Source organism: Sceloporus undulatus, chromosome 4, assembly GCF_019175285.1.
Source record: "Sceloporus undulatus isolate JIND9_A2432 ecotype Alabama chromosome 4, SceUnd_v1.1, whole genome shotgun sequence".
NCBI classification, from domain to species: domain Eukaryota; kingdom Metazoa; phylum Chordata; class Lepidosauria; order Squamata; family Phrynosomatidae; genus Sceloporus; species Sceloporus undulatus.
This window is the reverse complement of record NC_056525.1, coordinates 12,599,388-12,671,476: the sequence shown is the minus strand read 5'-3', so window position 1 is coordinate 12,671,476 and position 72,089 is coordinate 12,599,388. Positions and strand designations below refer to the sequence as shown.

Below are 72,089 nucleotides of genomic sequence, written 5' to 3'. Positions count from 1 at the left end.
GTACCATTGGCCTTCTGTATCCAAGGCTTCTGCATCCAAGGAATGAACCATCCAGAGCTTGAAAATAAAATATTTTAAAAATTCCCAAAAGCAAACCTTGATCTGGCCATTTTATATAAGCGATACCATTTTGCTCTGCCATTGTTTGTAATGAGACTGGAGCATCCACCAATTTTAATATCCACAGGGGGTTCTGAAAACTTACCCCAGCAGATATATCCCACTGTACTAACCATATTTTAAAACTATGGCTAGAATCCTCTGTCATGGTCTATACAGTGGTGCCTCGGGTTACGAAATTAATTCGTTCCGCGGCTAATTTCGTAACCCGAAAAACCTTCGTAACCCGAATTGCCATAGGCACTAATGGGGAAAAAAGCCGCGGCTCTGCCGCGGCTCCATTTAAAACAGCGCCGGCGTTTTTTCGTAACCCGAAAAAACGTTCGTAACCCGAAACAATAAATCCCTATGGGATTTTTTCGTATCCCGAAAAATTCGTAAGCTGGGTAATTCGTATCCCGAGGTACCACTGTACTGTGTAACTTTATGTGTATTTAGCTATGTGACAGAGGCACTAAGAAACCCTGTTAGTGAACTGTAAAGGTGTGTAACAGGACACTGATGCACACTGGGTTCTGTTGATGTGCACTGGCAAGACCTAGCTGGTGTCCTGATGCACAATGAGACCAATGCATAATCACACCCATGTGTGTCGGTCACTTTTCTGGCTTCCCAGAACTTAACATCAGCCTCTTACTCAATACAGACATTAGAGAACTGCCCAATTCTAATTCCTACAGACATAATTCCATTTAAAAAGATGTCCAACAGAATTCCAGCATATATTTTTTTGACTTAGATTGTTAGCTGTCTTGGGTTATATATTGAGGCAGAAGCAGAATAGAAATTAATCAAACAAATCTTTCATCTGCTCCTGAGGTCAATAATGAAAAGAGTCACTTCTATTGCAAAAACCGTGTTTGAATGATCGTTTTTGTCTCCCTCTAGAGAGCAGCTCTGGGAAGTGCAGCATTTGCACACACACCCCTCCTCCACTTTATGACATTATCAATATTTGACAGAGTTCCACCTAGACAAATAAAAGTTAAAACATGTTGCAGAAGGCACTCATTTTTCACTTGGCGGCTCCCCTGGGATCTTAGTCAGCAGTATGTAAAGGTTCTTTACCTCATAAATAACCTTTAAAGCCTCCTTCAGGAGAGTAAGGAAATTTAAAAGGGCAGTTAACTCCTGGTGTGGAGATGCAGAACTCTGTTTGAATATTTAGTTTCCCCTTTCATTCACAAAATAAACATTTTTCTGATTTATCTGAATGAGGCTGTATACTCACTCAGTGTTTTCTTAAAGGAGTCAGGAGCAGCCCGGCAACCTTAAAAAAAATGCTTTTGAGAACTTGACCCAGGAAAGGACAGCCTTTTAAATTATGCCAATTCAGGAAATGGTTGAATTCAACACGTTAGACGGAAAGGTTAAAATGTTTGTGCAGAATTGTATTAAATCTTTCTCCAGTAAATCCTGAAGGGGAAGTCCTGACGCCTGAAGCGACTCACTTATTCTTGGTGTTTTGAAATGCCTCCTGTACTTTCAAAGGGAAATGATCATTCATCAGGCTGGACAAGCACAAGCTAATAAAAGCTGCTGTTAAATTGGAACAACTTTTCCATTTTTAGTTTTTATTGTAAAGTCCTCTCTGTTCATAGAAGGGAATAGCAACTTTTTCTTGTCCTCGATCCTGGAATGAGATCTGAAATGCAGCGGAGGTGGGGGAGGTATATCTAAGTATATTCACATTAATCTAGGCTATAAAATGAAGTCTGTGATTCAACTATGGGCTACAGAGTTTAAAGCCTTGCTGGGTCAGGACAGACTCAGTCTAGCCCAGCATTCTATGGCAGCTACCTCTCTCTGGGAAGCATACAAGCAGGCCATGAAGATAACGGCCCTCCATTGCTATTTACCTAGGGCTTGTCTATATGGGTTATTTAGTGCAACATGGCCTGCTGCACCATGTTTACATTATGTACATCCAAAATCCCACATTGAGTACAGAGTGTCTTCATGACGTCTGCACCCAATTCTGCCTTTCCTCCCATTTACCTCAAATTTAAAAACCTTACTATTTAGTCTGGATTTTTGGTTCTTTCATGGGCATACAGAGGCTTGATAGACCTGCACTTTGTGCCGGCCTGTGGGCAGAGTTAAGGTGCAGTGTCCACATGCTGGATGCCCTAACCCTGCCCCCAGGGTGCCATTTTGGTACGTGCCGGTCCACACGGTGCACATCATCATGACACCCCTCCAGTGCTGCATCCACATGATGCAGTTCCAAAGGGGCATCATAAAGCTGTGCAGCTGTGGCTATGGCACTCCGTGGAGAGTGCAAAAAAGAGCCACTTTTTGCGGCTTCTTTTTGAGCTCTCCAGAGGCGAGGCGTGAGGTTGCTGTGGCCCCGATCTGGCCAGTAAAGGGGCAGCTGCAGACCGCCATTTGGGTCAGTCTGTATAGCCCAATGGTCCCTGTGAGCTGCCCAGAACCACTGCTGCAGCACAAATCACTCTGAAGTCAGAATGAGGTGCCCAGTGTCAATAACATGGCTGGGCATATTAATATGATCTCTGCTCTAGGATTGTGATATTAATATTGTACAGTCAGCCCTCCTCATAGGTGGGCTTGCCTTCCGCATCTTTGAGCTTATGCAGAAGGCAAGCCCCACTAGAAATAATGAGGCACATACCTGTGACAAGCGCTCTGTGCGCCGCTGCCTGCACACACCTAATTATTTCCTATGGGGCTTGAGCATACACTCTTTCCCCCATATGCGCATACGCTCATTTCCCCATATGGGGGGAATCCAGAATGGATCTCCCACATATAGGGAGAGCGGACTGCACACATAAAAGGCTGGAGAGAGAGAAAGGGTTTTCAGATAAGGATTCTGACAGTTCAGTTAGTAAACAGGAGGCTGTAATTCAGTTAGTCCATTAACAGTTAAGTCTGGTTGGAATTGTTACTGAGAGTGAGAGAATAGTGTACAGAGTATTGTTGCTGTTAATGTAACCACACTAAGGGGCCATTCACACTGCAATATAGATTGAATTTCAAACCAGATTATAAGTGGGTTTTTCCCATTGACACTGGTTTTTGCACACCCAGATCAGGGTTTTGCACACCCGAACTGGGGCAAATCCCCTCAGTTTTACAATATTGGGTATTTTCCCATTTCTTTTTGGAAAACCTGGTTCTTCCATGGTGCCGGCAAATGTGAACTTGTCCCCACTCATGATCAGGTGATTTAGGGAGAGGGATAAAAATCAGAGGGTGGGCAGTGGGCGGAACATGCCTCCCTGCTCCCCTATTCACTTTTTTGCAGTGATGTCATCAGGGCCGGCATTGTTTCTTTATTAGGCAAATTGATAGAATATGTGAATACTTGTGCTACAGATATTTCCCTTTCACTTGCTTCTGCCACTGCAGCCAAAATACACGTTGTCATACACTTTTGTGGGAGTTGCACTCGACTCGGGGCTGTTCTCTCTCTCTCTCTCTCTCTCTCTCTCTCTCTTTATATATATATATATGAATTGTACATGCTAACATATTCTATCAATGTGAACATATATATTAGTATTCTGACAGGCCTAGCCCTATCCTTCCCCTGCTTGGGTGCATGGCAGATCTTGAATTCATAGGTATACTACCTCTGAATATTGCTGTTTTTGTTATTTTTATGTGCCTTTGAGTCCAACTTATGGTGACCTTATCATCGTGGTTTTTTAAATTGAAACCTTATTACTAAAACCAAATATAGGTGTTTATCAAATGGGGTTTTTCCAGCTCAGATCCAGGGTCACTGTGAATTGAGCGATGCGTTATAACGTTAATGTATTTTCACACCTAGTTCATTTCAATGGGAGCTCCTCTGGTGGCGCTTCCATGGTGCTTCCGGACCGAATCCTTACTGGCTCCTCATTTTGGAGAGTTTGCTAAATAAATGAGTTGACAGGATTTGCATTCAAGCTTGCTTGGATTTCACTGTGTATTGGTCTGGTGTGGAATGACACTTTGCTTGTGTTCTGGTATACCACCGCAAAACCCCTGGGTTGCAAATTTCCCATCATGCTGTGCTGCAATTTTGCCCCATTTGCTTCCGGTGCACCCCCCTGAATGAATGTATTCATGTTTTAACGTGGACAGGAGACATGCTGGTGAGGATATTCCAGGTGGGGCCTAACCAAAGGAGAATAGAGTGACACTATTACTTCCCTTGATCTAGACACTATACTTTTATTGATGCAGCCTAAAATTGCATTGGCCTTGTTAATCGCTGCATCTCACTGTTGACTCATGTTCAACTTATGGTCTACTTGGACTCCTAGATCCCTTTCATATGTCGTCTCGTTCACCCAGGTGTCCCCCATTCTATATCTGTGCATTCATTTTATTTTCCACCCTAAGTGCAGTATGTTACATTTCCCTGTGTTGAAATTCATTTTGTTAGCTTTGGGCCAGCTTTCTAATCTATTAAGGTCATTTTGATTTTGATCTTGTCTTCTGGGGTATTAGTTACTCCTCCTAGTTTGGTATCTTCTGCAAATTTGATAAGTATGCTCCCAATTCTGTCATCCAAGTCATTGATAAAGATGTTGAATAGCACTGGGCCCAGGATGAAAAGGAGCCATTTTGGAGCACCCTTTGGTACTCTCCACTCCACCTAATGCATCTTTTTATAATATTTTTTAAACAGAAGCTGGATGACCATCTGTCAGGAGTGCTTTGATTGTGTACTCCTGCATGGCAGGAGGTTGGATTGGATAGCCCTAGTAATCTCTTCCAACTCTACGATTCTATGATTCTATGAATTTTTTACTTGTTTTGCTGGCCAGTATTCTGTATCAGCTTAACTAAGTAACTTCACATAGCCCTCTCTTGGTTTCTGTCAGATTTGGAGGGATGGGGTCAGACCAGGAGACATTCCATAGTTTGATATACTAACTAGTGATACAGAACACTGGCTATTTCCTACAACTTTAAGAAATGAAAGGGAGAACTGGTCACACTTTACTACAATGAACCCATGTAACAACACAACTACTTGCCCAGTATAGAGGTCACCTTGAGACCTGAGTATCAAATCCAAGGAGTCTAAGGATTGGAACCATAGGGTCAGCTTGGAGAAGAGTCCATCACATGGAGCCACTGAAATGAAATTCATCAATTGCTGCTGGGCCAGAGATACTCTGTCATGACGCTTCCAGATTCTTCGAGATGCTTAGAGCAATGCTAGAGGCTCTCAGAAATCCTGTGAAGGAATTAGGTTATGAAACATTAAAATGCCAGGACTGTTGTGACTTTTTCAGGTCTTAGAGGGGGACAGGAATCTAACTTTCCCCTCTCCAGAGCCTAACAGTCTTGCGGTTGTGCTACCTTTGTTCCATAGTAACCTGTGACTCCATTGGAAATGAAGAGGCTTTAAAATTGTCAGTTTGCCAATTTCTGCAAGTTCTCAAAGGCAAGCAGGGCACGTTTGAAGTGTCAAAGTCAACTGTCACAGGGCAAAGCCTTTGACCATATCAGACTGTTGTGATTAAAAACCTAGCACACAGAAATAAATGAGTTATTAATATTGCATGCCCCGAAGTGGCTAAATCCTTTCTAATCACATTTTAATCCCAGGCAAAGTTAGAGTGCTGAAAAGTGAAGCTCAAACTGCCACTGCTGACTCCACTCGCATTACGAAGGGGCCTGAGAACAAAAACTCTGAGCAAAGTTATAACAGGTTGTATCCACACTGCAGAAATAAAGCAGTTTACCACATCTAACTGTCAATGTTATAGAATTATGAGATTTGTAGTTTTGTGGGACATTTAGCCTTCCCTGCCCCATCAACCTACAAATCTCAGAATTCCATAGCATTGAGGCATGGAACTTAAAGTGGTGTCATACTACTTTATTTCTGCAGTGTAGCAGCAGCCACAGTGGTGCTTAACACCAGAGGAAGCATCATGAAGGAAAAGGAGACTGGTAGTCAGTACAATACATAAATATGGCCAGTTGAACAACTCTGAAAAGTTAGTTTTGGGGACTTCAGCTGTCTAAAGCCAAACGGTGAGTCCCACCAGGAGACATTACATTGGGGGGGGTGCATTTCCTGGCCTGCCTAGTTGGAAGGAAAAGAATCTATTCCTGGCAATAGGAGGTAGTAGTAGCACAGGTGGCATCTCTGTCCCCTCCCAATCATTGCACAAAGAAGGGAAGAGGAAGGCAAAGTGATTGCAGTGGCCACGGTACAGATAATGCACCAGGGATGTAGATATTGGTGGGTATAGAACTGAAGGCATTGCCCCTCCAGATTAATAATACTGCTCCCAATCAAATTTTATTTCAGTCCCCCAAATTTCTAGCATTGCAGTAACTTAAAACATCACTTGAGCATTAAAAATACAGTTTACACAGCTAAAGTAAAGGGGCAGGGAAAGTTAAAAAGAGAATGTGACCACAGCAAATGGGTCACTTCCAGGCATGGATGACTTTCAGCATATCACTCTCTGCAATGCCAGCTTCACCCATAGCTACACCCCTGAATAGATTTGCATGCTTGCAGAAGAGGAAAAGGAGGAGGAGGCTTTCTACCACCATCCAGAATCAGACTGCAAACAGCCATTTCTTGACTACATAGCTTTGGTAGTGGTGCTTTGAAAAATCATCCGTGCCATACAGTAATTTGGCTCTGAGGTCCATGTGGAGCCAGGCATATACATTCAAGAAACATTTGGAGCCAGGCATTCAAGTTGATTCAAAATTGCTCTGAATCTAGTGGTGAAAACAGCAGTGGGAAGGACCACTGTCTGTGCTCCACCACCTGAGGAGACCATATTATTGAGCCTCTTGGCATACTCTCAAACATTTTATAGATGAAAACCGGGTCACATGTGGTCTCTAAGACTCATTCTTTCATTTTTTCAGTGGTAGAACTTTTCTCCAGCACCACATTTGTAATGAGTCGATTCTCTTCCTGTTGGGTTTCCTCACTGTCCAGCTTTCACAACCATTCATAGAAATCAGAAATACTGGATGATTCTAAGTTTTGTATTTAATGATATGTGTTTCCAGTTGAGGATCTTCTTATCATTTTGCTTCAGGTCTAGACATTCAGGATGCATGGCTATCCTAAATAATCAGCCAGAAATCTTCCTGTGATCTTAGGAACTAGGGATCAAAATGTTATTTCCCACTAGGAGAATGCATTCTAGAAATTAATTGTATTTGGTTGGAATTGAAAGCTGAACACTACATAATAGGCTACCAAGATTGTTGTCTCATCAGCTTGACAGCTTCAAATAACAAAACCAAATGACACTGTGTAATTTAATGCATCTCAACCCAGAATGATAGAATGAATTTTAAATGCTTTCTATCAGCATCAAAACAAATGGGCAGCCTGCTTCATAGTTTCCATGTAAGCTGTCAAGGTAAGAGAACCAGCACCATTTATTTTTAAATGTCTTGCAGTATCCACAAGGCTACTGTGGAAATTCAGCCCTTCTGTTTCAGGTCTGTAAATTATTTATCAAAAGACCAAAATGACAAGGTGAAATATGGACATCTTATTCACATCGTGGCCTGGTCATCTGAAGATGCAGGACTCACAATAAATACACAATAATAAGGTTGACATATTAAAACAAGAAAATGGGAAGTTAGGTGAGGTGTCTAATATTCTGTTCAGGGGGAATGGCCGGGACAAGATAATGGAAGGTGTAGCAATATTTGTTTCCTAGTGATTCAGCATAGTGTAGTGGTTTGAGTGTTGGCCTAGGACAAAATTCAAATTCTGCACCACTGCTCAGTTATGAAAATTTATTCTGTGACCTTGGACAAGTCACATTCTCTCTCAGCACTCCTCACTATTTATTATGCTGGCTAATACTGCTGGAAGATGCAATCCAACATCTGGAGAACCATGCATATGATTCCCAGCTTTGCCATAGTCATATCCCCAAGGACAGTCCAAAAATGCAGGTGGTAGCATTGTTAACAAACTGGCTCTAGCAGTTTTGTCTGCAGGTCCTTTGGAAAGTTAATGGGTCCTGATTGCCCATGGACGAACCCCCCCCCCCATGCTTTGCATAACAGTAGGGATAACTCACAACAATATATTGTTGCTGGGGGCTGTCATAATCCCACCCAGCTATTGTGTCCAAAGGGACAATGGAAATCTGAGAGTGCTGGGAGTTAACATGGCTTTTCTAGTTAATCAAAAACATCCTGGTGCTCTCATCCAGCAAGTCCTGGGGGCCTTACACACTACATAATGATTTCATTTTATCTGTAGGATTTTATGGAATCTTGAAGTTTGTAGCTGGTTAACGTACTACAGCTCTCTGACTAATCATTCTAAGCATTCCTCCGTAAACCACAAACCCAAGGTTTCCATGACAGTTGAAGTGGAATCATCGTGCTATACACATGTAGTGTGAAAGTGCCTCTAGTTTCATGAGATGACTACTTCATTTTCATATTGAAGCTTCAATGACAGATGACATGGATTTCCACTGGTCTTTCCCCCATGTCTGCTTTCAGTCCAAAGCATTTTGAGTTCAGAACTCAGTTCCAAACTTCATAAAATCATAGAGTTGGAAGAAACCACAAGGGCCATCCAGTCCAACCCCTGCCATGCAGGAAGTCACAATCAAAGCATACCTGACCGATGGCCACTCAGCCTCTGTTTAAAGACTTCTAGGGAAGAAGACTCCAAACTTAGGTTGATAGTAGTTAAAATCTTGTTGGTAACATGCTGGAAGTCTGGAAGGGTGACACTGTTTGTCTTTTCCCAGCTGCACTTTTGGGTGTTTCCCACCCTCTCCCCTGCTTCTGGCCAGTAAATGGCTGGAGTAATGTGTTCTGGCACTTGGAAGCTGCCTTCTGGGAGGGGGACACAGATTTATGCAGGCAAAATGTTATGTTTTGCCCTCAGGATGTCGCATTCCAGCCTTCATGCCCTGCTTAACAAGATGACAGTCTTCAAGCTGAGGAACGATGAAAACTGCAGTCTAGCAACATTTGGCGGGCCACACATTGCTTGCGACTACCTTAAAGTTGCCCAGCTATTACACTCAGTGCTTCTGGAAACTAGGAAATGAGGTATTAAGAATGCAAATCTTTGACAATTTCATTCTTATATGTGGGAATGAATAATTTCAGGTGGCCCCCCCCCCCCCGCCAACTGTAAGAGAAAATGAACATTCTTCCACAATAACCTCTCTATATTTCTATATTCAAACATCCCTCAGTGATGCAAGAAATTAATTCTACATAGAAAAACATGTGTTTTCAGCTGTCCCCAACTGGTATGGAGAACTCATTTTGTGTAAAACATGCACACATGAATTTCTTGCACAGAAAGACTATTTCCTGTGCAGTAAACAGCATGTTCTGCAGAGTGGACCCGTTTTCTGCAGAGAGAAAGATTTATTGTGCAAAACTCCTCATGCTCTTCTATGCAGAATAATCCTCCCTACACTTTGGGACAGTCAAATACTGGGAGAAAATTGTACAGCATTTTCACTGGTCTATTATTCTTCCTGATGGGTTTACCTGACTATTGGAAAGCCTGGGGTCTTTTCCTTGAGAATGAGTAGCCACTGTGATTCCTACTTGGGGGGAAATGTGGGATTCAGTAAAGTGCTTGGTTGACTGAAAGGAAGAATTATTTATTCCATCTCTACTAGGTACCATCTGAAACAGCATCATCTTGTGTGCATCATATACCACAGGCTTGAAAATGTTTCTTATTTTCTTTGTTCGGTTTATATTCCACCTTTTATCCCAGAGGTTCAAGGTAGTATATATGCTCCTTTGAAAGAATTCAATGGAGTGACTGGCCCAGTTTCACCCAGCGAGCTTTGTACCTGCATGAACACTTAAACCCAGGGCCTACACTCCAATCTTACTCCAGTAGATCCATCGAGTCAGTTTCATCCATTACGTTGAGTTATTGAATTCCCACTGATTCAGTCGGTCTGTTCTAGCTGGGACTAAAATTACGTACTTTAGTACTGTCCTGACTTGACAGAGACAGACTCAATGAATCCTCTGCATTTACCTTTTTTCAGCTGTTTAAAAAATGTACTAAATTTTTCTCCTCCTCCCATTTTCCCCTTCTTCCTCAGCTTTCTTCAATTGCTGCAAATTGAGTTTAAAATGAAAGAAATAGTATGCACTCCATAAACTCAGTTGGGAAGAAGTGCAGAGGTGGTGAAATCTTGCCTTTCCCTGTAGACTCTCAGGGCTCTTTCACATGGAGGAGGCAAGCATAATGAGAGTTTCTGTTATTACCCAATGATGCGTCCATTACAGTTTGTGCACAGGACACGAATGGGAGAACTGTGCAGGTGTGTGATAATCTTCCCCCCCAATCATGCTATTACCATAGTTTAGTCATATTTTAATGATGCTTGCCTCCCATGTGAAAAAGTCCTCATTCAAAAGCAGACTGATGTACTTTCTCCTAGCTTGTGTGTTCTTCTTCACTGAAAATTTATGCCATTTTGACCACAGTCAAATATGGCTTGGCCCCACATGTATAATGCCTTGAGACTGTGTATGGTCCTCCAGAATGCCTGGAATATCATTTTCCTACCCTACCAAAAACGTGGGGATGAAGGTCACTTCTGGAAACCTCGAGGAGCAAGAATTTACCATTTAAATTGGTTTCTGAACTTGTAAAACACTAAAGAAGTGGACTTCTAGTAACTTTGGGGGGGGGGTGTTGTTTAGTCTAACGGGACCTTTTTGCTTAGAGGGTCCTAGGAAAGAACCTTGGTCCTTGGACCTGACACAGTTACCTTTTCATACAGCTTTCTTTTAAAAAGAAAAGGTCTTCCAGGTTAGTGGAGAATTTATAGTGTCATTAATACAGCCATAAACAAGAACAACCTATGTTGATAGAAATGGGAGTGCCTCGTTATTTCATTTGCTGACTTAGTGAAAATCTCGAGGCATCTGTTTAAAGGGCAGGATGAGCAGATCACTGCAGTTATGTTGTAAAACCATCCTGGCCTGTGGCCTTTGGACACCAGCTGCAGCAATGCATAGCTGGCAGGCAGCTGTTTGACAACATCAAAGGTAATGGGCAAGGCACGCGGGATGATGGGTACCTGGCTGGGAAACAGCACAGGTTGTTCACATGCTTTGGGATGGAGCCTTTGAAGAAACAGTGGTGGTGGCCTATCTCCAAAATCTTCCATTTGCTAGCTGAGAAAGATAGCAAAGCAGAGTGGTTCAAACTAGACAAAAAGATCATCATGGGGATCATATGGTGCTCTTGGGATATGACCAGAAGGTGGAGAAATCCCATATGAACTTCACACAGAGAGAAATGGAGACATTGGGGATGAAGACATCCTCATTGGCTTGAGGGTTAGTTTCTTGCATAATTTTTTCTAGCATTACATATGCCTCCAGACTATTGTTGCAATCCTCAAACCAACCAAACTCCATTGACCACACTTTCTGGACAAAATAAAAGGACAAATATAGAGGTAAAAAGAATAATATTTGTTCCCAAGATGAAAAATGGGATTTCTGATAGATGGAAGAATAATAGAGCAGTGAGCATCTTGTGAAATTTCCCTCTTGTATTTGAATGTCCTTGAATGAGTCCAACAGCAAATCAAATCTGAACTTTCCCTAAAAATACAAGATGATTAAACTGAGACTATTGTACTTTGGACATTTCATTGAAAAGACAGGAGTCATTAGAAAAGACAACAATGCTTGGTAAAGGTGGGAGGCAATAGGAAAAGGGGAGAGACTGTGCCATAGGTGGATTAATTCAATCAAGAAATCCACGGCTCTGAGTTTTCAAGCCCTGAACAGGGCTGCTGGTAGCAAGGTGACTTGGAGGGCTCTCATTCATTGTCTTATCATAACTTAAAGTTGATCTGGTGGCAATTAAAAACAACAACAATCTGAACATCCTCAGATGTTGTTGAGGTATTCTACATAGAAAACTTGTGAGGTTTTTGCATCAAAATCCTGTTTTCTGCAGAAAATACTATTTTCTGTGCATGAAAGACATGCTTCCTGTGCAGAATAATTCTTCTGTACTAATTTGAGACATCTAATTGTCGGGAGACCTTTTTAAACGTTTTGTTGTTGTTGTTGAAAATCAGTTGTGCACCATCTCAGAGGTTCTACTGGGTCAACAAGCAATATACAAATGGCCCAGATAGACAGACAGACAGACAGGCAGATAGAAAATAGATAGATGACAGATTAGATTAGATTTCTGCCACTGAATAAGGATTTACAGATATTTGCAACAACTAGCAAATTGGCTGCTGTATTTGCTCTGCCAAAGAATATTTTTCACAGTTCGTCACAGAAATTGAACAAAAAAAAGTAAGATTCAGTGAATAAGAACTTCATATTTGGAAAGTGCATTTACCGTCAGTCCATAAATAACTTCTCTGGAGCCACCAGTGTCAGGCTGTGGGTGGAGTTTTGATCCCTGTGCCTGCTTTAGAAAATGACTCATGGCATAAGGGTCACACACAACATTAATGTGGCTATTATCAACAGACATCATCCTGGTACAGCATCAACCTGGTCACTGGATTTAAATAGCTCTCTTCCTACCTTTATGCATTTGCTACATTTGTATTTTTATTGTTTTTTGCTTTAGTTAGAGTGTTCCTTGGAACATCAACTATTTTCCTTTTTCCCATGCTTCTTCCTCTTTAAAGAAACACATCTCCATCCATCATATTTGCCACTGATCTTGGAAAACACACTTTTTGGAGAATCTCTCACAGAATCTCCCTGCCAACATGGCAATTATTATGGTGGCTGGGGGATCCAGAAACTGTCACCCCCAAAAGTTGACTGTTTCAAACCCTGCACATCTTCATCCAGTGTCTTGGTCTCCTTCTTTTGAAAGGTGACTTACTATAATGCTACAATGATCAGGGCAGCTACATTAAGTCCAATCAGTTCCACCTAACATGGCCGGTAGTCAGGGATGCTGGGCACTGGAGTCCAACCACATTAGAAGGCCTGCCTTATAAATACTCTGGATGTTCTTGAGATAAAATGTCCATTCTCCAGATAGAAGTAGTGCTTTCACACCACACACTGTACTGTGCCTACTGTTGCAAGCAGACCTGCTGTGTAAAGTTCAGTAATTGCCATAGATTAGGGCTTAGGAAACCCGTAGGCCTCCTCAAATACCTATTTGAGTATTGGTCATGTTGGCAAGAGCAGTTGGGAGCTGGAGTCCAGCAAGGTCTGGAGAGTTACAGCTGTGGGGTTATGAAGGTTGAAGTCCAACACAACTTGAAGGGGCCAGGTAAGGGACAGCTACTCTACTACACCTATGTGGATGTAGCAGATTTAAACACCAACCATACAATTTGCAATGGTTCCATAATTCAGAAATGCTCTTGGTCCCCTCTCTGTAACCTTTCTACTTTAGTACCGTGGGATACTGTGCACATCTCCCATTATGAAAACAAGCCACATATTTCTTTTTGACAAGGGAAACAAGCAGCACAGGAAGCCTTGTGCCAGTTTGCTTCCACATAATGGACTATCCCTTGACAACTTCCTGGTTATAAATAGCTGCAGCTATAATGGAGCAAAATTACTCAACAATTGGACCCAGCCAATTCCTCCAATGCTCTCTTCTTTTTCCCCCCAGAAAGGGTTTCAACAATAGTTAACTAAGAACAATAAAATAAGCTCTCTCTGAATCTACTTACATTGTTCTTTGCTTCGTTCCCATAACTTTGGCTATCTTCGCTGCATCCAGAAGCTGTTAAGAAAGGATCCTGAGCTCATTTAAGATTAATATTTCTTTATCTGTAACACTGAAATTTCACCTTTCCTCTAATGATCTCAAGACAGCTGACATGGATCTCCTTTCTCCCATTTCATCCTTACAACAATCCTGGGAGGTTGATCAGGCTGAGGGACAAAGTGATTGGTCCAAGATTATCCAGTGCAGACTTGAACCTGGATACCAAGTCCTGATCTAATCACTGCATGGAGCTAGGGAGGAAAAATACTTTTTGGAGTGTAACTCCCAGAACACCTCAGCCAGCATGGTCAGTTATAATATTTTAAAAGTACAATTTCCAGGCTCTGTCACTACAGACCATTGGTTCTCTTCTTTACCCTCTGTTCAAAGTAACCAAGCAGGTGCCAGCATTAATAATCCAGACATGGTTGAGGGAAGGAGCACATCTGAATTACAGAAGGTTAAAATTGCAGGACAAAAAAAGAAAGCCTTTTAGAGGCCTTCAGCTACTTGATCACTGTATTCTTACCTACATCTTCTCTTCTCCTGGCTAAAAATTAAATAGACCTTTCATTTGCTTCTGATAGAATTTAGTTTCCTGTCCTTCATGATCCTGGTCATCCTCTTCTGGACACTTCAGGTTTGGCAATGCCTCTTTTAGTGCTATGCACAGAACTGAACGTAATATTCCAAAGGCAATCTCTTTCCCATGATTTGTGGCTGCACTTATGCTGCAGAATTAATGCAGTTTGATGCCACTTTAACTGCTATGGCTCAACACGATGGAATCCTGGGATTTGTAGTTTTGTGAGTTATTTAGCCTTCTGTGTCAGAAAGCTCTGGTGCAACAGCAAACTACAAATCCCAGGATTGTATACAGATGGAACCATGACAGTTAAAGCAGTATCAAACTGTATTAATTGTTAATTCTGCAGTGTAGCAGCAGCCCTATACATTACGCTAGACATTCTGTAAGTGCAGTCAAATTTATCATGAATCACCTGCCTCCATAACAGAGTCTTTGGGAGGATGTTCTGTCTATCAATGTTTCTCTGTACTGAAGATAATAGAAGCATCCTCTGATTTCCTAGAGCATCCCTTGCCACATTTAGTCTCCGCTTCTAGTCTTAGGGATCTTTCTCTTTATACAATTAGTGTACTATGCTTCCACTTTAAGTAGGGATGCCATAACCCGGCGGCCCCCATGACAATCACGCTTTTGGGGGGCCCCTCACGGTCACGGTCCGGTTTGGGGGCCCCCCACGCCTTGTTCCCGGTTTGGGGTCCGCTCCTCCTGCGGCCATGGCCGCTGCCGCTAATGCGGCTGGCTGCGGCGCCAACCCACCTCCTCCTCCTCCTCTTCGTGGTGGGCTGGGCAGCGCCAACCCACCTCCTCCTCCGGCTCCGCCTTCCTCCTTGGCGACAGAAGCAGCACCGCCGCCACCGCGTCAGGGCTTGCCCACCCGTGCGCGCACACAGGGCTCCAAAACAGGAGCTCGTCCCTCGCTTTGGCCAGCCAGCCATTGGCCAGCTGGCCAAAGAGGACGGGCTTCTCGGTGCGTGCCGCCCAGGCCTCAGCAGGGGCCAGTGGCAGCTCGCTTCCCTCCCCGCACACGCGTGCCAGCCATCCTAAGGAGGAGGAGGAGGGGAGGAGAGGAGGAGGAGGAAGGAGCCGGAGGAAGGGTGCCTTGAAGGGGCCAGGGCAGAATTGGGCCAGAGGAGGAGGAGGAGGAGGAAGGAGCCAGGGGAAGGGTGCCTTGAAGGGGCCAGGGCGGAATTGGGGCAGAGGTGGAGGAGGAGGAGAGGAGGAGGAGGAGGAGGAGGAAGGATCCGGAGGAAGGGTGCCTTGGAGGGGCCAGAGCAGAATTGGGGCAGAGGAGGAGGAGGAGGAGAGGAGGAGGAGGAGGAGGAGGAAAGCTGAGTCAGTGGCCATTAGGTCTGCCTTGGTTTTTTGGGTTTTTTAAATTATTTTTAAAAATATAAAATACTTATTTTATTTTATTTCATTAATTTTTATTATTGCTTGTTTTTATTTTATTTCATTAATTTTTATTATTGCTTGTTTTATTTTATTAATTTTTATTATTGCTTGTTTTATTTTATTTCATTAATTTTTATTATTGCTTGTTTTATTTTATTACATTAATTTTTATTATTAAATATATACACCCCTGCCTTGTTTTTTATTTTTTCCCCATTATTTTTTATTATTAAATGTATGGAAGTGCATTATCTGTGTATTTATGGCGCTTTGAATGCTAACAAGTCTGCCTTTCTTGGACAATTATAGTGATGATGATGATGATGGTGGTGGTGGTGATATTGATATCAACAAGCCTCTGAGGCACGGCCAATGTAACTTGCTGTGATTTTTACAAACTCATGCGCAGTGAAGAAAAACCACAGTCCCTTGCCCAAGTACACACTTCTGAGAAGTAAAGTTGAACCCGAGGGCAAGTCCATTTCTGCCATCTGTCTAGGAATAATGCCAAAATGTCCTCCATTTTGATCATGCTTAAAAAACATGCATTTATATTAACATTTTTTTAAAACCCTCAATTTTTTTGCACGTCCTCAATTTTTAAAAAATGTGTCCTACATTTGAAAATGTTGCCCTACATTTGTCCTACATTTGTCCCGGTTTGGAGCTCCTGACTTATGGCAACCCTAACTTTAAGTGCTATGGTTGTATCTTATTCTGAGATTTGTAACTTGGGGAGACACTAGAGCTCTGTGGCTGAGAATTCTTAATACCCCCCCCTGTAAACTGCAAATCCCAGGATTCCAAAGGATGAAACCATTGCTGTTAGTGGAAACATACTATTATAACTGAATAATGTTCAAAAGGACAATAGGCTGAGAGCTTTAAGGTTGTTGGTGTCACTTTCTCTTCCATCAAGCTTAAACCTCTCTCAAGGCAAAACGCAACCTGCCAAAACACCCCCGCCATGCCTCTGGATACTCCTTGAGACAAAAGGTTATATCTGTTGTTTTAAGGTGATTTGGTGCATAAAATAGTCCTGGCGGGTACAGACTGTACATGGCCAATTGTGCCTCCCTTGCGGCTTCTGGGAGGCACAGCTGGCCATGTTCATGCCTTTGTTTTCTGTGTGGAAGAATTATTAGGGCTGCCTCCCTAAAACTCTTGGTGATCTGGGTGAGACTTATAATAGCTTTGTGAAAGCCTGGAATTTGTAGTTTGGTGGTACACAAGAGCCCTCTGGATGAAAATTCTCAATATGCCTCTCTAAACTACAGATCACAGGGTTAAATAACCACCTCAGGAGTAGTCCCACTTTCTCAACCTCAAAAGCAATGGCAAACCTCTGAAAATATTTTTGCCAAGAAAACCCTAGAATCAACTTGAAGGCACATAATAATAGGTATGCAGGAATCTGGTGGCCAAAGAGGAGGCCAAATTATTTCTCCACTTTTGTGTTTCTGATAGATGGGATTTGAGCAGAATAAATTTACTAGTGCTCCCACATCAGGACAGGCCTAAGACATTTTGCTGAATGAGGAGGTATAGCATCTCTCTGATCTTTACTAATCAAAGTACATATTACCCTAAATCAGCCAAATTATTTCAGCATGCAAAGAAGCATTGCTTTCCAGCTTATTCCACCTGCCAGTCTCAAGCAATAAAAAAGATTTGAACCATTAATAATAATCTGTGATGACATCCAGAGTATGTCTAAGATAGTTGCCTCACTATGTCTAATGACAGAGTTGGACCAAGGTCTGCTTTTTGTTTGCTGTGTGCAGCCATTTTTAAAATGGACCCAAATGCCCTGGAACCTGTTATATAATGGCAAAGGGCAATTGTGTTGTATATGTTGATCCGCCTTGCCCCATTTGGATTGTTTTTCTATTGTCATGGAGTGCTATCAAAAGATTTTTGCCAGCAGACCTGCTACGTTTGTAAGAGCAATGCATGGGAGTTTCCAGGCACCATTTCTTATTAACGATGATAAATTAAGCACTCCAGAAGCTAACAGTCCATTACGAGGATTTTAAAAAAATATATAAAACAGCAAAAGATATAAAACAAGGGTGGTTCTCTCCCTTCGTTTATCTTTTCCATGCCACCATCAATAAACTTTAAAAAGTCAACACCATTTACAATTTAATAAAATTAAGTGACTGGTGCCACATTCTATCATAGTCTTTATTGGGAAGTGGAGTAAAATTGCACACAAGGGAGTCATAAAAAGAGGGTGGGGTGGAAATCACTCTGAAAAAAACACAAGATTCTGGATTTCTTTTGTTAGAATGGATCACAGGAAAGACAGAGACCACTGACTGAGAACAGAGGTCCCAATTTCTCTTGCTTTCGATTGGTATGGGTATAAGTAAAAGCTTTCAGAGAGCCAAAGTATCAGAAGAGTCAGATGCATCACAAAGGCGATTGACCCTGCTCAACTGGCATTCAAGTAAAGCATCCTCTGCGGAAAAATGCTTTGGGAACACAGAACTAAGTTGATTGCAGCAAACCTCAGATCCAAAGCACTGAGGCAGGAAGGTCCATTGATGTCATGACAATTAAGGGTTGTTCTGCAGCATGTTTTATTTCAAACTGGAAGACTGGTTTCCTAGGCCAGTGCCAATGCACACCATGAGTCTTGACGAAGGGGAACACTGAGTCCTGTTTGCTGGGGCATAGCACCGGAAGAAAAGGTGTAATCTTCCGGTTCATACTTGAACTGGGTGTGACTGTCAGCCAAGGCATCTCCAGACTGGCTTGGATCCTACAAGGATGTAGAGCAAAAAAACTATTGAATCCGTAACCATTACAAATGGATAACTTAAGTCTTGTAAAGTGTGGCATGTGCCTGCTCTACTAGCTGAGCTTGAGATCTGCCCAGAGCCTTTTTTTCTGCTTAGAACTGAGCCCATCAATACTGGAGAGTCTACATCCTTATCTCCTGCCTGGAGATGTCCCATGAAAACTGAAGACACAGGGCAACATCTGGGGAAGCCTATTTTCTACAATCCCCCAGCCAACATGACCAGTAGCTATACTGCTCTGGGACTTCTAAATGCTGTAGTCCAAAAAAGGAAATTCTCCATGCTCTGGAAATGAAGGTGAACTGATCCCAAATCCCCCTGATTTAACAGGTTTTCCTTCTAATTAGTTGGAAGATTCAATAAAACTCCAATGGACAACCGATACTGCCCCTCTATCTATACTGAAGTTGAATCTGTCTTAGATGTATTGTTTCATTGTGATTACTATCAAGGAGCTATGAAAGATCTAATATTTCCAATTATTCAGCTTTTCCCAGGGTGCTTCCCTGAGTCTCTTTTATTTATTTTATTATTTATTTGCTCAAAGGTACCAACAAGATGTTTACAGAGCAACAGCAATAGAAATTACATTTCTATCACACTGTACTGACCTATGAAAGGATGGAAGGCTGTGGGGACCTTAGAGCCTTGCCTGGGATTGAACTTACAACCTTATAGCTGCAGGACTGGCATTTAACCACTGGGCCACCAGGGCTCTTTAGCAAGTAGCTAAGTATTTTAAATAGACAATTCTTACTAGAACATTTATGACAAAACAACGTTAACTACATTTAATACAAACTGATTTTTTTTAGCTGTTTTAATATTTAGACATTTTACTGTGTACTGTATGCTTTTTTGTCAAATGTGTCTTTTAATCTGAGGGGTTTATGTCCTATTGACTGCAGATAAAGACAACTGAGTTGATTTAATAGAATTGTTGTTGCAGATTATGTGTTGAACATTCTGGTTTCATATGCTCTGTGCTCCTATCCACATGTAGCCAAATCAGATACAAGTATGTCAGATTATTTTGCAATTCTTATTATTCTTTACCTGGGATGTTGATACTATTGATTGTCCTGGATATTGCGATGTTACGACAGGTTCAGTTTTTAAAGTGACGGTGCTTTCAGAGTTGGTAATAGAGGAAGGGGAATTGGTGGTTGAAGTTGTGGAACCTGAGAGAGAGAGGTTTAAAGAATTTGTACATAAAAAGATATACCTTCATAATGGCATGAAACTCTTACTACCATTATCATGGTTTATGTATGCATCATGTACAGTATGTTATTTCATCATATTTTCATTTCCCTCAAAAATTATTCCAGCTTGTCTTGCCCTCTAATGTCCATATACCATTGAAATTGCTTTTGTCCTAGATATCAGAAGTGGACAACTTGGTCTTTTAATCTTTTTTTTTTTTGGCTTACAACTTCCATTATGTTGTCTCTGAGTTCAGGAACAAGCCTTAGAGTAACTGGAGGGGGGTGGAGATGCAGTTTCCCAGCTACAATATATTGCTTGAAGCTTTGTTATTGTTGTTGCATGCCTTCAAGTAATTTCTAAGGCTCATGGGGGTTTCCTTGGAAGCTATTCCTGATATAATGAAAAGTCTATGGGACTGGTTTGGTCTTAAATTAGCAATTGGTCATAGGTTTACAGATGTCCTGCTCTTGGAAATGAAAACTGCTAGAACTGGCATGTTGATATGAATCAACACAACTTCCTGGATCCTTGGCTTCTTTTTCCAAATGTGACTGTGAGGTTTGCCCTGATGAGTAACGGCTCATGTAACGGCTAACTTCAGTTCAGAAACACAAGCCTCAGCAAAGTCAGAGACCTTTATGCAGTAAACTTGAGTTGATCACAGCATAATGATGTTATCAGGACTGAAGCATTTTCAGTTATACAGTATAGCACTTCAAACTGGTTTTGCGAGCTTACATCCCCATTTGTCTACAAATCAAAACATTCCTTTTCCCAGGACTACCCTCTCTTGTTCTCCTCCTACCAGGTGTTTTCATGGACTTGACCTTGATAGCTCACAGCTTGTTTTTCCTCCCCACACATCTGCCCATCATCTGACACCCTGCATGATAAACAATCCTTCCACCCAGCATCACCAGTTGTGTAACAGAACCCATCATGCAGTATTAGAAAGCTTATCAATATATATGGGTACCAAGCATGGTAGGAACTTTGAACCTGACAGTTTTTGCACTTTACCATTGATGACCACTGTAATAATAGAATCATAGGATTGGAAAGGACCACATGGGCCATGTAGTCCAACCCCCTGCAGGGAAGGAATATTAACTAAAGCACTAATGAAAGATACTCATGCAACCTCTATTTAAATGCTCCAAAGTTGGAAAGTTCATCATCCTTCAAGGCAATGCATCCTACTTACAATGAAGAAGTTCTTCCTAATGCTTGAATGTAAACAATAACAACATTGCTAAATTGTATATGATGGGGAGAGAGAGAATAACCAAAAAATGCAGACCCTCCTCCTCATTTTCTTCCCCTTTCCTGCATTGCCTTCTCTGTGGAGGGCTGTAGATGTCAAAATCCTTTGGACATAATTCTATCTTCTTTTATTACAAACTGACAATACAACAACAACAACAACAACAATAACAGCAATCATAATAATGTGTTACCTGTTGAGGATTTGCCTTTGGTGATATTTTTAGGTTTCCTCTTTCTTGTCTGGATGCTTTCTTTCTTCATTGCCAGAGGCCTTGGTACCTTGACCATGACAAAGGGCAATAATAATTTGTACCCATTTAGACCTACATTTCTACACTAAATGCATACACATCGCTTCTGTTTTTATGGTTCTCTGTTTGTGCAATACACACAATGACCTTGTCCTTCACATCACAACATTTTTTCTCAATGGCAGTCCTTGGCTAGTAGATGTGTGAGGTACAATATTTGGAGAACCTTCTGACAGATTTTTTAAAAAATCCTAGTTTTCCTGCTACTTGGAGGAATTAGAAGGACACCTAGGCATAGGCAAAAAGTCATATCTCTAGAACACTGATTGTTTAATGATGTTGGGACAGATGAATGGTGGTTCATGTTTTCAAAAGCTGGAAGGAATAAAAATATACAAGGAATAGTTTTACCATACAGGTTTATTCCTTATTTGAAATGTTTGGTACCAGAAGTGTTTAGGATTTCAGATTATTATTAGTATTTTAGATTTTGGAATATTTGCATATACATAATTAGATAACTTGTATATGGGATCCAAGTCTCAACAAGGAATTCATTTATGTTTCATATACAGTGGGCCCTCAGTATTCTGGACGCACACACACACACACACACACACACACACACACACACACACACACTGTGAATACAAAAATCCATGGATGCTCAAGTCCCATAGTACTCAACGGTGGTGTGGCCATGCAGCCATGCCACCATTAATGACAATGGCACTCCCCCCCCCCCCGATGACAGCCTCGCCACGCTCATTACGGTGGGTGGCATATCTCTTCTTTCTCCTCTTCTTCTCCTCTTCCACTTCCTCTCCTCCTCCTCTTCCCCTGTTGCCATTCCTGTGGCTCTCCTCCTCTTCTTTGCTTTTCCTCCTCCTCTTACCTCTCTGTCATTCTGCTGTTGCTTGCTCTCCTTTTCTTCCTCCTCTTCCTCATCCTCCTTTTCCTTCCTCCTCTTCTCCGCTCTTTCTTGTCCTCTTCCCCCCTCCTCCTCTGCTGCCCCTCCCCTGTGGGCTTGCCATCCACAGATGCTCAAGTCCGCGGATTGCAAGTTCACGGGCAGACTGTACACCTTATACACAAATCTCCGGATTCCATAGGATGGCACTACAGCACTTAAAGTGGTGTCAAATTGCATTAATTCTCCAGTGTAGATGCACCCTTAATGGATCTATCCCTCTGGGACTAGCAACTGGATTTAGGCGTGTGTGTGTGTGTGTGTGTGTGTGTGTGTGTGTATCTCTTGCCCTTTCTCCAATTAAATTAGGGTTTATAAACTAGATCCTTACCCCATGTAGTTTCATGTATAATCCACATGCATTGCAGACTGGCTCCCCTTCTGCATTCCTTCTCCAGAGTGTAGTATTGGTTGTATGACAGTTAGTACAGCAAAGACCAGCACGTCTAGATGAAGACTGGAAAAACAAGAAAAAAGAGTGTGGGTCACACAGGATCTTGGGATCAGGTGTATTTATAGCTGCATAAAGAAAATGGAAATGGAGCTTAATTAATATGTGATTATTTATTACTTTATTTAATCATTTTTATTTTTATAATTACAGATGATGAATTAATCAGTCTGCTCAACATGCTTTTATTCTATTTAAATCAGTATGACTGTTTTAAATATTAGTGTTTTAAAATACTACTTTATCCTGCTTTGATATCCTGTAGTATATTGCATTATATAAAGAGAGCCAGTGCGATGTAGCATTTGAATTCTGGATTGGGACTGTGGAGAGTGGAATTCAAATCACTGCTCAGCCATGGAAGCCCACTGGGTGACTTTGGACAAGTCACACTCTCACAGCTTCAGAAGAAGGCAATGCCAAACCTCCAAATCAGTTTGGATCAGAATACCCCAGGATAGAGTCACCTTGTGTCAGAGTCAAATCAAATGCATATTTATTTATTTATTTTATTTACTTCATTTGTATGCCACCTTTCTTCCAGAAGGGACCCAAGGTAGCTCACAGACAAAAAAAATCACAATAAAATTCAAAACAAATAAAATAATATAAAAAGATTAAAAAATTACATAAAAGATATACAAAAGTTAAAATACACAACTAAAGCAATCATTCTCCATAAACACCACCCTGGTATAATTATATGTGGAAAGCCTGCTTAAATAAGAACATTAGTTTTCTGTCAAAAGGCAACCAGCCTAGTACCAAGGAGTTCCAAAGCATGGGAATGGCCATTGAGAAGGGTCTCTCTGGTGTCCTCACCAGGCGAGCCTGGGATGGTGATGGGACCAAGAGAAAGCCTTCTCCTGAAGATCTTGTGGCTCTGGATGGTTCATATGGGGAGAAATGGCTCTTCAAACAATCTAAGCCATATAGGGCTTTATAGATCATAACCAGCACTTTGAATTGTGCTTGGAAACAAACTGATAGCCAGTGAAATTGTTTCAACAAGGGAGTTATATGGTCCCTATAACTGGCTCCAGCCAGCATTCTGGCCCCAGCATTCTGGACCTGCTGGAGTTTCCAAACAGTTTCCAAAGGCAGCACCATGTAGAGTATGTTACAGTAGTCCAAATGGGATGTAATCAAGCCATGTGTCACCATAACCAAATCTGACATCTCAAGGAACAAACACAGCTGGTGCATTAGTTTTCACTGTGCAAATGCACTCCTGCCAGGCTGTAACCTGGGCATCCAGACTCACAGTTGAGTCCAGGAGCACACCTAAGCTGCGAGTCTGAGATTTCGAGGGCAGTATAACCCCATCCAGCACAGGCAAAGTCTCTATTCCCTGATCCGCCTTATGACTGACCAGGAGCACCTCTGTCTTGTCTGGATTAAGTTTCAATTTGTTTGCCCTAACCTAATGCATTATTGACAGCAGACATTAGTTCAGTACAGAGACAGCTTCCTTGGATTAAGATGGGAAGGAGATAAGAGCTGGGTGTCATCCGCATTCTGGTGACACTGAACCCCAAAACTCTGGATGACCTCTCCTAGTAGTTTTATATGGTTGTTAAATAACACGCAAGACAAAACAGAACCCTCAGGAACCCTGCAAGCTAATGGCCAAGGAGCCAAACAGGAGTCAAACAAGATACAAATGCTTTCCTTATTGTGTTGGACTTTATAAGGAACATGTGTAAGACACTCTGAGTTCTAATATGGGGGGAAGATATAAATAAAGAAATAGAGTAGTAGTAGTAGTAGTAGTAGTAGAAGAAGAAGAAGATAAAGACTTCCTTTTATTCCAAGCCAAACAGGGAGATTGTGACACAACTAACATTGTGTCAGTCGATCTAGACCATGTATGGCTGAAGTTGGTTGGACTACATATGGCCCAATGGCCTTTTTGGCATGGGCCCCTTCAACATCCTTGCCCACCTTTTAGAAAAGAAAAAAAACTATTTCCAGGAGCCTGCAGGAGCAGAGATTTTGTCTTAAAATATGTTTCGTGGCTTTAAGACAATTGGTTAAATATCCAAATTAAATACCCATAAAAAAACTATGGGGTTTAAAATGGCTGGATTTTTCTTTGCATTTTTTATCTGCTATATATTGCTCGGAGGATTCTGACTATGAGGAGGCTTAAAGGTGTAACAAATTTAAAATAAAATGAGAAAGACTAAGAATTAGATGAAATTTAACTCTCTTCAGTGCTCCTTTTCAGCCTAAAGGGGAGAGCAATAACTGTGGCACAGAACTAGTAGAACCACATGAAGTCTGACTACAGATGCGGGTGCAGGACACACAAATGGTTGAATGTATTCTTGTTATCAATAAGAATTCCTCAGTCATGTAAATCTAGAATGCCAGAGAAAAGGTTCTGATGTGAAACATTCTCTTCAATATTCTACTGCTTTTATACAGACAGTATAGGAAATAACTTTGACTACTTCCTCCTTCTTTGCAGTCTGAAATGGTACAGTCCAAGAAGCAAATGCATCTGCAGAACTGGTTGATTCTACTTTCTACCAGGTCTTACTTGAGGTCCTTCAATATACCTTCTCAGCCTTAAAAGAGAGAAAGTATCTGCCTCTGACAACCATCTTCCAGCTGCCTAGGACATTACGTGTATGATGAAGAATTCCATAACTGTTTACTTTACTATTAAAAACCTGGGACCACAAATGATGAATTAAGTGAAGGGAGCAGGAATCAAAACTCCAAGCTCCATGAACATCACAGTCGGGCTCTGCAGTTTCAGGAAGATGGATGGCGTGACAAGGAAGGGCAGACATTTAATGTTCTGATTGCAAAGACAATTGTTAAAATAGAAGCTGTGCCTACATTCTAGGTTTAGCTGGCTTCTCTTCTCTCATGTAGTTCATGATTCTTGGTAAAAGGTTTTCTTCTACTTGACCTCAAACACTAGTAAAGTGGCACATGATATCTTAAAAAAGGTTTTTATCTGTGAGCCGCCTTGGGTCCCACCTGGGAGAAACGCAGCATAGAAATGAAATGAAATGAAATAAATAAATATGAGCCCATTTATTTGGGCATATGCTTCTGTGGACTAGAGGGCACTTTAAGTGTATTTCACTTGAGGACCTTGCCATGGCGTCTGCACACACAACTGAACACAAGACCACACTACCAAAGTAGTTATAGTTACACCAGTAAAGGAGTGAAATTAAACCTCATTAAGTAACCATGTTAATGTAAGATAGTTTCATCTTCATTGATGGAACAAGAAATTAATTAAAAGTGACTCTAATTGCTTCTACCTTTGGCAATGGTGAGAGATAAAAGGAATCAGAAGCAGCAGCTAGTTCCCATTTCACTGGCGTGGTGAATCCACTCAGGGTGTTAGGGAAGGTCTGCACTTGCTAGAGTACTCCAGGATGCTCCTGGAATTTTCTGGCTCTGAAGCTGCCCCACACAGTGAGGTGTGAAGACAGTCTGCATTGCACTGGGGCTTTGGCAGGTGGCAGCAACAGTGTGGGGGAAACTGTTTTATTTGGCCCATGTAGACATGCTCTTAGTCTGAACTTTTTAAAAAAACAACCATCCAAGCTTCTCAATTTATTTGAGAGACAGCATCCAACAACTTCAATAATTTCTTACATGTTCAACCTAAAACTGGAACAGATTCCATGCTCCAATGTCCTATAAAGAGACCAGGCAGTTAGGCGAGTCCAGCAACTTCTTGAGGGCTACATGTTTTCTACATAGTTCCTGTTCCTTGCCTAAGTCTTCACAGAATCACAGAATCATAGAGTTGGAAGAGATCACAAGGGCCATTCAGTCCACCCCCTGCCATGCAGAAACTCTCAATCAAAAACCTCTAACAGATGACCATTGAGCCTCTGTTTAAAGACCTCCAAAGAAGGAGACACCATCACTCTCCAAGGGAGTGCATTTGACTGTTGAAAAGCTCTTACTGTCAGGAAGTTCCTCCTTATGTTGAGGTGGAATCTCTTTTCCTGTAGCTTGCATCCATTCTTCTGGGTCCTGTTCTTTGGAGCAGCAGAAAACAAGCTTGCTCCATTCTCCAGTATGACATCCCTTCAAATATTTAAACAGGGCTATCATATCACCTCTTAACTTTTTCTTCACCAGGCTAAACATACCCAGCTCCCCAAGTCTCTTCTGATAAGGCATGGTTTTCAGACCCTTCACTATTTTGGTTTCCCTTCTCTTTGTTGTAATGCATCTGAGGAATTAGACGGTAGTCTACGAAAGCTCATGCTGCCAATTTCTTTTCTTGTTAGTCTCAAAGGTGCTACAAGATCTCTCGTTGGTTGTTGTTGTTATATGCCTTCAAGTCATTGCTGGCCTATGGTGACCCTATCATAGGATATTCTTGGCAAGATTTGTTCAGATGGGGCTTGCCTTTGCCTGCCTCTGAGGTTTAGAGAGTGTAGTTTAAGTCTACCTGGTAAATTAATAAAACATGCAACATCTGAACAATACATACTTCCTGGGTCACAAGAAGAAGGCTTCTCTTTAGAGAAGAATTCAGTCTAAACATTCCTTCCCTCCAACAGACAGTATACTGAGAGATGCAAGTCTGTTTTGGCTATCCAGAAGCTTGGAGGCAGCTCACATTGCTGTGAAGTTTTAACAGTCTTCTTAAGCGAAAGTGAATTTCTAACCCTTCCTATTCTCAGCAGCATATGAAGAGTTTTGACCTTGGCCAAGTAGTTGTTGACTCCCAACACTGCACCCTGCAGTGTTTGTTTATACAAAACAGGACGGAAGCCCATAGCAGACTATATTTGGGAGCCAAATGCTGCTGATAAGCAGACTTTGAAACCCATTTATTCAAAATATGCAGAATGTTTCACACAGAGGTTCATCTGAGAAGCCCAAGAACTGTAACAAGATGAAGCAAGTTGCAGTCTCCCTCTGGCTCAAGTAACACAGGATTCTTTTCCCCTGTTTTTATACTCCTAACATGAAAAACCATTCCCTGTAGGGCCAAGACATTTTGTTGCCTGAGACAGAGCATCAAATGACATGTTCAACCCAAATGGCATGCCTATCCAAGTCAAGATGCCACTCACATGCCCTCCAGCTTTCTTGGTTTGGCAAGGAGAGTCCAAATTAATCCTATGCCATTCTACTTTTTCAGTGGCTTTAAAAATGTCCTAGATTCTCTCTACTCCTCTCTTTCCCACCCCCTTTGTCCTCAGCTTACCTCTGTTGTTGCAAACTGAGTCTGAAGCACAAAAGTAGTTTGCATTCAGTTAGGTAGGGAGAGGAGAGGAATAGGTGGACATTTTCCCCTCCCAGTAAGCTCAAGCAAAAGCAAACTGTCAAACTGGAATCTAATAGTTGCATACCCTGCAAGTGTCCTGATTTAGCTGGGGCAGCTCCAATTAATCCTCTGCCATCCCACTTTTTCAGCTAGTTTTAAAATTCCCCACTTTCTCTCCTTCCTACTTTTCCCCTTCACCCTCAGCTTATTTCAGTTGCTGAAACTGAATTCAAAGTGCAAAAGTAGTTTGCACTCAGTTAATTAAGGGCAGGGAGAGGAAAGGAGAGGATGGAATCTTGCCCTTCTCAGTAGGTAAAGGTAGTCCCTTGACTATAGGGAGCGGTGCTCATCTCCATTACTAAGCTGAAGAGCCAGCGTTGTCTGAGGACTACTCTGGTGGTCATGTGGCCAGCATGACTGCACCAAATGCTGTTACCTTCCCACTGAAGTGGTACTTATTTATCTACTTCCATTTTGCATGCTTTTGAACTGCTAGGTTGGCAGAAGCTGGGACTAGTGATGGGAGCTCATCTCCCATCATGCAGCACTCAGGCCTCAAAATGTCAACCTTCCAATCTTCCGATTGTCAGAATTGGCATCTTAACCACTAGGCCTCCGCATCCTAGGCTCAGGCAAAAGCAAACTGAAGCCTCTCTTACTTTATGTGTTTTTCCTCATTAATAGCTTTTGCCATCTTGACCACACTCTGATGCTGCTTGGCATCACATGTGTGGTGGTTTTATGTATGAAATGTTGGAGGGTATATATACAATTGTCTTGGTGCCATCCTGTGTAATCCTGGGATTTGCTGTTTATTGAGGAATATTTAGAATTCTTGGCCAGAGAGCACTAGTGCCTCATCAAACTATAAATCCTAGGATTCCATAGGATGCAATTATGACAATTAAAATGGAATCATAGCACTATAATTGTAGTGTGAAAGTGCACATAGCTAGAAGGAAAAACACTGAGCAGAGAAGTGCAGGAAGAAGGCTCTAATCTCTTCACCTACATGCATTTTGCTGTTGCAATTGAATACTCTCTCTTCCTCTTTCTACCCAACAAGGGCACTTTTCCATTTTTAATTTTATTAGAATAAAAACCAGGTGGAAAAGAATCACATCACTTGAGCCCATGGGAAACTGCAACTAGGTTCATCTTGTTACAGTTCTCTGCTTTAGCTGAGCCTCTTTCCTGTGTGTTTTGAATAAAAATGTTCCACACACCCACACATGCCAACATCATGTCTAATTTGCAATTCACGAACACTACACAACCCAAGGGAAGGCTGTGACATAATGTGTAATTATACTATCTGTAATATGATAGGTTTTATGCTATCGATGGCATAATGATATTCCCTTTACAAAATAATGGCATAGCAGGTAACATAATTATTGTGGCATGACGAGTAAAATTTATTACAATACTTCCAAAACATGTTTGGAGTTGGTTGTACATTTTGGTTGGACTTGTGGTTATTTGTCTATTTTTAAAGTTTTAAAAAACATTAAAAATTAATTTAGAAGTAACACATTACTAATGCTTTACTAATGTGGCACAACTAATGAGATACTTTAAAAAGAATTGCAGCATGCTGGTTTAAGGGGGGAAATGAAGCCCCAAGTTCTGAGCTAAGACTCTGGTAGTTTGGATTTATATTTCCACAAACAAGCCAGACAGAGTTCATGGGAAATGCTTTTGGAATCCCAAGGCCAAATCAACATTTTTGCTGCCAGAGGTATATGATCTCTTCTCCAAACAACTGAAGGGGGGGGGATGCTATACTTGAACACTTGATGAATAATAGCAGAGAGCAACAGACACACACTATAAATTTGATGTAGTATGATGCTGTTAAATGTCAAACATGGACAAACTGCCTCCTAGCTTGTGATATCAGAGTTCTACACACTGAATTTGTGGGGGTGGGGGTCCATCTTAATCATGAGCTTGTTTTCACAAGCCCAAAGCTCAATAATTTCAAAACCTAAAAACACAGGGGCAAAAATGCCAGTGTGTTTGTAAGTGTGGGTGATGTGAGGAATAGATGACAACAACATTGACAAGTTTTTTGTGGGGTTTTCAGGCTATGTGGCCCTGTTCTAGAACAGTTTCTTCCTGATGTTTCACCAGCATCTGTGGCTGGCTCTTCAGATTCTCTTCATTCTCTGAAGATGCCATCCACAGATGCTGGTGAAACATCAGGAAGAAACTCTTCTAGACCATGACCACATAGCCCGAAAACCCCACAAAAAATTATGGATGCCGGCCATGAAAGCCTTTGACTCCACAACATTCACGAGATTTTAAAGTCCTTCTAATGGATGTCTTTGAAATTAAATGACAAAAAGGCAGTTTGTAAGACTCATAACAAGACTGGTGACTGCCAGCATTAAAGTCTGAAGCCCACATGCAAATTATGTTTTGTAACATACTGCAAATACTGTGAAGTAATATTTTGCAAATATTTACAAATATATTTTTCTGCAAATATTTTGCCGGGGAAAAAATACAGATTGTGTTGCATTGTATTCATCAACAATGACCTGCCCAGAGCTTGGCTAGCATGGGAAGTGGCTATCTTGCCAAATGCTTCTTGGACGTCCAGAGGCTTTCCTTGGCACTTTGAACCCCATTTTGGGAGAAAGGCGGGATACAAGTCCAATAAATAATAAATGGCAGAACAGGAAGGCAACAGCCCTGTTGTTTCAATCTTCCAGCAACTGGTGTTCAAAGATACATAATGTCTGGTCCTGGAGGTTCCATTTAGCCTTTCCAGAAAGGGAAAAAAAAAAAAAAAAAGCAAGGGTTCTGTGGAAATCAGCTTGTCTGTTCACCATCATGGCAACATGAAGTGCAGAAACTGGCATACATAAACAGAAGAGAGACCACTGTAGCAGGACAAAAAGCTCCAAGTGTGGCTGGTGGCTTTCATATCAGTGGGGCAGTGAAGCTGCTCCAAGTTTTAGTCTGAGCTTAAAGAATCTACCCAAGGGGTTGAATATATTTGGGGGTATAGTGTTCCAGCACCTTGGACAGTTCTTTTAAAGTTTAGGAGTTACCAGCTGCCATTGAATCAAGTAATACTGAAGATTTATTTATTTTTCTAAAAGGGGGAGTTATATTCCCAAACAGAACAAAAACCAGTTCAAGGTTGGCAAGGCTTACCAGTCTTTTCTGTGGCTTGATGAGTGGCCGGTTAATGCCATTCATTTTGTGATAGAGACCACAGGCATTGCACAGGTAGTGCCCTGTGCCATCTTTCCTCCAGAGTGGTGTGGACATAGCCCCACAGTTAACACATTCTCTGCCATCTCCAGGGAATTCCTCCAAGAACTCTGAAATGGGGGGGGAAAGCACATATTTTGTTAGATGTTAGAATGGAAAAGAGTCCTGTCATAACATCACTTTGCTTGTTCTGTGTATATTCCACTTTTGCTGCTGAAGATTGCATACTCTGGCTCTTTTCTTCCCCAATGTTATCATCACAATAATCTTGTGAAGTAAGTTCAGGATAGTCAACCAGTGAGCCCAAACTCAACCAGCAAGTCTAATGGCTCGGTGGAGCTTAGAGCCTGGATTTGTAATGACTTTTCATGGCTCATGTGATCTTCTCAAGTAATGTAAAATATTTTGCTGTGTTTATTAGTGAAATTAAGGTAAATTGTGGTTATGTCTGTAATGCACAGTAAATGTAATAAGGTAAGTAATCTGTTGGGATTGAGTAATAGTATGGGATGTTAGGAGTGAATGGTGATTGGCAGAGTGTTTAAATAGGATGCTGGGATGCATAACAGCTGGATAGTTTGGAATACAAGGAAGAGATGTGGTGAGAGTTAGAGTCAGCAACAGAGATTAGTTAGACCCAGTCAGTGAGGAGTTAGTTGGTCAGCTGGATATATATGAGAAAGGGAGACATGAGATAGAGGATGTATCTACACTGGTGAGAAGCATCCTAGACTGACAAGAATCTTCACAATTTGTATGCAAAATTTGCCTGTGTTTCTGCATAGAAAACAGCATTTTCTGCATAGAAATTTACCTTTTGAGCAGAGAATACTGTTTTCTCTGTATAACTTTACTTATTTGAAATGTGTTACTGCAGGAGATGTCATCAGATACTGTGAACATTCAAAAGGACAAACAAATGAGTCCTACAGCAAATTAATGGAGGCCTAAAAACTCTGAAGCACCAGATTCTGTCTAATTCTTGGAAGCTAAACAGGGTCAGCCATTACACCTGGGCCAGTCCTCTAAGGCAACAAGCCAGCAACTCTCCTCTTTGTGACAGACCTTGAGGTATTTAAAGAGTGTTATCATGTCACCCCTTCGTCTTCTCTTCACCAAGCTGAAAATGCTCAGCTCCTTCATTTTTTCCTCATAAGAATTTCTTCATATGACTGAAGAAAAATGTGCGTATGTACACAAACACACACAAACAAACTGAAAGAAGTCAGAAACAGTGACCTTCCAAATATTTTTCAGGTTCAGGTTAGCATAGATCCACATAGATCAGGGGTAGGCAAAGCAAGGGTATGCTATCCCCCTTCCAAGGCAGTCTTTGTGGCCCTCACACAACAAGAAAAAGAGAGATGACCTGCCTTTTCTAGACTCCTTTTCTAAGGTGCAAAAAGGCAACTTCAGGCAAAAGTTATTAATAAGAAACACACACATGGAGAGGTTGCAACAATTTGCTTTTGCCTAATCCTACTGGGAAGGGTAAGATCCCACCTCCTTTACTCTCCATTGAGGCAGATGAGTACAAACTACATTTGCATTTTGAATTCATCTGGCAGCTACTGAAGGAAAGGGGGAAAGTGGGAGAAAATCAGACTTAAAAACAGTTGAATAATGTGGCAATAGAGAAGTAATCTGGACAGACCCTGCCAAAGCAGGACAGTAAAAGGGTCTGAGCACTCCTGTTCATCTTGCTGGGTGGGGCAGAGCCTGGGATGGGGGCAGGTATAACCCATCACAGGGGCAAAAATTGGACCCTGCCCCACTGCATTTGTTTGTGTTTCTAAATTCAGACTAATCCAAACCCTGAGATATCAGCATCCAAACCAGAGAGGATCCCTTATGATGTCACAGATGGGCCCTGGTGATTTTGCTAGTTGATTTTAACCAATTTGCACATGTGCTACACTTAGCATTAATTTAAATTGTTTTAACTGGTTTTTAATTGCATGGTTTTAATTGATAAATGGTTTAATACATATTTTAGTCTTTTTTTGTTATTATGTTTTGCTTAAAATTGATTTTATTATGCACGACTCTGAATATTAAGATTTTAGGGCAAGGATGTAAATATTTTAATTAAAAAAATAAAGAAATATTCCAAGATTTAGCACCTTTTCTAGGGGCATTCCCTGTAGATGTCATTAAGCAGGATACATGAAGCATCAACCATTATTGCATGGTATAAGGAAGGAAAAAAACCACATGCTTGGTTTAAGGAATTGGGATAATATACATAGGCATACCTCTATTAACAAAGCATCTGACAGTGAAGTTCCTTTTCATAAAGTCTTTTTATGTCTTCCCAGCTCACATTCTTCCTCATCCTCTGACTAGCTGGAAGGTTTTTAAGCAGAATTGGCATTAGGAGGATAGTGAAGGGAGCCTAGATAAATACTGATACTCAGTGTCAAGTTGCAGAAACAATGCGTTAAAGGTTGAGCTGGGAAAGAATAGGATTCTACTCTAGATGATCCTTCTATAACTGTGTGTGTCAGAGTTCGCATCTGTAGGCAGGACATACAGCAAGTGTCTCCAGAATACATTACTGAAGATGCACAAATGACAAAGCACAGGGAAAGGGGAACAGCAAACAAGCTTGCCTTGCTAGCCACCTCCAACCGGTTAAAAAAGTATATGTGAGTTTGTGCATGCCTTCAAGTCACTTGTCAATACATAGTGACCCCATGAATTTCATAGGGTTTTCTTAGGCAATACATTAACAAACTGCAAAGAAGTTTTAATTATTTAGGCTACCCCAAATTAAAAAAGATCTGCTTCTTTGAAGATGGTGTTTCATAACTGGGAAACCTGCTAGTGATGATTAGCGGCACTGATACAAGTGGAGTGGTTTTATTCTGAGTTTTAAAGATACTACAAAATGTGCTTAGTATCTGTTTATACTGCCTGTTAATAAAAGAATTTACTGTTCAGGACTTTGGATAGCGCCTCTCACATTCTGATACAAAACCAATCAGAAGCACTTCCTTGATCATATCTGAGTTTCCAGCTGTCATTGGTGCCACCACTGACAGGTCTCCTCCATAGCAGCCATTCATCACACCTCACTTTATATTGCATAAAGAAAAAGCTGTCTAAGGAAAGTGTAAGGTGAGCCTTTAGGTAACCTAATAATAGAATCATAGAGTTGGAAGAGACCACAAAGGCCAATCTGTCCACCCCCTGTCATGCAGGAAGACACCATAAAAAAAAACCCACTCCTGATAGATGGCCATCTAGCCTCTGCTTAAAAACCTCCAAAAAAGAAGAATCCACCACTCTCCACACTGTCCATCAGCTTTTACTGTATCCCAAAAACAGAGCAACGGAATAGCAGAACACAATAGCAGAGCAATGGAACAGCAGAATGCAAAGAACTCTGGGTATTACTTGCAAAACAGCCAACTGTACAATACAAAACTGTATTACAAGTTTGTACATAATATAGTTTTATAAGTACAATTGGCTGCTTTGCAAATAATTTTCATAGTTTTTTGTGTTCTGTGAATGCTATTCCATTGCTTGGTTTTTGGAATATTGTAATTAAGGTGAGTGCTGACTTTTTCTTGTTGAACAGCTCTTACTATCAGGAAGTTCTTCATAATGTTTAGATAGAATCTCTTTTCATGTAGCTTGAATCCATTGCTCTAGAGCCTGGTCTCTGGAGCTGCAGAAAATAAGCCTGCTCCATCCTCAATATGACATACATCTTTTCAATTATTTAAACATGGCTATCACATCACCCCTTAAACTTCTCTTCTCCAGGCTAAACATATCAAGCTCCCTAAGACACTCCTCATAAGGCATGGTTCCAGACCTTTCACCCTTTTCATCCCCCTCCTCTGTGCATGCTCCAGCTTGTCCATATCTTCCTTGAATTCTGATGTACAGAACTGGACACAATATTTCAGGTGAGGGCTGACCAAAGCAGAATGGAGTGATACCATCACTACCCCTGATCTAGACACTATATTCGTATTGATGCAGCCTAGAATTGCATTGGCTTTCTCCAATGTTTCACAGATGAAAACTGTGACAAATGTGGCCAAGCATAACCAGAGCCTGGGCAAAATGTCAAAAGTTATTAATGAGGAAACACACATAAGCCAGGAGAAGTTGCAACAGTCTGCTTTTGCCTGAGCCTTCAGGGAAGGGCAAGATTCCACCCCCTGCTCTCCTGCCCTTTCCCCAGTATAAACTACTTATAATTGAGTATGAACTACTTTTGTTTTTCTGAGCTCAGTTTGCAGCAATTGAAGCTAACTGAGGGCAAAGGGGGGAAATGGGATAAGGGTGGGAAGAACTGGGACATTTTAAAAGTAGCTGAAAAATTGACACAATGGAGGGATTGATCAAGACTGTCCCTGGTAAATAAGGCTGTTGGAATAAATGTGATCTTAGGGTGCAGACTTGATTCTTAAGTGGCTGTGTAACTCCCTCCAAAGCATATTGATCACCACCTAGATGGGCAGACAAACTAACCTTTAATAGTCCATTTCATCTGGATTGAACCTCAGTTTACTAGCTTTCATCCAGTCCTTTAATGTCTCCAGATGCTGATTTAAGGTGGGGGGTGCCAAAATTTTGGTCCTTCAGATGGGCTGGGCTTCATCATGGCCATGTTGGCTGGGCTTCTTCGAATTGAGGTTTAACAACATCGATTCTAGAGGGTCAAAGGTGAACTACTGATTTTAGGACACCAACTATCTCAACTGCAGTTGAGGTAGAATTAGCTATGGCAAATCACTACAGTTAAGTATGAAATGCTAGTATACTACATTTAGCTGCATTATGGAATATATCACCACAAACTGCATTCTGAAACTACCAGACAACATGATGGTCCAATGTCCTGCCTTTTCCAGTTGGAACATCAGAAACTACTTCTCAGATAAATCCATTGGACCCTATAGAAGAAAGATAATAAACCAGCACCCTAACAGTTTTTTTTGTAAGAATGAGTTTTGCAGAGAATTCAGCCCCCCCCCCCCCATTTTTTTTTAGCTCTTGTTTACACACACTAAAGGTTCAGGAGGTATCCTGTGCAGTTCAAGAAAATATTACCCAACAAGTTCATTGTGACCAAGAAACACCAAATTTGTAGTTAATACAATACACACTTAAGAGGTTCACATTACATCCAGTCTCTCTCAAAGGGCAGCCTTGACCTCCTAAAGTGCATAATACATTAAAAAGGAAAACAACACTGAAACCAGACATTTAAAAGCTCTGTCAGAAGGGCTGACCATAAAGTCAGTCAGCTACATATCAGCCCAAAGTAAGGAGCTGGAAGAGTTTTTACTCTGGAGAATTCCTGTGGAATTGATATTGCAGCAAAGTTCTGATTTCATTGGGAACAAGCCATGTACTTAAGCTCAAACGTTTAATCCTGTACCACCTCTGTGTCTATGCACTTACTTTTCTCTTATTACTCCCACATGAAAGCTGGGTCACTATGACCTAAGCTAATCCAAGACTGAGACATGTGAAAACATCCGAAGTCCTTGGATCAAGAATTTAAGCTATTTGCATAGGACCCTTCAGAAAACCTTATCCCAAGTACAGCTTCTTCCGTTACAGTTCTCAGTAACCTGGGGCTAAGTGACCTTTGATTCTGCAGATGTTGCTGGATTCAAACACTCACCAGTCTCAGCAGATATGGCCAAGGATGGGAGTTGTAGTTCAGTACAAAGATGGTGCAAGTTTAGGAACCTTACATATGTTTTTGGTAAATTCAAGAGACTAGTTTTGCCAAAGATTGGAAATTTATCTCCACTGTACACCTATTATTAGTTTTAGAGCAAATGAAGTGCCTCATTTATGAGAGCCAGCATCGTGTGGTGGTTTAAGCGTTGATCTCTGGAGACCAGGGTTTGAATCCCCACTGAGCCATGGAAACCCACTGGTTGACCTTGGCCAAGTTACACTCTCTTGGCCTACAGTCACAACAGAGCATGAGGTGGCGGCACTTGCACTATGTGATGTTCCTCTTTCACCATTTTGCTAGGCCACAGACCTGTAAATGTACAACTAACTAAAAAGTTTTGGTAATATCACAAAAATGAATTACATTTTCTGTCATTAATTTATCTCCATAATGCAGTGTAATGTTCCCTTTGCCACTGGGGAAAATTGATTACAACTACCAAGTTACTTGGAACTAGTTGGAACTGTCCAGGATGTTTTCTGCTGCTCCAGAGACTAGGACCCGAAGCAATGGATGCAAATTGCAGGAAAAGAGATTCCACCTCAATATTAGGAGGAACTTCCTGACAGTAAGGGCTGTTCGACAGTGGAACAAACTCCCTCGGAGTGTAGTGGAGTCTCCTTCCTTGGAGGTCTTCAAGCAGAGGCTGGATGGCCATCTGTCGGGGATGCTTTGATTGTGATTTCCTGCATGGTGGGGGGTTGGACTGGATGGCCCCTGTGGTCTCTTCCAACTCTATGATTCTATGATTCTATGATTCTATGAAAAGATTTTCTTTATGTTTCATGTGGCTGGCAGGCTTTGGAATGACAGTCAACATTCAGCAAACTGAAAGCATTCAATCATTAGTAGGGATATTCCTCCTAAATTAGGGGCTGGCATACTGCAACTCATCCCTAGCCTTCATAGCCAATAGCCAGGAATACTGTGAGTTGAAGTCTAGCAACATCTTGAAGGCTACATTTTGCCCACCCTTATACTAAATGCAGAGAGGCATTCAATTTAGTGGTGTTTAGCTCTTGTATTGTATTGGCTAGAGTGAAGCTGTCCATGGGGTTATGTAAATAAAATACATGGACAACATGTGGCCCTCCAGAGATGTTGCAAAACTACAACTCCATTGGCTAGGACTGATGGGAGTTGCAGTCTAACAACATGCAGAGGCTACAGGTTGCCCATCTCTGATTTAAGAGTTACTTTACTGTTTTTGTACCAGGATTGTTTTCCCATTTTTTCAGTGTTGTTAGTTTCCCTAAAGTAACTGGGATTTTAAATAAAAGGACATACACTGTCCTTCAATTCAATTGTCAGGATCCAATATAATGTATATAAATACACAAGAAGGGAGAAGCAAAAACAGACTCACATAGTCACAGCTTGTTTTTTTAATTTATGTTGCAGTATCCCCAATGCAAAAAAAGATGAGCCTTTGTAAGCTGAATAGCAGCTTGTCTCTTCGGCAATGGGAACCACAACTATGAAAGAAACCAAAACAGCATGTAGCTCCTTTCTATTGTTCATGAACGTAAAATTTGTTTTTATCTTAGCCATTGTGGTATAAAATTTCATTGATACTTATTTCTTCCAAAAGAGTGCTATCCAGAGAAAGAGTATAGAACTTATTTCCCCTAAACTTCATAGTATAACTTCTAGGGACTTGTGCCTCAATCCTAAACCCACTAGGATTCCACTTATTCTAAAAGGACAGATGTGTTTGAATTTTACCCTAGAAGACTGAGATCATCAGATAAATATGTGAAATTTCTAATGTCCATCTTTTCTCCATCTTAAAATAGTAACCACTTTTCTCCTCCTTGACTCTTGACATGTAGGAACTATCATTAACCCCACTCCCTCATTTTCCCTTTCAGTTAATTTCTTTCCTTTCTTTTTTTTTAAAGATTAGTAATAAATATCTTAGCAGTGAAGCAGCTGTAACTAATGGCCACTGACTTCTCCTGAGGTTCGGAGAGCACACATTGCTAAAGTTTTCCCCCCAGAAATCCATGTTTCACCCAGCTTGAATAGGTCGGGTGAAGCCCAACCTTGGCTTGGTTGTAAAAATAAATGATCAGGATGATGTTATTGTAAGATGATAAAAGGGGAGGTGGGGGAGGATCAGGAGACTTCCCTGATTTCAATCAAATGGTGTTGCACATTGACTGGTGGCGACAGGCAGGCTGGGCAAGGCCTGGTGGAATGTCTTTGGCTGATAGAGAAGGTTGGGGGAATACAGAGCTCTGGGTATCAATCACTCCAACAGCACTGAGCTGACAAATGACAGACGCCCAGCAGAGGTGGGTTGGGGGGGGGAGTCACTTCTCAAGTCAGCTTTGCAGTTTTACTTAGTCCAAATCCTGACCTCTAAGGCACGAACTCAGTTCCTCAATCATGATGGTCAACATAAACCACAGACATTTGGGCTGTACAGTACTTAGGTGGTACTAGAACTTTGTTGTTATGTCCCTTCAAGTTGTTTCCAACCTATGGTGAGCCTATCGTGGGATTTTCTTGGCAAGATTTGTTCAGAGGAGGTATGCCATTGCCTTAACCTGAAGCTGAGAGAGTGTGACTTGCTCAAGGTCGGGTGAAGTTTCATGGCCAAGCTGGGAATCGGACCCTGGTCTCCAGAGTTGCCACCATGCCACACTGGCTCTGATATGAGAACTGCAGCCATCAAGCTGATAAAACCATCAATCAACACAATCAACATCTCGCAGATGATGGACACATATGGCCAAGCAACATCACAGTGTGATCAAGATGGCAAACGCTATTAATGAGGACATATCCACAGACTAGGAGATGCTCCAGCAGCTTGCTTTTATCTGAGCATGCTGGGAAGGACAAGATTTTTCCATCCTCTCCCTTTCCCCTGCTGAGTTAACTGATGAAAACCAGTTCTGCAACAGTTGAAGTAAGCAGAGGAAAAAGGAGAAAAGTGGATGGAAGAGAGAGAAACTGACTTTTTAAAAGCAGTTGGAAAGTAGAATGTCAGAGGATTAACTGGGACTGTCCCTGGCAAATCAGGACAGTTGGAGAGTACGAGATTATGCAGCCCTTCAGATGGTGATGGAATGCATTGTTCATCAGATTTAGCCAATAGTGAGAGATGCCTGGCGTTTCAATCAGGGACTATCTGGAAGGATACACAGATCAACCCACTGCTTAGTTGCTTAACCATCTAGGTCCATTTTAAGATTGGTAAAGGTGAGAGATAAATGCATGCTGCTTTCTCTTTCATTCCCCATGATAGAGTCAACCCCAGAATCTTTTCAGTCATAATCACTATTGTCCCCACATTCTTGATGGCTGGCATAAGCCTCCGGGTTGACCTGAAGAGATACGATAAAGATAAAGGCCATCACAGGTGTATCCAGAAGGTAGCATCCAAAAAGGTGACTGTTCAAGGGTGGACACCTTAAAATAGGGAGGAGTGTCCACACAGCCCACCAAATTGAAGACTACTCTCTTTTTAAAGTTAACATATGGCCATTGTATGTGGCAAGGAGAGGGAACCTGAGAAAAGGCTGTACTAAGGCATAAGTAGAAGAATTTACTTTTTTGGACTGTATCTCCCAGAATCTTCCAGATGGTCCAAAAGTTGTAATCCAATAACATACTTTTTTCCATACTTTGGGCTTAGGCTACAGACACAGCCTTGATGCTCTGACCTCTTGTTGTTGTTGTATGTTGTCCTCAGGTTGGCAGTTGACTTGTGGCAACTCCATGAATTTCATAGGATTTTCTTAGACAAGGAATACTCAAGAGGTGGTTTGGCCAGCTCCTTCCTCAGGAATAGAGTCTACAGCACCTGGAATTCATTGGTGGGCTCCCATCCAAGTATTAACCAGGGCTGGGCCTGCTTAGCTTCCAAGATCAGCTGGGATTTGTTCCAACAGGCTTTCAGGAACTGACAGTAAGGGCTTACAATGGTTTGTGGTTGTGCTGCTTTCCTGATTTTTATTTTTTGTTTTTTTAATGCATTTCTTTAACGGGTATTCATCTTATTGGTAATTTAATTGCATTTCAAGAATAACATTTTATCATTTTGATTTATGACTTTATAAGTGTTTTAACTGCATTTGTTTAAATTTTTGTAAGTTGCCTTGAGGACTGAGGAGAAAAAAAGTAGAATATAAATGAACTAAAAAGCTGGCATTATTCTATTACTCTCATTTGAACCTTATAAAATGGGTATTATGTCATACCTCACTTTTTTTTAGTGTGGGTGTAGCCATACACACCCACATATATATTGATTAAGGGTGCTCAATTGCTTGTGTGTGTGTGTGGTGAAGTGCAGTCACATCACATTTTCAAATTGCCATTTTCAGCCATTTTTTCTGGTGTTTGACCGGTTTCTGTGAGGAGAGGTAAACCATCACAATGTTGGGCAGTTTAGAGGCTTTGGAGATATTTGGGGGCTACAAATTCCCCCAATTGTTGTTACCTGTCAAGTTTTACTTACAGTCACTATAATAAATAAGTGACGTCCAGAGCCCTGATCAGGCTTTGCAAACTCAGGGCATCCATGGCTTCCTTAATTGCATCTATCCATCTGAAATGCAGCTTTCCATCTCTCCTTCTGACTTCCCCTTTCACCAAACATTATCATCTTTCCCAGTGAGTCATGTCACCTTATGACATGTCCAAATTTTATTCATCTTGGCTTCTAGTGGGATTTCAAACTTGGTTTGCTTTTGGACCTGTTCATTTATCATTTTAGCAGTCCATGGTATCTGTAGCAGTCTTCTCCAACACCACAGTTCAAAAGTTGATTTTCTTCTCATCTTTCTTTACACTCCAGCTTTCACAACCATACATGGCCTGAACTTCAAAAAAAAATGTGGAGGGTTTACTTAGTTTTTGGTTGTTGCAGGACTATGAGAAGTTACTTAAGTGGAGCTTAGCTCTATATGCCCTCTTTATGTAGATACTGATCAACAAAGCTGCCTGCCTAATTTGGACTCATGCTTGAGGCATGGTTGTGCCAAACAGCATGGTTATCACTGCCATGATGTTGATCAACTCCCAACAACAACAACAACAACAACAACAACATTACTATCCTTACCTCTGCTGCCCACATTTCCCCCCTGCTCCACTGCTGGCACATCTTTATGGAATGGCTTTGCAAATAACCCAACATACTTCATTTTTTATAGCTGCATTATATTATATCAATAATTGCCATTCCAGTAGGAATATCTAGTATATCAGTGTTTTAATGGGGCTTTTACCCATTCCTAAAGTCCCTTCCCCTGTCTGAGAGTCAGCAGTTTGAGCATTGGACTATGACTTTGGAGATCAGGCTTCGAGTCCCCTGCTCAGCCATAGAAACTCACTGGGTGACTTTGGGCAAGTCACATACTCTCAGCCACAGAAAACCCAGTGTTTGCTTCAGGGTCACCATAAGCAGTGTTGCGAACAAGCCTCGGAGATATTCCCGGAATATTGTACCAAAAGCCAAATTCCCCAATATTTACTGGAATATTCAGTCAAAATCCTCAGAAAGAAATTGGCAACACTGACCATAAGTCAATAACAATAGAGTTGCCATAAGTTGGAAATGACTTAAAGGCACACAACAACAATGATACAACTGCAACTTAAAACTACAAGTATTTTCTAAGAGTCATGTTCTCTAAGAGGAAACATCTTCATGGGCAGCAGGCAAAATCTCACACATCCCCTCTTTCACCTCCATGAATCTTTAAAATAAAACACACCAATGCAAGCAGAGAGAGAGGGTTGTGCAGTGGTCCATGACTCTGGAGACCAGAGTTCGAATCCCTGCTGAGACATGGAAACTCTCTGACCATGTCAAAATAGAGTAAAGCTTGCCAAGAAAACCTAGGAGAGGATCATCACATGTCAGAGTGAACTTGAAGGCCCATAACAAGAGTGCAAGCACTAATGATAATCTCTCAAATAAATCTCCTTCTCTGTGTCCAGCAAAGAGAAAGTCTATTTACAGGTTGTTCCAGAGGCAGTTTTTCAAAAGAGGCTTTCCTTTCAGTGAGAGAAGCTGCCTGTCAAATGTGGTTGTTGCAAACACTTCATTTTTAAAGGACAAAGAATTTTTTAAAAAAATCCTGTCTCTATTCAGATAGACCTTGGGCATATAGGCTGGGCTGTTTGCTTTGGAAGGAGTATTAAGACAGTTGAATACTGCTATCAGAAATCGCTGCCTTAGTCAGTTCTTGCAGCATGGTAAGAGCAAAGCCTCTCTTTCTATCTGAAGAGTTGGCTTGCAGTTCACAAGAACATATGTTGAGATATATTAGTTACATTCTGAAACTTCCACCATATTCTCTTCCATCTTTTTATATGCTTTGGATGCTGTTTTGTTACTGTGCCTTTGCATTTTAAACTTGCCCGTGTTTTTAATGTATTTGAGTTTTCGTGGCAATGTCATTCCTATTAGCAGTCCCAAGTCCTTTTTTACTTTGGCATAAAAGTGGGGTATAAATGTAAATAAATTACAAATGTGGTCTTTGATTTGATAAAGAGATTCTTGCTTAATCGGTCTAACCAGTGAAGTGAGCAGGAAGGAGGAGAGAAAGTCTGGTTTTTCACACATGTGTTGTGGTCTCTCCTTAGTAGTTATTTAACCTCATTTCATTTACATTTGATGCAAAAGGAAAATAAGCAAATGAAAACCATCAGAAGGGGGAAGGAGGTCTGGTAACAGATAATATTAAGGCATGTTGTTGTTGTTGTTGCTGTTGTCATCCTGCCATTTCCACCATACTGGGACTCAAGGCAGTTTACAAATTATTGAGACCAGTCTAGATTAAAAGCCTACCCAAAAAAAAAAAAAATACTAGAGAGAGAGAGAGAGAATTTAGAAAACCAACAAACTACAGTATAGAGTTAACAACTAAACAATCTCCAGAGTTTAAACCATCTATAGAGTTAAAACAACCGAAACAATTACTGGGCCATATGACAAATTTGATGATGCTAAGAACATTAATTTGGAGTCGAATTTCTGTTTACAGAGGAGTCTCCCCCCCCCCAAAGAGGACAGTGTTGCATGTATCAGACAATTTAAGATCAAATCTTTTGTATACGCACTTCTACAGAAGGCCAATTAAATACTATGGGGTTTAACTGTGTGTAAAGCATGGATTAGGCCATACATTCAGGCCCTTACTTCTGGTTTGATCAAGCTCTACTTAATAACTTCCCAAGCAAACTCTTCTGAATTTTAAAGAAACCCATTTTTAATAAAAGGTAAACCCACTGGGTGCCCTTGGGCAGGTCACATTCTCTCAGCTTCAGAAGATGGCAGTGGCCAACACACTCTGAAGAAACTTGCCAAGAAAAGCCTATGATAAGGTTTGCCTTAGAGTCACCATAAGTCAGAAAGAATTTAAAGGCAAACACCACAACATGCTGTATTCTTCTTCTTGCTGTTGTCAAGCACATTTGGACTTTTGGGGACCCCATGAATGAGAGACCTCCAAGTCACCCTGTCATCAACTGGCTTTCCAGGCTTTCTTTCAATGACTTTGCTCATGTCTTGCAAACTCAAGGCAGTGGCTTCCCAAAATTTATTAAGAGATGCTACGAAAGTGACAGCACTGAATAAGATATATGTAAAAATCAAAAGAAAGTGACACCACCCAACTCAAAGAACTAAAAGCAAGCTTTGAACAAGGAAGGAGCAAGAGACAGATCCATTATTTGCACAGAAACGGAATTGTGTCTCTAATGTGTTCCAACGCCACGCAATTACCCAGTCCGAAGGACAAATCCAGCCTCCTCCTTGCCTTGGTTCCACATCACAGGCCAACAAGCAAGACCTATTGCATGTTTACTCTCAAAGTCCTACCAAGTTCTGCCGGGTTTAATTTCCTGTTGAAGTTTGCTTAGTCTACTCAGCTGAATTAATAGATGGTCGGTTGAAAGTCTCTCTCTCTCTGCATGATCATTAAAAACACAAACGTGTTTTATCATTATCACATTTGAAAAGTCACACATGATGTTTGATATTAATTAGAAGAGATTTAACCCTTAGTGTGACTGTCAACCTGCAAATTTTAAATCTTTCACTGCCTGCTTCCAAGTCAAATGGATTCTACTGCAATAGCCACTCTGAATATTGCAAAAAAGAAAATACAAATTTGCTCTGCTTCAGAACTCACTCTGAATATTGCAAAAGGAAAATTCAAACTGATTCTGCTTCAGTAACCAAATATTGCAAAAGAAAAAAGAAAAGAAAACCAAAATCCAGCTCACCCGGAGAGCCACCATATATAAATTTAGGTCCAAAACACACTGCCTAACATTGAGCCTTCTCACAATCTACAATTCCCAGGATTCCTTAGCACTGAGCCCAGGCAATTAAAGCTATCTCAAACTGGATTATTTCTGCAGTGTGTTTTGGACTTTAGTGCTAAATCTGAAGCCTAGACTCACACTTTGAAACTGACTTGTAGTCCATTCACACTGCATAAATAATCTGGTTTGGCCCACTTTAACAGCCCTGGCTCAATGCTATGGAATTCTGGGAGCTCTGGTGCCCCAACCAACTACAATTCCCAGAATTCCATAGCATTGAGCGAGTACAGTTAAAGTGGGACCAAACCGGATTATTTCTGCAGTGTGAATACAGTTCTTTGAGAGAGAGAAGAGATATAAGAGGGATAAAATACAAGTTGGCAATATATTATATACAATACTTCTAATGAATGTTACAACAAGAGAAAATGAGGGGAAATGTGTGGTTAGGATTGAAACAGGCAACTGAAGAATTGCTGGCAAATTTGTTGCTTTCTAAATGGAATATATATATGTGTAGATAGATAGATAGATAGATAGATAGATAGATAGATAGATAGATAGATAGATAGATAGATAGAATTGCAAAGAAAGATGAAGACATTTTTATACAGAGGGAACTACTGTACAAGTTACTGTATTTTTCTTCCACAAAACAGCGAAACTTTTATCAGACCAAAATGCACAAAATACATGATGCAAGCTTTCCAAGCTCCAAGAAAGGCATTAGACCAACCAAATTGCACAAAATACAAGTTGTTACATGCTTCATAGATATAGTTTTCCTTTCCACTTTAACACAACTGGACCAGCCTCCACCAACTTCTCAAGGGCTTACTCAGAATAAGTGAATACCTCTCCAGTTTCCAGCCCACTAGAACTCTAGCCAAGGCAGACCCTACTTCTTCTCCCCATGTCAACAAAAATAAATTCGGTTTCTGATCATTCCTATGCAGGGAATAAATCCTTGGGCATGATATCCTAGTCTTTCCTTCCAATCCGATGCAGGTCTGCTTGGTGCAATTTAGTCCCAAATTATCAGGACCAAGAGCTGGGTTTCTAATTAAAATTGTAGCCTCGGATCCACCCAAATCCACCAAAGGGACTGGGTTTTCTTCCGAGTAAAGCCAAGGAGAGCATCTGTCCCGATTACAGCTTGCAAGTTTGGGATCAAGTACAATCGAGAAGTCCATGAATTTTGGAACAAAGTGATTTCTTGAATCGGGCTGCGCTAGATCCTAAACGAGACCAAGCCTATGCCTAGTACACAGCGGAGATCTCTTGCATCCCGTGTTTAAAATGATATATTATATTATATTATATTATTTCTCTGTGTGTGTGTGTGTGTGTGTGTGTATATATATATATAATTTCATTTCAAACACGGAGTGCAAGAGATCTCTGCTTTGTCCTAGGCATAGGCTTGCTCTAGTTTAAATGCTAATTAGTGTGTGTGTGTATATATATATATATATGTATAGTGTGTGTGTGTGTGTGTGTGTGTGTGTGTGTGTGTGTATATATATATATATTAACATTTATATATCTATAAGCTTTCTATATATTTTATATAATATTATTTATTTTATTTATATTTATATCCTCTCTCTCTCTCTCTCTCTCTCTCTCTCTATATATATATATATATATGCAAGCTTGGGTAGAAGGATCCAATAGAATATAAAAATCAGTTTCACACACACACACACACACACACACACTTATATGTGTGTGTGTGTATATGAAACCGATTTTCCTTAAAAAAGAAAGAAAAGAAAAGAGAAAGGAAAAAAAAAGAAAATAGAAAAAGGATAGGAACCGGGCATCTGTTAAACCAGCGATCCCCAAAACCATGAAAGGTACAGTATATTATTCATGAAACTTTTCCAGTCTTTTCAGTGCCTCTACTCTAGAGTAAGTCCTTTTGAGGAAGGAATAAAATTTCAAGGAAAGGGACTTTCATTCCGTTTGATCGTTTCGGCTAAAGACAGCAGAGGCTGGAAGTTAAATGGGGATTCACTTTTTAAAAGGGGATTCAGAAAGGAAAAGCAAAATGGTGATGACGATGACGATGATGATGATGATGATGATGATGATGATGATGATGATGATGATAGAGATGTTTGAAATACCAAATCAGGTTTTATAATTTAGGCTTAAAAGCACAATTGGGCCGAACTGATGCCTGCCCTTCCACTCCGCTTTTCTCTGTTCTCCCTAATGGGAACTGGAAGCGCAGCAAAGCAGCTTGGATGTCTTCTGCATCCGCCCTGGAGAACTAATCCAGTTTGACACCACTTTTAACTGCCACAACTCAGGGCTATGCCTTTTTGGGAGCTGTAGTTTTGTGAGCCCTTTAGCCTTCTCTGCCAGAGAGTCTTAGTGCCACAAGAAGCTACAAATCCCAGGATTGAACCATGACCGTTGAAGTGGTGGCAAACCGGATCAGTTTTCCAGTGCGGATGCAGCCAAATGCGGTGGTGATAGGAGAACTGAGAGAGAGAGAGAGAAACAGATCTGTTTGGGTGAAGGCGAATTAGGACTTCTGGGCTGCATCCACACTGGAGAAGTAACCCGGTTTGGGACCACTTTAAAACTCTTTATTGTGGCTCAAGACTATGGAATTCTGGGAGTAGGCGTTTGTTATGGGCCCAGAGCGGAGCCCCACAACAAACTCCAACTCTCAGAATTCTATAGCCTTGAGCCAGAATAAAGAGTTTAAAGCGGTCCCAAACCAGGTTATTTCTCCAGTGGGCTTCGGACCTGAATGTCTCACAAAACTACAGTTCCCAGAATTCCATAGCAACGAGCCAGGGCAGTTAAAGGAGTTCTGCAGTGCTGATCTTGATTCCTTATTCCTAGTTCCCTGTTTAAAAGACAGCCAACTCATTCAGAGGAATAAAAACATCTTGAAAAGACCTCACAGCCCAAAGGGTTTCATCCTGGTTCGAGGGTTAGACTACATCTGGAATTAGTTGGCAGTCTCCCATCCAAGCACTAACCAGGGCTGACTCTACTTAGCTTCCAAGATCAGAGGGATCTAGTACCTTTCAGGAACATACTTCAGCCTCATGGGGGATACACACACACACACACACACACACACTATCCTAAAAGTCCAATGCCGGGCTTGAACTATAGGGAGGTCTCATGAAATTGCATCCTACAATGAAATTTTTCCCTCATTGCCCAAATTTTCTAAACACTTCTAGTCACTTAAAAGGTCAGCTGAACATTTAGAAACAACAGTGTGTCCATCCAGACAGAAGAGACAGGCAACAGTAAGTTATCAATTGAGCATTTAGGAAGAACTGCTTATGCACCCAAACAAAAGAGAGAGAGACAAAAGGAATGTGAGCAAAGCAAATAGGGATTCCCCCCCCCCAATATTTCATTTTCTGCAATGCTAGAAATTTGGGGGATGAAGGGTAATTTCATTGGAGGGGGGACAGGATTTTTATTTGGGGGGCAATGCTTTCATTTTGCCGCCCCTGTAGCTATACCCTTGGTGCTATGCCCTCCAGATCCAGTGGGAGCAACTTCCAAGCAACCTTGAATGTGTTTAAAATGCTTGGTAGTGTCAAGGAAAGGTGAAGTCCTTGCAAATGAAAAACACTGAGAACCAAGCTCCTGTGTTGTGGTGTTGGACTGAGTTACTGAAGTGGAATGAGTTTTTCAATTACTGCTACTACAGCCCTTGTAGGAGTAAAAATTCTTTCTTTCTACTACAGTCGCGGTAAAAAGCTTTAGGAACTGGGCCTTCTGTCTTGAAAATTATTCCAGTTCAGGGAGATGTTTAAGTTGCCCTGCCAGAAGAATGGGAAGGTTGTTCTATTTTTAACCTGCACAAGCTGAAAACCTTCCCTTCTTTTTAAAGAGTGGCACACGTCCTATTTTTCATGTTGCACTTGGGTTTATGTAGGTTTTGACAGGCAACACCTCATGAAACCTCTTCTGGGGAAGCCAAAAGGCACATTACTGCCACTCTTCTGAAAAAAATGTTTCCCAGAATTTCATTGGAAGAAGTTGCAATTGCCTTTCAGTCTGATTGGGAGCCAGGCTATAAGTAGTGACACTTGGGTTTATATCAACTCATACAGTCCCAAGACCGGCTGCTTTGACGTAAATATTCTCTATATTCTCAGCTGAGAATTGAAGTCTCCCTTCTCTGAATCCCTCCAATGGGGCAATGCAGGGTGGGCATGGGAGAAAGCTTTGCACTTGGTGACATTGTGGCACTAAGTCAAAACTTTGCTTTTTATTAAACTCGCTAGGACCTAACTGATTTTATGGAATTTGCACAAGTGCTATGGGCAGCATTGCAGTTGGCCCTCTGTATCCATGGATTCTTTGTCCACAGATTCCACCACCCACAGCATGAAAATAATATATATATATATATATATATTCCAAAAGCAAACCTTAATTTGCTATTTTATATAAGGGACACCTTATATAACAGAACATGTGAACACCCATGGATTTTGGAGGCCCAGAACCAAACCCAGTGGATACCAAAGGTCCACTTGTAGTTTCAATTGTTTTAAGGGGCCTTGTGATAAATTATTTAATATACTTCTAGGCTTCTATAATTGTGATTTGTTGTCCTAAACTGATTTTATGGTCTGCCACTGTAAGATCCTCAGTTGTCGGGCTGGATATAAATATGTTAATAAAATTTATTATTATTATTATTATTATTATTATTATTATTATTATTTCCTGCTCTTTCCCAAAAACTTGGACTCAGAGTGGCTTAAAAGATTAAAAATAGTACAATTAAAAACATAGAAAAATGTTACATTAAAAAATAAATTATTTTAATATTAAGCAAAATGTTAAAACATTGTATAAAAATATAGTTAAAAAGATAATGGTATTTAAAATACTTTAAAAGAATACAACATCCAGTTTATTCTTTAAAAATGCTTTAAAAGCCTGTCTGAAGAAGAAGGTCATCAAGGAAGGGGCCATTCTGGTCTCCCTGGGAAGGAAGTTCCAGAGTCTAGGGGCAGCCACAAAAAAGGGCTTCTCTCATGTCCCTACCAGCCGCTTGTGATGGTGGTGGGATGGAAAGAAGGGCCTCTCCTCAGGATCGAAAAGCCCCAGCCGGCTCATAAGGGGGATACAGTCTGCCAAATAGCCTGTACCTGAGCCATATAGGGCTTTATAGGTCATCACCAGCATTTTGAATTGTGCCTGGAAACAAACTGGCAGCCAGTGGAGCTGTTTTAAGGGGGGCGTTGTGTGATCTCTATAACCAAATGTTTAGTCTATGGCATTAATCCCTTTGATATAAGTAGTAGATTGGCCTTAGTTCTAGGAAGAGAGGGTACTATTTTTCTTTTGCAAGTTGGTGAGAAATGCACCACATTGTAATTACTATTTAATCCACGTAAAGTTTCAATGCAACCAGAATTTAGACCTCACTGGGGCTGCATCCGCACTTTAGAAATAATCCAGTTTGTCCCCATGTTAACTGCCATGGCTTAATGGTATAGAATCCTGGGAGTTGTAATTTTGTGAGACATTTAGCCTTCTTTGTCAGAGAGCCACAACAAAAGACAGTTCCCAGAATTCCATACTATTGAACCACAGCAGTTAAAGTAATGTAAAACTGGATTATTTCTAAAGTATGGATCCAATATAAAAACCCCTCAGCCTTAGGTCCTGATCCACCAGTGAGTCTGTCAAGACCAGGACAACAGGAAACATTTTCTGTCTGATTCTAAGAGCATTGTAAATGTCAGCTATGTGTAGTATCTGCTCCATTGTTAGTTCAAATCTCAAAGTCAAACTCCAAATCACACTTAAGTTTCCAAGACCATGGTCTGCTTGCAAATCAATGTTCTTTTGCTTTCAGGTAAATGTTCAGGAAGTGGTTGTCTTCAGATATGTACAGCTTGAAGGAAAGGCACTAGGATGGTAGGGGTGAATCAGCTTAATATGGCAGCCAAGATTTCCCTTCATTTAGTGGTCAACCTACGGTTAGCCCTCCATAAATCCCTCATCCCACTCTTTAATACCACCAATTATATGGCATGCTCAACACACATCACCCATAAATATTATCCAGTCTAAGGAAGTTTGTTTACTCTTGAAGACAGATAGGAAATGACAGGATGGCTGAAATGGGCACAGCTATATTAAAAACTGATGTGAAGAGACCAAAGGACATGCCTTACCAGGGCTGGTTTTTAAACCTTCAGCAGGCTACTAAAGGCAAATCCATACTGACTCTAAGGTTAATCCCTTGACCTTATCTACCTTATCTGGAGATGGAGGGGAGTCTCTCATTGCTATGCCACACCTCTGCTGGCTGTGATTCTTCAATGCATACTTTGCCAGTTCCAGGGTGATCTCACCCCAGATCCCCTTGAGCTGGGTGGCAATGATGTTTATGTAGTAACCCCTTCCCATCTGAGGTCACCCCATGGGTTTCCATGGCCCTGCAGAGAATCAAACCCTGATCTCCAGAGTCACAATCGAATCCTCAAACTACTACACCATGATGGCTCTCAGTTCTCCATGTGTCCATATAAAAACACCGAATATGATTTCCAAGTCCTTGCCAAAGCAGCTTAAAAATACCAGAAAATGGTGACCAGTGAATTCAAATTTCAAGAAAGGAAATTCTGGCTGTATGTTAGGAAGACTGTTCTGATCTGCAGAGTTATTTAACAGTGGAAAAAACAACCTCAGAGGTGACAGACTCTTTTCTTGAAACAGGGTTTGGATGGTTCCCTGATTCCTGCAAATGTGTTCCATTTGCAAGGATGTTTTAGCTGTTTGTGGGTTACTGCATTGGCAGGAAGTTGAACTAAATGACTCTTGGTATCCCTTGGTATCCAGTGAGAGCCAGCGTGGTGTCGCGGTTTGAGCATTGGACTAGGACTATGGAGACCAGGGTTCAAATTTCAGCATGGCCATGTAAATCCACTGGGTGACCTTGGACAAGTCACACTCTCTTAGCCTTAGAGGACAGCAATGGCAAACCTGTCTGACGAAACTTGCCAAGAAAACCATGTAATAAGTTTGCCTTAGGGTCACCGTAAGAAGCACACAATAACAATTGCTTCTAGTTCTATAGTTCTGTTAAGAAGCTTCCCTGTCTGTATGCAGCCTTTTCAGACACAATTGGCTCTTAGAAACTTGACTAGCAGATCCCTTTAACCACTATGGCTATCAGACATCAGTAGACTTCTCCATAAGCAATTCAAGTGCACCTAAAAACTTCTGGAGCTATTGCTTCCTAGATAATTCTGTTCACAGATTGATCACTTTCAGCAAAGCTTGTAGAAAACTATGACAAACTCCAATGATATTGGATTTATGGTATCATGTAGTGTAGACAGACCTTTAAACCTGATAGACTACTATTTCTGGTACTTTCTAAACTGTGGCTCTCCAGTGGCCTTAATGGTTAGGGATGAGAGTCCAATATATCTTGGGGCCATCACATTGAAGAAAGGTTGTTTTTCATTGTGCATTTTAAGGTACATGGCGGGTTTGCAAAAAAAAAATTTCATTTATGATTAATTAAGACTGGAAGCAGAAAGTAACTCTCCATCTTTCCTTCAAAGTACGGAACATGCTGCAAATAAACAATGTAGAATGCACTCTTTTCTATCATTTCCAATGGTAAACATTACAAGGGTTTCTATATTTAGCACTTTTTAGAAAATCCTACATTTTACAGGAACTGACAGCCATGGAACAGGGGTCACATGATTCTTCCCACTTGTGCCAAAAAGAAATGAATAGATACAGCAGGGCTGAGAGAAATGCAAAAGAAGGCCTTCCTCTTGTCACCTGCAGCTCTGCAAAAGTGACCATGTCTACTTCACTAAGTCCTGGGTAGCAGAAAAATCCTAATGAAATGGTTTCTGTCGGCAATGAGCTACTTACCAAAAGTGGATCTCCGGCCTGGCAATGATCCCTGGCGTGACTGGAGGCTGTGCAAGACGCTACTTTCAAAATGTCCAGCAGTCCAAGATGGTGGCATCTCTGCAGGGCTGACATAAGCACCAGGATAAGGGCTGGAGTAGGATCCATTGACCGAGCGTACCAGTGTGTTGCCATACTGGTCCCGCCCACCAGTACCCAGTAAAAGGGGGCTCTGGTAACCTCCATCTCTACCACCGCTACCACCAGGGGAACTGTGGGAATAGGAGAAACCCGATGGTGGGTGAGGACTGCTGGCATTGAAATGTGAGGCGTCTGCACCAGCTGCCTGTGCCCATCCTGGGTGGCCACTCAGAGGGTGGCCTTGATGAGTAGATTCACAACTTTGCAGGTATGGCAGGCTCTGGAGCATGGAGGGCACTCGGCTGGTGGGCACATACACTGCTGGGCTTGTAGGCGAGTGTAGGAAATTGCCGGAGTCATGGGAGTAGGCCGACTGGCCAGGGTTGGGAGCAAGAGCTAAGCTCTGGTACATCTTATATCCTTTCAAAAAAGGAACAGAAGGGTGAAGCAACAGCCACCGGGAAACAATTACGACAAGCCAGGAATCTTGATAGCCAGACTTGGTGATGGGACATGAAGAGCTTGGCTAATCTTTGTGAGTTGTTGCAACCGAGGCAAGCTTTCAAGCACCTGAAGTCAAAAGAGGAGGGGAAAAATTAGGACATGGATTCATTCTTGGATCCACCCTCCAGTGACCAACTTCACTTCTTCCTTAGCCTTCACATCTATTTTAAATCTTGAAGAAAGATTTGAATGCCAACAAAACTGGAGAGAAGGGTTGCAGCTCATAATAATACAATGGACCCTTGATATCCACTGGAGATTGGGGTTTATTTTTGGGGGGGAGGGGGACCGTCATGGATACCAAAATCTGTGGATGGTCAAGTCCCATTAATTATAAAGGCATAGTGAAATGGTGTTTCTTATATAAAAAAGCAAAATCAAGGTGTGCTTTTTGGATTTTTTAAAATGGAATATATTCAAGCCATGAATTGTTGAATCTGTGGCTACAGAATCTGTGAATATAAAAGACTGAATATATTAAAACGCTAACCTTTTAAAAACTCCTCTTCTTTTGTGCCTTAATGCCTACTTGATGCACCAAAAAAGTAAACAAGTAAAGTAGAACATTATATTTCATTTAGTTAAAGTTTTCCCCCCAGCTTGGAATTCAACCTGCATTATGCTCAAATTCCCTTACTTTGGAGAGTCCTGTTGCCTTCACATGGATTACTCTAGAAATAGCTGAAGGGATGAAATGCTTTCCTTCCAAAGAAAAGTCATGACATCTACCAATTCGCTATATTCAGATGTTGTGGACTAAGGTAGAACACCATTTACACACAAGAGATAGTGAGGTGTGTGAGGAGGATAGTGATATAAAGTAAGTCTTATTGGACACATTTAAAGGAATTGAGAATTGCATCACAAATCAAACAGGTTATAAACACCTTTCTAAACAGTTTGAGGCATCATCTTACAAAACAGATCAATTGGCATTTCAGAGCTTAGTGAATTGGCCCATTCCTTAGGTTAAAAAAATACAATATATTTGTCAAATATTGACAGTACAATTCCATAACATATGTCTTATGTGTATGTATGTGCTTTCAAGTCACCTGTCAATTTATGATTATCCATGAATTTTATGGGCTTTTCTTAGGCAAGGAATATTCAGAGGTAGTTTTGCCAGTTCTTTCCTCTTAAATACAAACTACAGCCCCTGGTATTCATTGGCAGTCTTCCATCCAAGTACTAACCAGATATGACGGTGTTTAGCTTCCAAAATCAGATGGATCTGGTCTCTTTAGGGTATTTAGGGTAAGAAATATTTGTTGTGTGTCTTCAAATTGTTTCTGACTTATGGTGATCATAAGGCAACCCTATCATGGGGTTTCTTGGCATTTTTTTCCAGAGGGGATTTGCCATTGCCATCCTCTGAGGCTGAGAGTTGTGACTTGCCCAAGATCACCCAGTGGGTTTCAGAGATCTGGGTGATCTTGGGCATTCATGAGCAACCCCTCCAAAGCACTGGAATCTTACTTTTGGATTCTAGTTCCCAGAATATCTCATCCAATATGGTGAGGATGGTTGAGGGTTCTGGGAATAGTAATTAAAAGGCTAACTTTTCTAAATTGTGCACAAACTTCACTATTACCAGAGTGCAGTAACCTCATCTAAAGTTACAGAATGGAACAATATTACCAATCAGGGATAAGCCATGATTTGAAATACAGCTCACTACATGTTCACTCCAAAGGTGAAGCTCCATTGAATGCATATGGTAAGGTGCAAGATAAAATAGACTACACCCCTCCCACCTCCATGAATATAGAGCATTTAGGAATGACAGATGAAGGTACTCTGCAAGAGACACAGTTAAGTGGAGGTCATTCATAGCTACAAACAGCTGCAATGGCCACTGACTTTGAGCAATAAAGTATTAGCTTCATTTATGGAGGTTATCAATGCTCATCATAGAATATGAGAAGCCATGACTGCTCAATGGATATCAAAGCCCATGTTCAAAAAGCAATTGGTCCTAGGAATACCAAGTCCTGAGCATCCATAACCAAACCATTTGGCTACAAACGAGACCTTTATTCCAGTCTACTGGTTGCTAGATACCACAGTGGAGACAGCTAATAGTCCTACAGATCAAAAGTGCATGGACTGTGGATTTAATAGGAGCTCCTGTGCTCATTTGTATCCAGATTCTAAAATGGATTACTAACAGGGGTAAAATTACATCAGTATTCATTGACTGTAAATAAAACCTCTTAAGACAATTGCAGTGCAAGGGAATACATCACCATTCTGAAGTAAAACAGGGACAGCATAGGCAGCTTATGTTTCTGCATATAACTGAACTAAACTGTAAAGCCACCCTCTTTAAAAAAAAACAAGGGTTGACAGCCTACTAGTTACCCTTAACTTTATTGTTGTTGTTGTGTATTATCAAACATATGGTGAACCTATCATGGATTTTCTGGGACTGAGAGTGTGTGACTCACCCAAGGTCACCCAGTGGGTTTCCATGGCCTAGTGAGGAATCCAACCCTGGTCTTCAAAATCATAGACCACCATGCAAACCACTACACCATGCTGGCTCTCTCCCAACCAATCTCAACTGGACTAGATTTATTCAATCAATTCTTGAATGGTGAGCCATCATGTAGGTAAATCCCATTGATTCAATGGGTCAACTTTAGTCAGGACTCAACAAGATTTTGATCATTATTTAAGCAACAAGGAAGGGCAGTTGAACAGTATGCAATGAAAGAGGGAATCTCAGTCAAGTTCAGAATTCAGCTAAGGGGAAGAGCAAAACATTAAACAGATATATTCTTATTTTTGATAGATTGGGACTTTGAGCTAATTGTATCTCCATGAATAGAAGTCTCTCATCCTCATTTATAAGGGTTTGCTGCAAAGTAAACCAAGATAAAATCTTGGATTTGAAACGGGCTATTCTCCTGAGAAAGAGTTTGCCAGTTGTCAAACTCCTCCTGTGCAATGGGATCTGAGATCTGTCTAAAGTTATTGTTATCTGCTGTCAAGTTGAGTTCATCTTATGGTGGCATTATGAATGAAAGATCTCCAAGAGTCCTGCTCTGCTCAGGTCTTGCAAACTCAGGACCATGGCTCTCTTCACTGAATCTATCCACTCACAGAGTATTTTTTTGTCTTTCTTACTGCCTTTCACTTTACCAAGTGTTATCATCTTTTCCAATAAAGTCTAATGATTTGTCTTTTCCAGAGTAAAGCTTCATTTGTGCCCAGGACTGCAAGAGACTCAACATGGTGTGAGTTTTGGACAAGTGTTCCAGGCTATCAGGGTTCAAATTCCTGCTCTTCCATGGAAACGCAGGGGGTGACCTTGGGGGCATGCCACATTCTCTCAGCCTCGGAGAAATGCAATGGCAAATAACCAAAAAACAATTCATTATAGGATTGCCATAAGTTGGAGGGAGTTGAAGGCACATAAGAACAACACAAAGGACTTGTTGCTTACTTATAAGGACTGGACTGTGGTGGAGCTTTTCTGCAAAACAACTGGAATCAAAACTTTAAAGGCCCACCTCCCATTCTGTGCTTTGAAACCCTTTCTTAGAAAGACTCTTTGAATTTCCAAAATTATTTTTTAATTTCCTTACTTGGTCATCCCCTCATTCAATATCCTTTAGATAACTCAAAGCCTTGCAGTTGTCCCTCAAACTGTTCTGTTTTTCCAGCAGCAGACTGACTCTCTAATGACAGTCCTATAATACAAATTTCCACTGTGTACCCTCAAGTCATTTCTGCCTTATGGTGACTCTGAGGCAAACTGATCACGGGGGTTTCTTGGCAAGATTTATTCAGAAGGGGTTGCCATGGCATTCCTCTTAGGCTGAGAGAGTGTGACTTGCCCAACATCACCCAGTGGGCTTCCATGGCCAAGCAGGAATTCGAACCCAGAATTGTAGCTCAATGCTCAAACCCTCTCAATACAAATTCTAGGCCACAAATGCACTGGAGGTATGAAATCTCCTCTGATTTTGGGAGCTAAGCAGGGCTAGCCCTGGTTAGAACTTGGATGGGAGACCGACAATGAATACCAGGTGATGTAGGTTATATTTCAGAGGAAAGAACTGGCAAAACCACCTCTGAAGATTCCTTGCCTAAGAAAATCCTGATTGCCATAAGCGGAGAGGTGACTTGAAGGTATTACACACAGACAAACACACACAATAAGGATTGGAAGAGCCAGTGGTGTGGTAGTTTTGAGGGCTGGAGCAGGACTCTGAGAGACCTGGATTCAAATCCCCATTTAGCCAGACACTGCTGGGTGACCTTGCTCTCTCAGCTGCAAAGGAAGGCAATAACTTTGAGGCATACAACAACATGAAGAAAACCTTAAGACAGGGTGCCACATGTAGCAGTCCATTTGACAGCACATAACAGCAACATAAACACCACAAATAAATCCAGACACTAACTATAGCTTTGATTCACAGCTTGGCCATCAAACCCACTGGGTGACCTTGGGCAAGAAGTCACGCTCTCTCAGCCTCAGGGGAAGGCAAGGGCAAACCTCCTCTGGACAAAACTTTCCAAGGAAACCCCAGGATAGGGTGGCCATAAGTCGAAATGACTTGAAGGCACACAACAACAACAACATTCCAGCTGGAACCTCCAAACAAGCCACTTGTACACAACAGGTGCACAGAATCAGCCACAAAACCTCAATCCAGACACCTATTAAAATCACAAAGAGAACTGTTGATGAATCCATTGGGGGTGTGCATTGGACCTGGGACCCCAGTTCAAATCTGGATCCTGAGCTTGCTGGATTAAGTTTGGGACAGGAGCCTAACCTGGGATGGAGGCAAATGAATGACAGCCAGTCCTGGAGGATGTCTGGAAAGTGTGAAATACCTATTTAGAAGTGTGGGAGTACTTGACTGATTCATATAGATACTGTAGATAGATTCATATATATAGATTCATATCTATCTATAGTCATATATAGCTATAGCTATAGATACATACATATATATATATATTCAAATATAGATATATAGATATAGATAGATATATAGATCCATACAGATAGATATAGATAGATATTCACACACATATAGATATATAAATATAAATCTATATCTATATATATATAGAATATATATAGATGTATGATATATATGAATAGATATATGTGAATATATATATAGATATGTATATATATGAATATATATATATTTAGATAGATAATTCCAAATTAATATGAATTTATATCTATATCTATATACATATTAATCTATCTATCTAGCTATCTATCTATCTGAATCATTCATGTACTCCCACACTTCTAAATAGGTATCTCACATTTTCAATACATCGTTAGAAATATATATACATATTCATGTACTCTCTTGGTACTCTATCGGCTATCGGTCCCTGGCCCAATGCTATGGAATTCTGGGAATTGTAGTTTGTAGTGGCGTCAGAGCCAGGGCAGTTAAAGAGGTGTCAAACCGGATTGTTTCTGCAGTGTGGCTGCAGCTTTGGTCAGTTTTAACTTTTAAACGTCCACAAACCAAAGTTACCTCAATGTTTTTGATGCTTTGCAAAATGGTGGAATGGTTTGCAGAAAGACAATCATATCTATATTATTTGTGCATGTGTGTATGATATCTGGCACATTATGACATAAAGCCGTGTTAACCTGATAGCAAGGTTTGACTCGAAAGGAAGCCTATCCAAATTGATAAAAGAGTTGATTTCTTTCTTATTTATGCCTACGGCTGAGCTCCCACTTCTTTCCAATTCCCCCCTCCCCCCAAAAAAATTTCAGCTGAAAGCTGACTAGATCTCCTGACCCTAAATGAGGATAAGGCATCGCAAAATGTAGGACAGGCCAGGACAGTCCAGACTGTCCTGGGACAGTTCCCTTTCCTTTGCAGAAAAGTTTCGTTTTCTCAACGAAAGGCTTTGACGTTTCTTCCTTATTCCTTGCGGGATCCTAAATAGAACCGACCCCCTTCTAGGCCTGTTTTCTTCTGGAGATGGGGGTAAAAAACCCCAACCCAACCAACCCAAATGAAATAAAATAAATCCTAATCCCTTTTGCAAATCATCCTAAATTATCCCCAAGGAATAAGCGCAGACCTTTTACTCGGATTGCTCAGTGCCCTCCTTGCAAGGAGGAAACATTGCTAAATAATGGGCATACTTTTAGGACGGGAAATCTGATTGTATAGATATATATATTAGGTTTTATTTATATACCGCCCAATCATATATATATCATATAATATCCAATTGTATCCTCTTTATATTAATATTATTTTAACACAAACACGCACACATCTATAAAATAATATAATATTGTGTCCAAATATATACCTCATATAGCCTGAAGAACTGCGCTGGTTCCAATTGTCTTCATATATATATATAGATATATATAGATATATATACACACACACATACACAATATAGGATTATATTTTATATATTGTATCCTCTCTCCCTCCCTCCCTCCCTCCCTCCTCCTCCCCCCCCTCTCTATATATCTATAGATACATAGTATCCTCATTGTATGTTGTTATGTGTGTGTGTGTGTAAGATATATATATATTGATAGCCAAAATGTATCTTCTATTATATTTTAATATATATAATACAATATATTATATATAGAGGATACAATGTATATAATAAAAAATAGGGGATAAAATTGGAACAGCGCGCAGCCCTCAACATGTCTCTTTTTCTCATCAAACAATCCGACAGCATTTCATACGGTTTTCATGCAATTAAATCCGTGGTTCCCAAGGAAGCGGAAACCAATTACCTTCCCAGAATTCCACAGCATTGAGCCAGGGACGGTTCAAGAGGTGTCGAAGCGGATTAGTTCCGCAGCGCGGATGCAGCCCTGGCCAGTTTTAAACAAAACGTTAAACGTCCCGCAAACTAAAGTTCCAAGATGTAGGAGAGATCAGTTGTAGCACCTTTGAGACTAAAGTTGGCAGCATGAGTTTTTTGTAGACTCCAGTCTGCTTAATGCATCTGAGGAAGTAGGCTGAAGTCTAGGAAAGCTCATGCCGCCAACTTCTTCTTCAGTTAAAGTTGCGACAAGATCTCTCTCTCTAGATACTGATTCTACAGACTAACAAGGCTATATCTTGGAATTCTGCACTAAAGTTCCAGTTTGGTCTTTTCCTTGGGTGTTTTCCCAAGAAGGGGAAAACCCCCGTTGAAGCTAAAAGAGGTTTAAGGAGGCAGCAGAGTTTGACTTTCATACAGATTTTATTCCGAAGTGTTTGCGTTCGGGATCTGGGTGCAAAAGAAGAGGAAAATGGCGATCGGAAGAAATCTTTTTGCTGGGGAGATGGGGGGGAAAGGCTTTCCCAGGCTGCATCTGCGCTGCAGAAATAGTACCGTTTGAAGCCGCTTTAGTCGGAATCCTGGGATTTGTAGTTTGTTGCGGCTCCAGAGTGCTCTGAAAGGGAACGGCTAAATTCTCTCCACCACCTAACAATCCCAGAATCCCATAGCACAAAAGGAAGAAGAAGAAGAAGATGTTTTTAGTTGGCCTAATTGATTTTAGTATGAATCTTTTAATGTATTTGTGATTTGTTATTTTACGGGGGGAGGAGGTAGAATTTGGGATTAGTATATGCTCTTTTACTATGTACTGGACTGGACTGTTTTATTGTAACCCGCCCGGTCCTAGTTGGAGTAGGCGGGATAAAAACAAAAAATATTTATTATATTATTATATATTATTGATGATGAGATGAGATGAAGAGGTGGGACGTCAGGCATAAACCATCAAAACTAAAAAAAATTAAAATGCCAAACTAAAATGCCATACTAACACTAAACACATTGCAGAAATAATCCAGTTTGACACCGCTTTAATTGCCCCTGGCTCAATGCAGGGAATTCTGGAAACTGTAGTTTTGTGAGACATTTTAGCCCTTCCTGTCAGAGAGCCACCATCAACTATAATTCCCAAGGCTTACCCTAGTAAAAGCGATCTCAAAGTGGATGGTTTCTGCAGTGTGTTTTGGACCTAAAGCACCGGGATCCAGGAGAATGAAGAAAGCGGTGTCGAAGCGCATCATTTCTGCCGTGCAGATGCAGCCCTGATGTTGCAAAGAAGAAGAAGAACAAGAACCCACACATACTCTTTATCTGAAAAGATCATTATCTGAAAAGATAAAGATACTCTTTACAAAGATAAAGATATATCTGACATCAGATAAAAGAGATTCATCTTTTCAGAGAAACAGTATCTGTGGGGTTTTTCCTTATTATTATTTGTAGGGACCAGAGCTGCATCTGCACTGCAGAAATGATGCATTTTGAAACCGCTGTATCTGAAAAAGATAAAAAGAGGGTTTTCTTTTTACTCAGGGGCAAAAATGGGGCTGGAATTGAATCATCTCTCTGGTAAATCTCCCAAACAGTTATCAAAGTTAATAGAGGTTTTTTTTTTCTCCTCCCCACAAACCCTGTTCCCCCCTTTCCCTGCTTCTCCAAAGGGAGGCATTATCTGAAGAGATAAGCCCAGCTGGAGAAGAGATAAGGCTGCTTTTTTTTGGGGGGGGGAGAAAGAAGGAGGGAGGAAAAGTAACTTACGCGGCTGTAAGAGACCAGGAGGTCCCCTTCACGTGTCGGACCCACAAGCAGCATCCAAATAAAGGGGGGTATAGAGATCCCCCTAAAAATAGAGGTGGAAGATGGACAAGGATGCTGAGCCGCCTTTGGAAGACGAGTGCGGCCGCCTGCTCTTATCTCCGATCCGCTGATAGCTGCGCTGCGCTCGCTCCTCTCGCCTTAATCTCGGCCTCCGAGTGATCCTTTCGCATCTGAGGCTCGGCCTCTTTACGGCCAGAGATGGAAGGAATCACGTGAGCAGCCACCCTTTTCTCTCTCCCCCCCCCCCCCCCCCCCCCCCCCCATCCCCCTTTTCCTTTTTCCTTCCTGGCAAGTTGGCTGAACAGTGCAAAAGGAAGAGTTTGCAAGACTGCAGAAGGGAAAGGGCAAGTTTGCAAGGCTGGAGAAGGAAGAAGAGTTTTTGCAAGGCTGGAAAAGGGAGACTTTGCAAGGCTGCAAAAGGAAAAGGAAGAGGTTGCAAAGCTGCAAAAGGGAAAGGGAAAGTTTGCAAGGCTGCAAATGGAAGAGGTTGCAAGGCAGGAATAAGAAGAGGTTGTAAGACTGGGAAAAGAAGAGGTTGCAAGGCTGGAAAAGGAAGACTCTGCAAGCCTGCAAAAGAAAAAGGGAACGTTTGCAAGGCTGCAGAAGGAAAAGGAAGAAAGGCATGTGAAGTCGAAGGCTTTCATGGCCGGCATCCATAGTTTTTTTGTGGGCAACATAGCCCGAAAACCCCACAAAAATCCACTGAAGAAAGGCATCTTTCTCTGAAGATGCTGGCGAAACGTCAGGAATAAACTCTTCTAGAACATGGCCACAGAGCCAGAAAAGCCCACCAAAACTAAAGGCAGAGTCTGTAAGGCTCCAAAAGGAAAAGGAAAAGTTTGCAAGGCTGGGAAAGGAAGAGCTTGGAGAGGCCCAGAGTGTCCTCCCTGCAAAGGAGGCCAAGGCGCAGCCAAATGTAGGACGTGGCCAAATTGGTTTATACTATTTTCATTTTTATGCCGCCTTTCTCCCAAAAAGGGACCCAAGGCGGCTCACAGGATGAAAACACAGAAAAACAATAAAAAACCCAATTAAAACAATCCATTGAACCAGTATACAAGTAAAAACATAGAAAAGTAATCTAAAATACATAGAAAAGCCACCCTTGTCATGATTTTACAATGTCTGCCAGAATTAAAAACCCTTTTTACTTGCCAGCGAAAGGCATGCAGGGAGCTAAAATAAGAGATAATAATAATAATAATAATAATACAACCCAAGAAAACTACCAGTTTATACCTGCCTCCTTGGGCACAATAATTATTAAGTAAAATACAACAACAACAACTGTTTTATTTACTGATATCCCACTTTTCTTTCACTGACAGGGACTCAAGGTATCAAACAATGTAATTTAAAACCAATACAAAAGTATTAAAATGTAGAGAGATAAAAAATTTTTTTTGAAGAAACAATTAAACAATTTGAAGAAGTCCAACAGCCGGAATAGATTCACTCTGGGCCAAAACACACTGCAGAGATAATCCTAATGTAAGACCTCTTTAATGGCTCTGCCTCAATGCTGGGGAATTCTGGGAACTGTAGTTTTGTGAGACGTTTAGCCTGCTCTGTCAGAGAGCTCTGGTGCTACAAGAAACTACATTTCCCAGAATCCCCCTAGCACTGAGCCTGGGCAGTTAAAGCGGTCTCAAACTGGATTGTTTCTGCAGTGTGCTTTGACTTTATCTGGCTAATCTGGATCTAAAGCAGTTGTTTCAGCAAACAGTACAAATCTTCCCAAAAAAGAAAGAATGGATGGTTAATTATTTGAACCTGGGGGCTTAAGAGAAACTATGTCTCTCCATTGATGGTTGTAAGGGATTTTCTGAAGGCCTTTCTTTAGGAAGGGTAGCCTTCAAGATCATCCCTGGGTTGGACTTCAGTCAAGTTCCCACTCCTTAAAATCAAAGGCTTTTTTAAATTCTGCTTTTTTAAACTTGTGCATGTTTGCCTGATTAATGCATAGCTGTTTTAACTTATTAAACTGATTTTAATTGATTTTTTAAATTGTATATTTCTACATTTAATGCTTTTGTGTTGTTTTTAAATGGCATTGTTTTAAACTGGATGTTTTCCCCCTTTAGCCCCTATATTGGGGGGAAAAGCAGGATATAAGTAAATAAAATACTACTACTAATAATAATCAACCAGACAATCTTTATTTAAGTCAGTAGACCCAGTGACAAATACTATAACTTAATAATGATGATGAAATTTTATATTTTTTTGCTAGTTTATTTTAATTGGCTTTAAAAAAAATATTTTACAGTTTAGATGGCTACTCTATTTGATTATAATTGATTAGAATTTTAATTGTGAATTGTATTAATTTAAGATGGACGATTATTCTTTTAATGTATCATCTTTGTTCTATTGCATTTTATCTCTGTAGTAATCCCATCTAGATCCCCAGGGAAAGGCAGGAAATTATTATTATTATTATTATTATTATTATTATTATTATTATTATATAGTTTTATTTGTGATCCGTCTTGGGTCTCTTTCTGGGAGAAAGATGGCATAGAAATGAAATAAATAAAAATAAATACATTTAAAAAAAATAAGGGAGAAGGGTGGCTGGAAGATATAAGCCTTATAGGTCCTTGCCCTTGCTGTGTGTCTTCCAGGTGAGTCCAAACATGATGGGTTTCCTTAGCAAGATGTCTTCAAAGGAGGTTGGCCACTTTTGGCCACTTGGCTAGCTTTGAGGGTGAGAAAGTGTGACATGGCCCAGGATTCGAACCCAGGTCTCCCAGACTCCTGTAGCCTAAATATCCTAGAGCCACCAGTTCCTGTCTGACCTTGGAAGCTAAGCAGGGTCAACCCTGGTTAGTACTTGGGTGGGGGACTGCCAACAAATACTAGGTGCTGTGTAGGCTATATATCCCTTGCCTAAAAAGATCCAGCGTGGTGTAAAGGTTTGAGTGTTGGACTCTGGAGACCAGGGTTTGATTCCTGCCTCAGCCATGGAAAGCATATTGGGTGGCCTTAGGTGAGTCACACTCTCTCAGCCTCAAGAGGATGGCAATGGCAAACCTCCTCTGAAGAAATTTGGCAAGAAATATAGAAACCCATGATAGGTTCATATTAGGGTTGCCATTGAAAATGACTTGAAGGTCCACCTCCAACCCTATTAAATTCATGGGTTTGTCATAAGTAGAGAGTCAACTTGAAGGCTCATACACACACAAACACATCATCTAAAACACAAACCACTACACCATACTGCCTCATATCTTCTTAAAGTGTGAAGATCTGGTAAGAGGGACCTTTTTTTCTGAGCCTTAACAGGCCTAAAAGTGAGGTCCATACATCTTTCTTGCCAGCCATCAAGTCGTTTATGAAGAACCTCAAAGCAAACTTGTCAAGAGGATTTCAGGGCAAGACTTGTTTGGAGGTGGCTTGCCATTCCCTTCTTATGAGGCTGAGAGAGTGTGACTTGACCAAGGCAATTAGGAATTAATTTATCCAAAATTCTCCCCATTTCTTTTGCTTTCATTTCCCTCTGTCCAAACAAATGTTGGAAAATGTTGGCTGGGACCCTTTTGATGTCTTCATAGATTTGATGTGGAATATCTGCATTCAGCTCAAGCTAGCAGATATGGTCTTGCTGTTGCTGTTATATTTATTTGTATCCCACTTCTTTCCCAAAACTGGGACTCCAAGTGGCCGACAGTAAAAAGCACAGCACAACCCAAAACCTACAAATGTGACAATTAAAATGGAATTAAACCCCCACAGTATTAAAATAGATCAATGTTTAAAAATAGAATACAATTTTAAAAAGATAAAAGCACTTTTAAAAGCTTGTGAATTTCTTTAGCTTCTGAGGAGGTGACCTGCCCTTTCTTTCTTTCTTTCTTTCTTTCTTGAATTTATACCCTGCCTTTCTTCTGAGATGGCATCTAAGGGAGCAGGCAGTAATGCCATTTACATCCCAGCTTTCTCCCAATTGATTTTGTTGTTGTTGCAGGCCTTCAGGTTGTTTCTGAAGGGACCATGGGGCTTTCTGAGGCTGAGAGTGTGTGACTCACCCAATGCCACCCAATGGCTTTCCATGGCTGAGTGTGATTCGAACTCTGGTCTCCAAAGTTGTAGTCCAATACTCAAACCATTATACCTCACTGCCTCCATACATACTTTTTTGGAAAGTAGAAATTGTTTCTTGGAAAGAAAGAAAGAAAGAAAGAAAGAAAGAAAGAAAGAAAGAAAATTCTTCCTTGGAATGATTTTTTGGCTGCCTTTCTTGATAACTGACCACTCAGCCTCCCCCTCCATCCTCATTTATTATTATTATTATTATTATTATTATTATTATTATTATTATGCTTTTTTCCCAGAAAGGACCCAAAGTTTCTCACAGATAAAATAAATAAATAATAAATAAATAAAAATAAAAATAAATACTAAAAACATAAAACATATAAAATCCATTGGGACTCAAAGCAGTTTACAGTCTAAAAACACAGTGCAATTAAAAACTTTTCAAAGTGACAATTAAAATGGAACTAAACTCTGCCTAGATTCAGGGTGGTTCTAGTTTTCTTACTGCTTTTTCTGATGACTTATTAAAGTATTTTCTGCCCCCCCCGTTTTTACTACACAATATAATCCCAGGTATGTATTGAAGTCAACCAATGTGGCTATATGTGGGTCTAAAAAAGGAGGTTTTAAATCTAGTTTTCTTTTTTCTTTCTTGGGATTTCCATTTTGTGAAACAAGGATTGAATAAGTGCATTGATTTGTTTACTAGTTAAATAAGGAGTAAGGAAGGAAGTTTTATCAATTGAAGTTGATAAATTCAATAAATGCATTCCACTTAATAGGAAAAAGTTTCCTTTTTTTAAACTGAAATAATCAAATAGCAATATATCCTTCCGAATATAATGTATCCATAGTCTTCCTCTTTGAGGATATATAGTGAGGTAGGCTGGCTTTTTACACTTAAAAAAGAAATTCAACAAATGCATTCCATTTTATAGAAAAAGTTTCCTTTTTTAAAAATTAACATAATTAAATACCAATACATCCTTGCAAACTTTATGTATCCATAGTCTTCCTCTTTTGGGATATAGAAAGAGTAGGTTGCTTTTCCAAAGGTCAGCTTACCACACTTTTAGAAAGAACTGAATAAATCCAATAAATGCATTGGACTTAATAGAAAAAAAGCTTCCTTTTTTAAAAAAAAAACTGAAATAAATAAATAGCAATATATCCTTCTGAATGTAATGCATCCATGGTCTTCCTTTTTTGGGATATGTAGTGGAGTAGGCAGCCTTTCCAGAAGTTGGTTTACGATACTTTTAGAAAGAACTGAATAAATGCAATAAATATATTGCATCTAACAGAAAAAAATCATTTTTTACTGAAATAATTAAATAGCAATATATCCTTCCGAATATAATGTATCCATAGTCTTCCTCTTTTGGGATATGTAGTGGAGTAGGCTGGCTTTTAAAACGTCTCCTTTATTTTAAAGGAAAATCCAAGCAGCCTTTTCCATTTCTCTTTCCTAAACCGACAGGAACAGCCTCCAGACCCAGAAAGAAATACCATAGAATGGAGTGGAATTTATTCCCGACCAAGGATTTAGAGGACAAGACATTTGCTGAAGTGATCCCAGTACAAAGCAGGAGCCCCAGGAGCAGCCCTCCAAGTGGGACTTACTCCTGAGTAGACCTGCCTCCTCCTCGGGTGCTTTTCCAAAGCAGACCATTGCGAAGAAACCTTTAGAAGAAGGAATGCGGACCAAATGCAGGAGACAGTCGGGCAAAGCGATAGGAAATCCTCTTCGAAGGGAAAGAAATGTGTCTGGGTTTTGTGTGCGTGTGTGTGGTTGGGAAAATTTGTCTTTGTACATTCAGGTTAAATATTCCTATTTAATTTAATTATTTTAATTATTTTAATTTAATTGTTTTAATTAATTATTTTAATTAATGTTTTGTGCTCTTGGGATTTCTTCTTCTTCTTCTTCTTCTTCTTCTTCTTCTTCTTCTTCTTTTCCTCCGCCTTAAAAACAAAAAAGCAAAACCTGATCCATCGTCTTGGATAGCTCTCCAAAAATTTTATATTTAATTCAATTTAAAAAAGGAAAAAAAAAGAGGGGGGGAAATGGATGTAGAGGACCCAAAGGAGAACTACGGCTTGTCTTCCTTCCTTCCTTCCTTCCTTCCTTCCTTCCTTCCTTCTTTTCCTTTCCTTTCCTTTTTCAGCTATAGACCCGATCTTGCAACCGCGGAAGTATGAAAAACCCGACCTTATGGTTTCCCTTCAAGACGAAAACTTGGCTAGCAGGACTCCATTCGCACTGCCGAAGTAATCCAGTTTGACACCGCTGTGAACCACTTTTAAACCTATTTCCAAACCGATGTAGAAAGTAGTGTGAATGGCCCCCGAGACAGAGAAGGTTCAAGGGCCGCATCCGCACTGCTGTAATAATTTGGGTTGACCCCACTTTTAATTGCAATGGCCCAGAATTCCACAGCATCCAGCCGTGGCAGTTAAAGCGAGGCCAAACCGGATTGTTTCGGCAGTGTGGATGCAGCCTTTATGCTAAAAAAAAATCGGACCAAGATCGAATTATTCTCTTTTCTCGCTGGAAATCAAACTAAACTCTGGTTCCCTAAAAGCTGGGGGCAGCGCCAAGGAAGCAGAACAAGGGTCCAAAACACACTGCAGAAATAATCCGCTTTGATACCGCTTTAACTGACCTGGCTCAGGGCTAGGGAATCCTGGAAACTGTAGTTTATTGTGGCTCCAGACCTCTCTGACAGAGAAGTCGAAATGTCTCACAAAACTATAGTTCCCAGAATTCCCTAGCATAGAGCCAGGGCAGTTAAAGTGGTCTCAAACTGGATTATTTCTGCAGTGTATTTTGGACGGGAGATACTAAAGCAAATGACAATGCAGTACTTGCCCATAGGGAAACATAAGGGAACATTTGCCCATAAGGAAACATAAATATTTGCCCATAGGGAAACATAAGGGAGTCCTTGCCCATGGGGAAGTAATTTTTTCTTATCGGCAAGTATTCCCCTATGTATTCTCCTATGTTTCCTTATGGGTAGATATCCCCCTGTTTTCCCTATGGGAAAGTATTGTCCCATGTTTATCTATGGGCAAGCATTGTCCTATGTTGCCCTATAGGCAAGTATGGTTTCTCTATGGGCAAGTACTTGTTTTAGTGCATCCCTAAAGAGAGGCACTTGTTGCTGTTTAGATACTGGGTTCAACAAGACACTGTGAAACTAAAAATAAATGCAATGGGATAATTGGCTTTCTGCTATTAGCACAGTGTAGTGGTTTGGGCATTGAACTAGGACTCTAGAGACCAGGGTTCAAATCCCAGCTCAGCCATGGAAATTCATTGGGTGACCTTGGCCAAGTCACGTTCTCTAAGCCTCAGAGCGTAGCAATGGCCAACCTCTTCTGAACAAATCTTGCCAAGAAAGACCCCATGATAGGTTTGCCGTAAGTCAGAAAGGACTTGAAAGCACACAGCAACAACAACAAAAAAAAGGTCAATTCTGCTGGGGCCGTTGGCTTGTAGGGCAAATTGAATCAATTGCCACTGAAAAAACGTGGTTGGAGATTAGGTCTGAGTGTGCATATCTGATGTGTAAGTGTATTTGTATACACATTCTCTTATTTCAGATCAACAGGTTGAGAGAGTGTGACTTGCCTAGGCCACCCAGTGGGTTTTCATGGCTGAGCAGAGACTTTAACTGTGGTCTCCAGAGTCCTAGTCAAAGGCTCAAACCACTACTCCCAAAACTATGAATGCCAGGATTTTCTAGGATAGAGCCATTGCAGCTAAAGTGGTGCCAAACTGCATTATTTCTGCAGTGTAGATGCACCTCAGGCAGAATGCATCCTATGTATTGTCGTGTGCCTTCAAGTCATTTCCCACTTAAAGTGAACCTGAGGATGAGAGACTGTGACTTGACCAAGGTAACCCAGTGGGTTTACCTGGCAGAGCAGGAATTCAAATCCTGGTCTCCAGAGATAGGGTCACTATAAGTCAGAAACAACTAAAATCCACACAACAACAACAACAAATACTTGTTGGGGCTAACATTAGATTTAGCCCCTTCTAACCGATCTCTTTGCATTGTTTTCCCAAGTTGGTTACTATTCTGAGCATACCTTCCTGGAAATAATAAAGCTCTTTAAGAAATAATAATTAAATAAGTTATTATGCTTCCATGCCAGTATTCTCTGTAGATGCCATCCACAGACGCTGGCAGAACTCTTCTAGAACATGGCCACATAACCCAAAAAACTATAATTATTAATATTAATAATGAAATTAGCTTTCTCTCCCTTTCTCTGTGGACAGAGATCCAATATGGCATCATGGTTTGAGTGTGGGATTATAACTCTGGAGACAAGGATTCCAATTCCTGCTTGGCCAGAGAAGCCCAATGCGTGACTTTGGGCAAGTCACACTCTCTCAGCCTCAGAGGAGGGCAAAGGCAAGTCCCCTCTGAACAATTTTTTCCAAGACAAACCCATGAAACGTTCATCTCGAATAAGGTGGGAATGACTTAAAGACACACAACAACAAAATGTGTGCAGGAGGACAACCTGAGGTGTATTTAGTTTATTTTAGTGGACTAAATTGGGATTGAAGGGCACAGTTTTGCACGACTGGTACAGAATTGTTGGTGTGGGAGACTGTTTTAAAAAGTTAACAACAACAACAAAAAGAATATAGATTTGGCTGTTTCTAACTAAAATATTCTACTGAATTTAACTGTGCTTCCAGATCAAAATTGGATTCAGAGATCTGTGTTTCCTTAAACAAAGAATACAGGCCTTCTAGATCAGACCAAGGATCCAGTATACTTTCCAGAGGTGGACAGACAAATACTTTTGGGCATTAGTGAGCAGGGAGTGAAGGCAGCAGTCCTTTTTGCAAAGCTATATATAGATCTCTCTACACAAGGTCTCAGTCTAGCTATCCCTGTTCAAAGCCACAATAAAACATATTCTCTATAAATCCCTCTAATGCCTCTGCAAAGCCATGTAAGGTAGATGCTGTCAGTGCACCTTGGGGCACTGCTTAAAAGCTGGAAAGCAAGCTCATGGGAAGATGCAGGTTGATTATATCATAGCATCATATCAATGAATACTGAATTCAGGATTGTCTGTGCTATTGTATGTCCAATTTCTATGTATGCCTGTGAGAGTTGGAGATTGTAGGAAGCTGATAGGGGGGGGAAAATCAACTCATTTGAAATGCTCTGGAGAAGAGTTCTGCAAGTATTTTGGATTGCCAAAAAGACAAATGAATTGGTCCTGGAGCAAATCCAGTCTGAACTCTCCCTAGAAGCCAAGATGGCTAAACTAAAGTAAACTAAAGATGACTAAAGTCTTTGTGTGTGTATGTGTGCCTTTCAGTCATCTGATCATTTACAGTAAACCTATTAATTTCATAGGGTTTTCTTAGGCAAGAAATAATCAGTGGTCGTTTTGTCAGTTTCCTCTCCTGAATTATAGCCTACAGCACTTAATATTCGGTGGTAGTCCCCCATATAAGTACTAACCAGGGCTCACCCTGCTTAGCTTCCAAGACCAGGATTTGGTACCTTTAGAGTGTTTATCATATGCACGAGACTATCATATGTGGGACATACCTTGAGAATGTAGGACTTACTAGCAAATACAATCA

General features: G+C 40.9%; 1 protein-coding gene across 1 annotated transcript; it reads right to left on the bottom strand.

Annotated features, from left to right (window-relative positions):
• Positions 1 to 18,347: 18,347 nt before the first annotated feature.
• On the bottom strand, positions 18,348 to 62,558 carry GATA5 (GATA binding protein 5). Its single transcript, XM_042463928.1, has 7 exons — positions 62,357 to 62,558; positions 53,165 to 53,854; positions 31,189 to 31,358; positions 22,635 to 22,760; positions 21,274 to 21,361; positions 19,664 to 19,788; positions 18,348 to 18,567 (listed from the first exon to the last, which is right to left on the bottom strand). Exons 2-7 carry the CDS (start codon positions 53,694 to 53,696, stop codon positions 18,412 to 18,414), a joined length of 1,197 nt encoding a protein of 398 aa, XP_042319862.1. The 5' UTR covers positions 53,697 to 53,854; positions 62,357 to 62,558; the 3' UTR covers positions 18,348 to 18,411.
• Positions 62,559 to 72,089: the final 9,531 nt, after the last annotated feature.

Coding starts and splice junctions, on each gene's coding strand:
- GATA5 (XM_042463928.1), bottom strand. CDS start 53,696: ATGTACCAGAGCTTAGCTCTTGCTCCCAACCCTGGCCAGTCGGCCTAC. Junction 19,789..21,273: donor CAAAGGCAAATCCTCAACAG/GTAACACATTAT, acceptor TCTCTCTCTCAG/GTTCCACAACTTCAACCACC. Junction 18,568..19,663: donor CAATAGTATCAACATCCCAG/GTAAAGAATAAT, acceptor ACATCCTTGTAG/GATCCAAGCCAGTCTGGAGA.